This window comes from Centroberyx affinis, unplaced genomic scaffold (assembly GCF_046629955.1).
Source record: "Centroberyx affinis isolate AG114_WGS23_722 - 3 ecotype Tasmania unplaced genomic scaffold, CSIRO-AGI_Caff_v1 ptg000755l_1, whole genome shotgun sequence".
Taxonomy (NCBI): domain Eukaryota; kingdom Metazoa; phylum Chordata; class Actinopteri; order Beryciformes; family Berycidae; genus Centroberyx; species Centroberyx affinis.
The window spans coordinates 357,437-429,525 of NW_027279367.1; the positions used below are offsets into that span (position 1 = coordinate 357,437).

The 72,089-nt window shown below is 42.1% G+C and overlaps 1 protein-coding gene across 1 annotated transcript; it reads left to right on the forward strand.

Moving 5' to 3' along the window:
• Positions 1 to 1,054: 1,054 nt before the first annotated feature.
• On the forward strand, positions 1,055 to 58,544 carry LOC139644564 (voltage-dependent calcium channel subunit alpha-2/delta-1). The gene is made up of 34 exons (XM_071519971.1): positions 1,055 to 1,143; positions 8,687 to 8,768; positions 9,086 to 9,202; positions 21,285 to 21,344; positions 22,024 to 22,059; positions 22,972 to 23,101; positions 31,610 to 31,741; positions 32,860 to 32,929; positions 33,524 to 33,574; positions 33,804 to 33,903; positions 37,418 to 37,576; positions 38,081 to 38,185; positions 40,328 to 40,406; positions 41,068 to 41,117; positions 41,232 to 41,321; positions 41,469 to 41,543; positions 41,638 to 41,718; positions 42,142 to 42,216; positions 43,776 to 43,835; positions 46,481 to 46,537; positions 46,849 to 46,920; positions 47,707 to 47,768; positions 48,365 to 48,450; positions 51,747 to 51,807; positions 51,956 to 52,047; positions 53,294 to 53,375; positions 54,064 to 54,126; positions 54,758 to 54,861; positions 55,376 to 55,465; positions 55,585 to 55,652; positions 55,790 to 55,828; positions 56,763 to 56,834; positions 58,186 to 58,338; positions 58,488 to 58,544. Exons 1-34 carry the CDS (start codon positions 1,055 to 1,057, stop codon positions 58,542 to 58,544), a joined length of 2,799 nt encoding a protein of 932 aa, XP_071376072.1.
• Positions 58,545 to 72,089: the final 13,545 nt, after the last annotated feature.

The window sequence follows — 72,089 nt, forward strand, 5'->3', positions numbered from 1 at the left end:
TGATTTTATTCCTATTGTGGTGCAGGAGTTTACAGATTATATTATTTGCTGTAACATGCACAGCAGGTGGCAACAAATTCAATCTTATAAAACAGGTGTGATTGATGGCACTGAGAGTGATTGGATTTTTACTGTAGGCCGATCACTTTCCTCTATCTCATAAGACTGTACATTCTCTGTTGAACGTGTGAAATCAATATGTCTATCACTCTAGCAGCGGCTCCCACTGTGGGACAGTTTCTCTGCTTGCTGTCACTCACCCTGCCGGGACGATTGATAGTGATTGACAAAGACGGTGCCATCAAAGCCAGTAAATTTTCCCTTCACTCTAGGGTCGTAGCTACTGTAGGCAGAGCCAGACCTGCATCTGTATTCAGTGTGCGTGTGCTTGTGTGTCTGTTACCTGTGGTCAGACCCTCCCTTTAGCAGGTGTTTCTTTATAATGGGGAGGTGAAAAACATGTTGTAGCTCCCAATAAGGAATACACCTCGAGAGAAAGAACAGTAAATACTGTAATACATTTTGCACTGATACTATATGTCAGTTTCTATAGGGAGATTACAGAAATATTACAGTTTATTATACAATATTACAGTTGTAGCTACTATAGGACATACAAATACAAATGAGTAGCCTAAGATAGGGTCACTATAAACTCACTATTGAGTACAGACACACTAAAAGACCCTATAGGAATAGACTAATATTGGAATATTACAGTGATTTTTCGTGAGGGCGAGAGGAAAGCAGGGGGAGGGAGAGACAACAGGGAGAGAGAGAGAGAGAGAGAGAGAGAGAGAGAGAGAGAGAGAGAGGGAGAGAGAGAGAGAGAGAGAGAGAGAGACGGCCTGAAACATCAAGCCTCAGTACCTGTTAGAGCTCTGGATGGACGGCTGATAAGATTAGAGGTGTCAGGGTTGGTTAATCTCTGAGAGCGCGACACACCGCTACTCACTCTGCCTCTGCCCACCGCTCCCATTCATCGGCGGCGAAGGGGAGCGGAGCGGAGCGCATTCGGTGTTGACGCGCGTCGGGGAATTTCCCCCCTTTGACAATGGATACCTGCAGGGTGCGAGCCTTGGTGGTTCTGGTCCTGTTATGGCAGGACGGGTCTCTGGCATCGCAGTTTCCGACACAGCTCATGTAAGTAGCCCGTAATCCTATTTCGAGCACATGTTCAGGTTTGCAGACTCCTGCTTACAAGTGCTCGCTGTTTGGAGACAAGTAAAAGCCTACATTTATGCACAATGTATGATGTAGACGAAACAGTACGTGCGCGCTTGGGTGTGTGTGAATGGGGAGGACTGGTCGTTACATTCAATCACGGATGGTCATCTTGTTTGGCGGTGGACAATATTTAAGCCTTCCCAGGGCGTGCTTGCCTCCAGGCAGTGATTAATTTTGGTTAGCCTAATCAGCAGTTACTACTCGCCGGTAGATTGGTGACGGTGGCCACGGGGCGCCGTGACAGCTCTTCTGTGAACTTGTTGAAAAGAGTTACGGCGGGTTGGTAGACTAATAGCTATGCAATGTGCACTGCTATTATGTGCTTAAAGTGTAATATTGATAAAACTGGTCCTGTCCCTTCCAGCAAAACAGATATTCTAACAAAAACGAACTAAGATTCCTATAAGCATCACTATAAGCTCAAAGGCTTAGGCTATAGTTTGTCTGGTAGGCCTTCTAAATAGTAAGTTTGTAGAGAGCTTATTACTTTATGGTATTTTTTTTTTTTTTATCCACTTTGATATTTCTATATGAACCTTTAGTAGCCTATTGCTGTGATTTGCTGTGAATATCCTTATACACAATCGATTATATTATAATTATGTGCTGTCCAGAACAAAGAATATCAAACTACCCTTGTCTGTTTGCACAAGCATCAGTCCTTCTACATTTTGCATATAGTCCTCCTGAAATCCTGCAGATAAATGCTACAAGATGTTTGTATTGTTCACCTGAAGACCTCCTGCTAATTCAGAACAACCCTGCAGCATTAATGCAGATAACGAGACAAATCGTCTACTCACAGTTTATTCTGTTGCCCAACAGCTTATAATAATAATAATAATAATAATAATAATAATTATTATTATTATTATTATGATTATTATTATTGTTGTTGTTGTTGTTGTTGTTTTTATTATAATTATAATAATTATTATTATTATTATATGTTATTCCATTTAAAAACCTTTATTTGTTTGTTTTTCATTAAATTGAAAGTTTGCATAGTCCTTTATATGTCGTGTAAGTGTCATGACCATATGTCCACGGATCCTATTCAAAACCAATATATTGTCAGTTCATAGTCATCAGACCTTTGGAGGATATGACGTTTTGATCAATGGCAGTGATGCAGACAGCTGAAGTGGCTGGAGATATTGTATGCTGTAGACTGGTGTAGAATTTGAACCAGGTAGCCAGTCTCCTCAGTTGGAAAGCATTGTAACAGATCACTGGACAACCATTCCAGTTTATGTTGGAAATGTTCAACACAATGTTAACCTCTTACATAAAACAGAATGTAATAGATTTCCATAGGGATCCTTACTTTGTACTACAGGAACTTGCTTTGTCCAGGTCAAATTTTAACATTCTCATTATGACTGTGAAACCAGAATGTGTATCAAAATCATAATTGGTTGTATGTCATTTTCCAAATACAATAACTGCACAGAAATGTGTCAATTTACAATTGGTTTGGAGACACATGGATACAGTGTTGCCCCGTGCTTGCTGACGTGTTCGGCTTCCTAAACATAATGTCACATAAAATGCAAAAGACAAAGTGAGACATACAACTAGACAGAGGAATACTTAAACACATTTGAAATATGTCTGAGGGTAAAAAGCATTTCGATTGTGAGTTTATTGACAGATCATTTTCACCACCTGAAATTATGTTCACTCATGGCGGTAATGATGATATTATTCACAGCGCAGTATATATATTGGAACAAACAGAAAGTGAGCCAAAAGAAATTAACTAGATATATCATTGAGTTCATTTTAATGGATAACACTGATCCAGTTGATTATACTACTGATTATGCTCAGGATTATAAGCAGGAGAATCAATCATCTACAGCCAATTACATTTTGAAAGTAAATTTCCAAACTGTGCAGCAAAAAAAAAAAATCATCTCATAAAGGTAGGTATTCATTTTGGAAGCCATCTGTAATCTGCTGCCTTCATTTCTGCTTATGAACCTAAACCTTTGTTGTTCCAGTAATTACTCTGGGGATCTACGGTAATTGGATGCAACACAGAGAAAGCCATGGCATTATAGACACTTTAACTTTTGATAAACTTTGCATGTGCGTTTATCCTAGTTTGGTTAGTAATACTTTCTCAGAACTAAAATGGATGGATGGAAAGTATGAAGTTGTATTTGACTTATGCATTTACCTGTTTTGATATGTGTTCCACTGAATTCATTTTTGAAAACTCTTGTGCTCTCTGCTTTCATTCAGTGAAATTCTAGCCCAATTACAGTCCAAAAATCTGAACACTACCGCGGATGTTTTGAGGAACAATTTAAAGTGAATAAAAAGTATAATCTACAGATACAGGCTTTCTTGAAAGTCAGATCTCATTGGTTGAAGCCAGAAATGTTTCTGAAAATTATGCAGTTGAACCAGAAATGTATTTTCACCATAGATCTCCAGCAAGCCAACCTGAATTACAAATTTAGGGTGATTATTGGTTTAAGGCTGACATAGGAAGCTGGGCCGGTCAGAACTTGGACCAAAAGCCTTTCACTGCATATCAAGCCACTTCTCTGTTTTAGTAACTGGGCCAGGCTGAAGAAGGACTGAGTTGGCCGCTTGGGTGTTAGTGTATAGGCTACAGAGTATGTGCAGCGCACAGCGGGTTGTTTTGGTGCATTACTGTTGGTGCTTTGATGCCACATTGCGCTAGGCTGTCAGCATCCAGACTGCTTCTCTTTGCCTCTGTAATGATGTGTAATTAGACTGTAGTTCAACACAGCCGTCCACTGAGATACACACTGTGGGTCAACTCATTACTCTCTCTCTGGCTCCGAAGTGATGGTACCACAACATCTCTCTCTCTCTCTCTCTCTCTCTCTCTCATCTCTTTCTCATGTCTCTTTCTGTCTTTCTCTCCGTCTCTATCTCTTTCTCTCTTGCTCTCGTTTGCTCTTCCTGTCTGTGAAAAACAATGTAGGGCAGTGTCTGACCCAGTTGCCATTTGTATGTGTGTGTTTGTGTGTGTGTGTGTGTGTGTCTGTGTGTCTGTGTGCGTGTGTGTTTAATTATCCAGTGCTGTACCAGAGGCTACGGTAATCACAGATCAACAACCAGAGCAGAAAAAATTTGCTGCCTCAGCTCAACAACAATGACTTTATCACTGTTTAGACATTTCTGAGTCCCCATGTTATTTTAACCCTTATTACCTATAGCCTGACTTAACATTTTACTGGTGGCAGCAATAACATAATGAGCATCACTGTACCTCACCTGGTAATTTCTATTTGCATTCTGTTTCTATTCTACTACACTTTCTATTTGAGAGCAAAAACTGAGATATTTTGGTCTCTTTTGCATGAAGTGTTCTGGCTTCACATGGATTAACCATGACAGGCTGAGAGCAGCCGCCACCTAATGTCATGGCATTTATGAAGCTTTGCCATTTAACTAGGTTGGGACCTCATGGTATGGTTGAGAATGCATGATTTAATGATGAGCAATTTGACTATGAAAGACTTAAGATATGCTTCAGAAAAGGTAGATTCTATTTGGAATGCTGTGTTTAAAGCCTGGGTAAATGGCAGCCTACTTTGTATGATATCTGAGGGTTTTTTGGAATATGTTTGTCAAGCCCAAACTTCAGCATGATGTATGAATGTGTCTTGCAAGCCCATGTGGGCTAGGCACCTACTGTGGAGTGCATGACATTGAAATAAAGTAATCTGTCAGTCACAGAAGGAGGTTTCACACATTCACAACTAGGAGCTGCCCACTTCTAGATTTTGTGAGTTAACAGGCAAAGTGTTCACACAGTATATAGCACAGTGGAAAATCAGTCTTTAGACCAAATAGCCTACATTATGAAATTTCTGAGGAAAAAGAAAGCACAAAGAAATAAAAACAAAAAAGACGTTTGCAGACTTACTTTGAAGGAAATGTTTGCTAATTGTCCTTCCCTCTGTGCAGCATGATGGAAAATTATAACCAGACAAACATGATAAGCAGTTTCTGAGGCAGAAAAAAATATACTTGTCAGTAGGTTCAAACCACCACATTGTGCTCCGTAGAGCTGAGCCTTACCTACTTAGCTACACTTCTGTGACTAGGTGCTGACACTGTGCAAGATGTCGGTCCCATAACAAAGTGGGGTGCTTGAAGCCTAAAAAATAAATAAATAAAATAAAATAAATAAATAATAATAAATCATGTTAAAATTGAAAATAAAGCAACAAACGATGAAAACAGATAAAACAACAAAAAATACTAATGAAGGCTAATAATCTGGGCCACATTTGGGTGAGTGATGTCATAATTATGTGGCGGGGCTAAGAAATTTGATTTGTAAAACCACACTTATCATTTTTAAATTATACAAAAAATGTTAAAAGCTTTCCAATATTACAGACCATAGAACATTATTTTTCAACACTATAGCTCGCACACCTTGATGCCATGCCCACAGCCCTGTAGGTATAGACCTATTGATGAAGAGTTCAGACATTGTGCGACACCTGCTGGTCAGTTTTTGTAAGTATAGTTTTTGATGGTATGTCGTCTATTTCCATTCCACTGTTCTTAACTGTCTATTTACACTGTCCATAGCGTTAATGAGGATAAACTGAGCTTATTCTTTGAATTTTGAAAATACATATGATGCTTTATGGTAACTCAACTTTATTATTTTATTCGAAGATTGATACATTTTTCATAACTAGATGAGGCTGTCAACCTGCTGGCAAAGAGGGAAGTAGGGAACTCTTATTTTGAATGCGGCACAGCGGAAAAATCATTGACAGAGCGCAGTAACCAATCAGGAGCAAGTCCATCCACAGGTGGAATAGTAATGGTACTAGTAACTAGTAATAGTAACTCGTCCTTTCTCGTGCAGTATAACCCAGTCTCTCTCGCGCAGTAACTCAGTCTCTCTCTCGAATGTATCACCGTTTCCTCTCGCAATTTTCACTCGGCTTTTGTCCGGTTTGGCGCCTCATACACACACACCAAACCAAACACACATACAAGGCATTCAACATCAAGTAAGAATCTCACTGAGCTATTCAGCAGATCAGACACTGCTGTTTAGCCTTTGACAAAGTGCTCTAGAGAGATTTTGGAAAAAAAAGTAGTGTAAAGTCTATGTCATGCACATGAACGTGAACATGCACAAGCACACACACACACATACACACACACACACACACACACACACACTCACACAGTCTGGGCTGTCTTATCAGTTTGTCGGCACCTGAGGGTTTTTGTTGTAGAGATACAGATTTAGAGTGGTAGCAGTAGATTGCATAGAAGCTAACCTCTGGAGAGGAAGACCTTTGCTTCTCTGAATATCAAGTCAAGCTGGTGAATGCTTCAGGGTTTTAGAGCTTAGGCATCCAAGGTCTGCTGAAATACCTTGCATTCAGTCTGCTGTTTGTCTATGGAGAATAGGACAGAAGTTAGGAGAGGAGAGGAGATTGGAGGAGAGAGGGAGAGAGGAAAGCAAACTGGACTGGAAAAGAGGCGTGGAAACCAAAAGGAGATGAGGTGTGGCGTCATTCCAGTTGTGTCCCCTTGGCAATATTTCTTGGTCTAGGTATGAGGCAGGGAAAGTCAGGTGCCATAAACCGATTGTTTGGACATTTATTATGTTGCAGTTTCTCAACGCATATTTTTATAGAGACATCATATACAGTTGTAGTCAACATAAAATTTCACCATAATGCATCTATCCCCCACTAGTCAGCAGACATTTCAGCATATTTTTTTTCTCAAAAAGTGTAGCGCAGGATACTGTAAAACAAAACTCACGCCACTCAAATTGGTTGCCAATCAGCTGGTTGCCAGGTCATGGTCATCTAGCACCACTGGTCCCAGTGCACCTTCTGACAGTTAAAAAGATTGATTTTTCCAAACAATGCGTTTTGGTGGCTCTAATTCACAGCGACACACAGTACAGGAGCTGGACTTATGTGTTGGTTTTCCTTCAGACGGCCATAAGGCTCTGCAAAGCATCAGTCAGCAGAGTTGTCCACAGCCCCTTAGCCATCTGGCCAGGGGAATTAAGGGATAGCAGCCGAATTATGGCTGACCCTGCTCCAATACCTCCACCTACCCTCACTTTCCCTTAACAATTTCACACTGTGAAATCCCTGCTGCTATTTCCTCTATTGCAAATTGTCTCATTTTTTCTCCACAAGCATGTACTTACTCCGAATTTCCCCATCCACTATGGATTTTTTTCCCTCCCTGATGCACCCTTCCCATTTCTTTTCTGGTTTCTTGATCTTCTGTGCCTCTCTCTTTGCTTGCATCTTCCCACCTCCCTCAGCCATATTGAGAATAGATGTCTTGCACGCATAACTTACACTTACACTCATTACGCTTGGAGCCTATGTGCATAGGTGCTGTAAATGACACTTTTTTGGAACAGTTTGTAGGTGTGTGTGTCTGTGTGTGTCTGTTGGTGTGTGTTCGTTCCAGTGTGTGTATGTGAGTGGAATATATCTCTTAGCCATTGGGGAGGCTTGCGGCTGGGTCTGTGTGAGTGTGAATGCATGGCAATGAGAGCATCTGTATCCCACCCCAACCCCCTACCAGTCTCATACAATATTAATGGCACTGTGTCAGTGTGTATGTGTGTGCGTGTGTGTGTGTGTGTGTGTGTGTGTCTGTTTGCACGCGTGCCTGCATGTATGCACATTTGGGTGAATTTATGCATCCACATGCACACAAGTATTTTGCTTCTGCACGCCTCTCATACCTGGTGCGTCTCTAGATGGGTCCAATTATTCTAACAAGCCACCGTGTCCCTTATTGCTGTGTATTGCTTGTATATGATTCTCATTCTCCTTTCAAACATCTCCATCCACGGACGATGTGTTCAGGTGACACAGAGCGATTTAAAGACTATGTCAATGTATTATCATGCAAGCCGAGAGCTCATTGTACTTTGACAAGACGATCGGAGGAGGAGGATGAGAGGCGTGTTTCAGTCAGGTGTCAGGAGTGCTACCAGGAGGCCGGACCTGATGACTAACCTGGAGCTCTTTGATATGGAGAGGAGCACCTTGGTCCTGGCCACCTCCCACCTCTCACACAGGACCTGTCCGTTCACATCACTGTCACCAGCCACACCTGGTGACACTTAGCTGATTGGATGACTTCCTGTTTGAACTCGTAGAAAGTAATCTTATTGGCTGACACTGCGATCGAACCCAGTGACACGTGTTTGATTGGATGACATTGTATTTGTTCCCGGAGATTCGGGTTTGATTGGTTGACATTGTGCTTGACCTATCAGAGGTTTTGTTTGTTTTGCCGCCGTGCGACTGGACGGCATGATTGAACTTGTTAGATGCTAGATGTTAGATAACTTGATTGACAGTTTAATTGCGCCGTGCAGTGTCTGTGTTCTCTTCTAAACTGGTCAGATCGGTGTTTTATGATTGGTTGTCTGCATTCTTTTGTCCAATAGGATTAAAGAATGGGTGGATCAGATGCAGAGAGAGCTGGTCACCCTGGCAGACACGGCCAGTGCTGGGAAGAGCCTCACTCAGGTATAAACAGCCAAATGTTGTACACACGTACATAAACAACCAATCAGAGAAGATATTCCAAATTTAGCACTCTGGAAACCCAAAATATTCCAAGCACAGTGCATAAGGGAAGCTGCACTTTTCCTCTTGTTTTTATATTGCATTTAGCCTTTGTATGTTTCTGAAATAATATCATTCTTCTTTTTCAAACAAAATTCCATTTGACCTTTCAGTGAACTTTAAACTGAATAAACGTACAGATCTGAAACTTTTGGATTTATTAAGTCACCAATTTTATGTGTTGACATATACAACCACTACATCCTGTTTCTGTCTAGATTTTTCTGAGGAACCGGAACCTGTACACTGTGGAGCCAAACGATGCAGAGGAGCTGGTGGCCAGAGCAGCCAGGAACATTGAACAGCTGCTGCGAAAGAGGTCTGCCGCCCTGGAGGTAAGACTCACCCCACTTGGAGGAAACAACCGTCACTTTATTTTTTATGTTTATGGTTTTAAATCCGCACTGGTGAAGATTTTTATATAAAGATACATCTGTCTTATCGGTCTAAATTGCAAACTAGGGCTGGAGCAGAAAAGAACGCCCTTGTTGAGACACCATAAATTTGTCGGGTATGGTCACTGGCAGGGGAACTTCTCCACCCACAGGAAGGAAAACATTGAAATTTAAAAAACTTCATCCTAAACAGTGGTCGCTCTGCCCAGAGACAGATGATACTGAATCCCAATGCCACATTCGGAAGAGCACGGATAAAGTGTTTGTTAGTTTCAAAATTTTCAACACTATTTGGATGTTGACCATTGAGATCACTGTAAACCTGAAAAAGAGCATATGGGTTAGTTAAAACCTGGCAAGTTAAACAAGACTAGGTCAAAACCTAGTATATGGCTGGACCGTGTATGAGTGTGCCACGTGCCACGGCCGACCAATGGTGTAACTAACTCCGCTGTAGACTGCTAATACTGAATAATAGTCCATACATCCATACTGATCGTTCCAGCGCGTCCCGTCTCTCTCTCCACCGCTGTCGTCTCCACCACACCCACGGCCCGCATCGATCCTGCCGATCCAAGCGCCAGGCACTCTGTTACCCGTCGGTGCCGAAAACGCTGTTCGCCGGACACCGGGGGCGCATCGTCGTCGGGACCCCGGCCGAAATCTCGGCCGGATCATCAGGAACAAATCGGCGCCCAGCTAGTGGCACTGGCCGGAACCGTGGCCCCGGGAAACTTTGGGAAGGTCGGAAATAAGCCCTCGGTGTGATGAAACCTCCATGCTTGTTTGTGTCTCTCTCAGAACAGAGGGGCTTCAGGTGGACTGAGCTCGCGCATATGCATCGACATAAACGGTGATATGATATAATTGTATAGATTCTACTTTAGCTTCAGCTTACATGCATGATATTGGTCAGCCTGCTTACTGTGTGGGAGAAACGGGCTCCTGATCTCAGCGGAGAAACTAGACGGTGGAGAAAACGAAACTTAAATTTCTGGCTCTGTGATCCTATGATGTGCCACGTGCCACGGCCGACCAATGGTGTAACTTGATCATTCAGTCACTCAGTCAGTCAGTCAGTCAGTCAGTGACAGACATTCGCGTTTGTAGGGCTGGCCCCGCTGTTGCGGTCCAGCCAAAAATGCTAAATTCTAAAGTTAGCCGAATATTAAGAACATTAAAATCTAAGTTGACGTAGTCTTACCAATACATCAGTGTCTTGTTAATGATGATGACTCAGGGGCAGTTCACCAGAGGTTTCTGTGCAGTATGATGTCATGTGCCCCAGGTAACAGCACTACTTTGTAATGACCATTGTAAAAATTACAGCAAGCTTAAAATATGCTGTAAAATATTCCTGTCCAAAATTCCAGTCCAAAATCTACTCACCATGCGATGAAAGCTAAAGTAACTAACTGATTAATGAACTAAATAATTAACAAATACAGTATTGAACTGTAGTTTTTAAAGTGCTGCACTGCTATAATACAGCGACACCTAAGAGTGTAGAAATTCTGTTTCTGTATTTGCAAGAGGACTAGTCAGAAAGCTATTATCTGATTGTTGTGTTTTGTGGCACAGATCATGTGCAAAGTTGTGGTCATTTTGCAGTAGAAGGCTAATATTTCAGTAGAGAGGTGATAGGTGTAAAAGAGAGCTACGTAGCTATAAAGATGATACAGAGACGATTTATATGATAGTGCAATGCAATGGTGGGTGAAACGTACACAAAAGAGCAGAAAGTGGGGACTCAGATCTCTCTTCTGCAGTGTTCAATGTGGTAATGAGAGCTTTGACCCTGGGGAGGTTCTCTCTCTCTCTCTCTCTTTCTCTCTCTCTCTCTCTCACCCCCACCCCCCAACCCCCTCTTTGAGCAGAACTGGGTCAGCGACGCTCATCTATAGCAGGAGTTTGAACTGTTTTTATACATTCAAAGGCAGTTCACAGCACCCCTTACTCTGCCTTTATAAGGCATCACCATTGTTGTCTTATTAGTAATGGAGAGGGAGTATTTATGGACGTTCATAAACACCTCTCCCTCCAAGTGTCTGTCTTGTGTATGTAAAGTAAACACCCTGGTGTTCTTATCATTTTTCCATGTGCTGGTGCTGTGTAAGCAGCAAGAGGGAGACTATTGACCCCGAGGCTGTATCCATGTGTGATAGTGGAGAGAGCCGGTTGTGTTGGTGGGGGGGCCGGGTTGTTCACATAGTCTGGTGGTGACGCTCCGTCCGACCCGCCGACATCGATCACTTCTCACTCTCTATTGCCTCTTTGTGTTTCATCCTCACTTCTCTCCACGGATAACCTCAAGGCACACTGATATTGGATTCTCTGTCCTAAGATGTATGGATGGGAGGATAAGCGGATGAATGGATGATTGGGAAGAGGGACAGATACATGGACATGATAGATGCATGGACTGATGGATGGATAGACTGATGGATGCTAACAGCAGCTGAGAAAGAAAAAAAATAGCACTTGAACTTGGATTCATTTTGATTCATTTTGAGACATTCATTTTGAGACATTTCATTTCTGTTTCATATGTTTTTTTTCTCTGTCTTTGCTGACCAATTTTCCAAGTCAAATGAATGCACTTGGCTGTAAAGTTTATCAGACAGAATAAAGGTAAAGACTCTTCACTGCAGCTGGGAGTTCCTTTCTTGTTCAATGCCTTTGATATAAGTTAGGGGGTGACTCTCTCGATGTCAATATAATTGGAGATAGCCTAAGGCACTTGAGCCGCTTTCGCTTAGTTGTCAAATATATTTTCAAACTTTCATCCCCCCCCCCCCCCCCTCTCTCTCTCTCTCTCTCTCTCTCTCTCTCTCTCTGTCTCTCTCTCTCTTCTCTCTCTCTCTCTCTTTCTCTGTCTCTCTCTCTCTCCCTCTCTCTCTCTCTCCCTCTCTCTGTTCTCTGACTCTGCATGATAGATGACCTTTTAAAGGCTGCAGTTTACCTAGTCACAGGTGTATGAAACAAGCGCGTGCGTGTGTGTACATGCATCCATGCCTCCATAAATGAGTGTGTGTAATATGCATTATTAACGAGTACTGTGCTTGCACACTGTTAGGAGGGGTCTCTTTATCAAAGGCTTTGCAGAGTATAACCAGACCTGAAATCTACAGGAAACACACACGCACACACACACACATGCACACTGACTCAAAATTGTGTAACTGCAACAGGGGTCAACAGAGTCAATGTTTACCTCTACCACACTGAGTAAGAGAGAGAGGAGAGAGAGGAGAGGGAGAGGGAGAGAGGATGTTTCTGAAAGCTCAATATTGTCAAAAGTAGTTGACTGGAGAGTGAAAGTGTCTGAAGTGCCTGAGGCTAGATCCAATTACTTTGACGCATCCCTCCTGCCCCGTTCACCACCCTCCTCTCTCTTTGTCTCTCTGTCTGTGTGTACTGTAATTAAAAACTTAATTATTGATGCAGATCTGTTAAGGAAAAAAGCAAACTGATAAAACACTGAGGACAGACTGACACACACGCACAAATACACGCACACACACATACACGCACGCACACACACACACACACACACACACACAGAGACACGCACAAACACACACACATCCAGCTATTGTCCACATTCAACCACCTATTACCTCTCTCTCTTTACTAAAGACCAGCAACCGTGTATTTGCTGCGTTTGTTGGCTTTTGTTTGAACAATCTGCATGAGCTATGTGTGTGTGTGTGTGTGTGTGTGTGTGTGTGTGTGTGTGTGTGTGTGTGTGTGTGTGCGTGCATGTGCAATTTCCTCTCTGCTCCTGAGGTGAAGGGCTCTATCCAGTGACTAATGGGCCAGTCTAAAACATCACCTAGAGTAATACCTCAACCAGCACCACTACAACTCTACAGGACACAGGTCCCTCTGTACTGTGTGCGTGTGTGTGTGTGTGTGTGTGTGTGTGTGTGGGGGGGGGGGGGGGGGGGTTGCATGTAAACAGGTGTCTGTAGATGTGTGTGTACTGTATGTATGTAAGAGCAAATGAAGAGTTTCCTTCCAAAATGAAAATATTCCCCTTTTGAAAACAGTGACAGTCAGACTGACAAAATGATTGGCATGCAACTCACCACTGAATATTATTGGAGCTGTTGGCTGTTGGCTATCTTGAAGCCTTTATTTATAAACTACTAACATTTTACAGGATAGTGATGAACTTTAGATAACATTTTTTTCCAAAACGGATATATATATATATATATATATATATATATATATTTTTTTTTTTTTTTTTTTTTTTTTTTTTGATGATTTGCAATTAACTCCTTCAGCTGTATAAAAAGGCCATTACTGGACATGTTTCTTGCATACTGTATGAAAGTTAATCAGTGCAATTTCTGTCACATATTACACAGCTCATAAGTTGTGTCTAAAGGTGACCGTTTAATATTAAATGTATCTGTGAATGTGTGTAATAGAGTGTGTGTGAGCCTCAGGTGTTGGGCTGTACTTTTATTGCAACTTCTGATCTGTTGCCTGCTGTCACTATGTTATGATAATGAGCACAAGATGTGATATGATGTTTGTGTGTGTGTGTGTGTGTGTGTGTGTGTGTGTGTGTGTGTGTCACTCTAATGCAGTAATGAGCAGAGGCTATGATACGATCAGAGATATTCCAGTCCCTAGAGCAGATGTTACTCAACCTCCCATCTCCACTCTGCGCTGATCATATTAACGGCAGACAAGAGGTGTCTGTATGTGTATATCTGTCTGTCTGTGTGTGTGTGTGTGTGTGTGTGTGTGTGTGTGTGTGTGTGAGAGAGAGAGAGAGATACAGAGAGAGATACAGATATAGACACAGAGACAGAGAGAGAGAGCGAGCAGGGCAGATGGGGAATTCTAACTAGACTTATGGTAGGCCAGGGCCAAGTGTCTAACACATTCATCGAGAAGAAATCCAAACTGTGTTGGAGGATAGCAGATGTGATGTGATGCAATCCAATTTTTTTTGTTGTAACATTTTCACTGATCTCAACATGCTGGTTTTTAGATTTGAATACGGGATTTAAAGACAGTTTTGACCTCAGTCAGGGGAACCATTTTCTCCATTACCAATAACAACCAACAGTAATTAAAGGCATCACGTTTAGCATAATCATTTCAACATCAATATATCATTGTCAAATTAATTCTGATACCTTGGTATAATTTCAGTGAACAAATGAGACTGTGGTTGAGATGACTGGCGGCCTCTCTCTCACGCCAGTACCAGTGTTTCAAAGCCTCATTTCCCATAAACCCTGTTGCCTCCTTGTCCCCCATCCCTGGTGTCACTCTGTTTGTTTTGTCTTTTGCTTTACTAAAGAGGCTAAACATGTCGGGGTGATTATTCCATCAGCCTTTCACTCATTCCACCATCTGCCATTGTGAGAATCTCTGAAAGCTTTATAGCTTAACGTTTACACTGGAAGTCAACCGGCCCTCTTCCTGCTTTGTGTTGTAAAGCAATCTCTGTTTGTGCTGTAAAGCCATCCAGCAGATTCCCTGTGAAATCTGACCTGGTGGCACACAGGCTCTCTCTCCATATGTGTTCTTGTGTCCTCCATGACGCATTTTATGGAATATCTAACCGGCGAAGCACGATTCCAAAACAAAAGAAGGCGAGGACGGAGCACGGATACAGATCTCGCCAGCCGAGGCATTTGATGGTTACTTGGCCAACGAGAACAAACGGGAAGCCCCAAGATTAATTGCGAGAACGAGGCATCACGTCCGAGCAGTCTACAGTGCAGAGCCATTTGAAACAGCAGGGAAAATGAACAGCTGTGCATCTTAATTGATTGCGCAAGCGACATCAAGCACGCAGCCCATCTCAAACTGTATCCCTGTGTTCACTTTCATGAGAAGTTTGTTCACTCCGAGACAACTTGGGAAGAACTTTCTCCACAAGGTCACGAGTAGCGACTTGGCATTCTTGGATTTGGTAATCACCCACTATGTAAAATGCAGAGTAGAGGCTGGTAGAGACTGTCAATCTTCTCGGCAATGGTCTCGTTTGTAATTATGGTAAAGCGGTAATTATGGTCCCAAAATTAATGTGGTAATGATTTATTGATGAGAAAACGCTACACATAGCCCTTTCAATTAATAGCGATAATTAAGAATCTTCTCTTTGTCATTGTAGAAAGATGCCCATGTATGTGAAGAGGAATCGGGTTCCTTTCAATATTGGGATCAAAACTAAACACTGTGTACTGTGTGTGTGTGTGTGTGTGTGTGTGTGTGTGTGTGCGTGATCTCTGTAAGAGAGTGAGAGCGAAAGAGAGAGAAGGAGGCAGGGAGCAGCTGTAGATTTACTGTTCCCATCGGAGGGTTTGGCCTCTGAGAGAAGCCATGTGAAGCAGCACTGCTCTCCCCTGGGCTCTCACAGCTGCAGATACCTCTGCTCTCTCTCTCTCTCTCTCTCTCTCTCTCTCTCACTCTCATGCTCTCCCTCCCTTTACCCCATCTCACCTCTGTCTCCCACCATATCGCTCCATCCCTCCTCTCTTCTCTCTCTCTTTCTATATATCTCCTTTTCTTATGGTGTGTGTTTCGTAGTGTGATGAATTTTTAATTGAATACTTTTGCTGCCTGTAATGTGACAATAGTTTTTTTTTAGTTCTATATCTCTGTCCCTCTCTTTTTGTTTCTCTCTATCTCTCCTTCTCTCTCTCTCTTCTCTATCTATACAGCTCTCTCCTTTCCCCCGTGTATCTCTCCTCTCTAACCCTTCCTCCTCCTCTCTCTCCCTTTACTCATCTCTCCTCTCTTCCCATTCCTCTCTTCTCTCTCCTCTCTCTCCTTTCTCTTTCTCCCTCCTTTCCCTCCCTCAACTCTATCTCTCTGTCCCTCCTTCCGCACTCTCGTCTTTCTCTCCCCCTCTCCCTCTCTCTTAGCTGTCTTTACCTCTCTCTGTTCTGTTGTTTCTCTCTCTCTTTCTTTCACACTGTAATTAATACACATGCACGCAGGAGGGTGCATTCATTTGTCCTTTTCTCAGGAAACAAACGAATGGGTTGTTGGATAAAATCTCCATCTTTCTCCCACTGAACGACCCCCCACCCACCCCTATCTCTCTCTCTCTCTCTCTCTCTCTCTCTCTCTTTTTCACTCTTTCTTCATCTATTCCCACCACACAGCCTCATAAGCTAAGTTTTAATGAGAACTAGGAACACTGTGATCTCGCTGAGTGGGAGTATTGTTTTTCTTTCTTTGGAGTGTCCTCCCCATAAATCCATCTGCTCATAATTCATGTCTTTCCTCTCTCCCTCTGTCAGTCTCTTTTCTCCGCTGCTTGTCATCCCTACCCTTTCACACCTCCCCTTTTACTCTCTTGCCTTCCCTTTGAATCGGGGGCTCATTATGGTGAATAGATAACCAGCAGTTGAGTGTGTGGACACACTGTCAGAAAGGAAGGAAAGGAAGAGATAAGAGTGGATGTGGGTGTTAATGGTGTTATTACTCTGTTGTGTATTGCTTTGTTGTCTGTGGGAGAAGGCAGTGTGCTCTGAATGGCCCATTGATTTCAGGCCTGTGGAGGCTTCAGACACACATGCGCACATACGCAAACACGCGTACGCACACACACACACACACACACACACACACACACACACACACACACACACACACACACACACACACACACAGACACACACAAGCACACAGATACACACCGAGTCTGGGAGGCTCTGTGAGGTTTAGCAGAGCCTGTCTCATCTTCCCTGTCTATCCTTTAAGCTGTGCTCTGCTTTCTCACTAAATGCATGGTGGGCTGCTAGGCGGCCCTGGCAGAATGACAACTAAGACCGGTGAGAGCGGGGCAGAAATAACTCTCTGTGGGGTGACCAGGTAAGATTCTAATGCCATCCAACACTCAGGTCAGCCTAAATGTTTCTGCGCTCTCAAGTGCTGCAGCATAATGATCTCATACATCAGCGTGGATCGCGGAAGGCGCATGAAATGTGAAATACAATATTATGTGCCCTAATTGGCTATTGGAATATTGATACGCACGACAGTTGTTGCAGTCATCATTAGGTCGTTTTTTTTTCAAGTGCAACTGGGAATAAGATGTAGTTAACTAACGTGTATCAGCAATATTGGTTGCAGACAGTATTGGGTGTTTTCATAGATCACCACTCGCGATATTAGATCGCATGATTCATCCTCCATTTCTCCTCTCCTCTTGTCTTTTTCCTCACTGAAGCACCTCATCCCTTCATCCTCTCCTCTTTCCCACCTATTCAGTTCCACCCCCACCCCCCAACCTCCTCTTTTCCTCGCATCCCTCCTTCCCCCATTAGGGCTGCAGGGGGAGTGGTGGGTCCCTCTAGGTCTCCAGTGGTCATCCAGTGACAGAGTGGACTCATTATGGTGTGGAGCTGGAGTATCTATACTATACTGAGTGAGAGGGAGACTAATGAGCAGTTAGATCAAGCTCGCTGTGGGGATTGTGTTATGCACTCCCATTAACCAAACCGTTGTACTGCTAAATTCATGCCTTTCAACACTGAGAACTGACGATGGCTTTTAATCAATTGGCAGAGATGGCAACTTTCAGAGGCTCTGTAATGAACTGTTATGCCAGTTTACAGTGGTTAGCTGTCACTCAGGGAGCCGCCTCATCTAATCAAGGCTCTCTAGTCTGGAGCGTATTTGATCATGGTGTCGCCTTCTTCTGCGGATAGCCTGATAACTGATGCGTGCACGTGTGTGTGTGTTAGAGAAAGAGAGAGATGGAGAGGGATACAGAGAAAGATAGACAGAGAAAAAGAGAGAAGTGTAATTAGGTATCTTTCCTCACATACTCCTCCTATCCCCCCCCCCCCCACATCTCCCCGAGGGGAGAGAAGCCTCGTCAAAGCCCTGTCATGAATTTTTAACAACCCTGTCGGTCTGCTCTCTTAGGAGATGTGTGTGTGCATGCTCGCGAGCGTGCGTATGTGTGTGTGCGTGTGCGTTTAAGTGTGTGAGAGAGGGATATTTAGACACAAAATGCATGTTAGATTTAGTCCTATATTCCTCATTATTGTCACATATGTTGCTGTGATCTATAAAACAGAGGAGTGACCTACAATAATATGTATCGTGCACATTCTAGAAAACTGATGGCGCTGAAGAGAGAGATGATACACCAAGAGAGACACATCCATACATATCCATAATCAATATCCCTATGTTACATTTGTGTATGTGTGTGTGTAGTTGTGTTTTCTGTGTGTGTGTGTGTGTGTGTGTGTGTGTGTGTGTGTGGAGGTCCCATACATTATGTATCCGCAACCCTGAATGAGTTCTGAGAGATGGTCTGGATTTATGTGTGAGTGATTGAACTCTGTGACATTAGCTCAGTGATGTGACATTACATGGCGTGACGTTACATTGACATTAGCTGACATTAGACATTACCCCAATGACAAGACCTCCTGCACTTGGCCTTTTCAGCGGGGATATGAACTGCTGCTCCTGCTTCCCCCTCAGGTATCACATTATTACAATCTTAAATCTTCTGTTGCTGCTTTGGCTCATGAAACACTTGACGTAAAAAAACACAAGTACCAGCCTCTTGTTTAGAAGGTTTTCAGACCTTGGGCGAATTTGAGAGTAGCCACTGAATTGAATAATGAATGAGGAAAGAATGTTAAAACTTCTCAGTTCAAAACAAAAGACTAGAGAAGTGGGCCCATAGAGAGACCTGGTCTTGTAGGGTTAAATCTTGTTGGAGCACACTTGCATGACACAGCACATGATTTCAAGCAGAATGGATCCACTGTCCTCGAGCGACTGTGCGGAGAGCCTTGTAAGTGGATAACAAGAAGGCTAATATCCGTCGGAATTACATGGATCCAAATCAGATGATTTTCAGGGGGAAGAGTTATAATGACGTACTTGATATTTTGATGTTCTCAGATGAATCAAGGAATTGTAATGCTTTGTTAATGGTTACGGCTTCCGAAGTGATTCTCCTGACTGAGCACTGAAATAGGCTTAATGACGGTGGCTAGTCTTAAATGCTTAATGACTCAGATCTCTTTATGATCACTGTTGTGTGTGTGTGTGTGTGTGTGTGTGTGTGTGTGTGTGTGTGTGTGTGTCTCTCTCTGTGTGTGTGTGTGAGTGTGTGTGTGGTTATAGGGGGTATATTTAGCTGCTGACAGCCAGTGCAGAGGAGGTGGAGACAGGTCTGGAATGGAGCCCAGGACTTGAGGCCAAAGGGATGGGATTGTTGATCGAGAATGGAACTACTGCAGAAAGCACGCACACACACACACACACACACGCAGTATAACAAAAAGTACAGAATGACATTTACTACAAGCACCCTATCCAATTATTTCTCATTCACAAATCCAGTGCAAGAACATACCTGGTGTTATACATTCCTACATTCACAATCTCACAGATCTCATTATCAGTAGGCGATTCAGCCGTATACTGCATTCCTCTATCATCTCCAGTTGCAGGAGTGAGTATCCTGGAGGCTGTTGTAACCTTGCTGTTGTGAAGGAAGACATTGTGTCAGACAGGTGGGTTTATTTAAGGTTGCCCAGAGCAGATCCCTGCCTCAATGGGGATCTCTCTACCCAGACTGTACCGTCGGAGCGGGGCAGGGCCAGGCCAGGCGGAGATTTGATCTGTGTGGAGCCGGGGATTTGCTGTGGCGAACACATACACAGCCTTGTATATTAGAGCTTGTTTTTTTTTGTTTTTTTTTGCTTGTGCTGTCTCTCTTGTGATCTCTCTGTTCTTTTACTCGAAGCCCCTCATCTTTTTCCCCACCTCTCGAGCTAGATGTAAAAAAAAATTTATACACTCTAATAATATTCAAATCAGGATAAACGGGCTCACACAACAACAGTGAGATGAGAAAATGGGAAATATTTTCTGCTGTCCTGCTGCTCTCTCTCTCTCTCTCTCTCTCTCTCTCTTTCTCTCTCCCTCGATCTATCATTGTGTTCTTGTTAGTGTTCCCAGTTTTGCCCTCATTTGCTAGAAAGAAAACTAATGACAACAAACTGGGAAAGATCATAAAGAAAGCCACTGCAACTATTGGATGTAATGTTGAAACACTAAATGTACTGTACAGAGTATTTCAGATATACAGATATAGAGTATCCTGGACAGCGCAGATCACGTACTGATTCAACACAGGAGCTGTTTCAGTTGTCTGTTTATAGGCTACTTCCCAAAATGTCTATGGAGAGGTTCAAACAGCCATTTGTTCCCTGTGCGATGACATTGTGGAATGATCGTAATGGATTGGTGCCTGACGTGTCTGCTTAGTATAGACATGGATGACTGTGCATATGTATGCTGTTTGGTTTGTGTAAGCTCTGTTAGTGTTTGGTACTGTGTCTAGCACTGTAGCCTGTGATGTTTCTGTGTTAAAGAAATTTCCCAGAGTAGGATTAATGAAGTGCTACTACTACTTTTTATCTCTCTCTTTCTCTTTCTGTCTCTCTGTCTTTCTCTAAGTGTGTGTGTGTGTGCACGTGTATGTGTGTATGTCAGGGAGATGTGCACAGCAAAGGTGAGGGGACTTACATTTTATATCCCCTGTTATTTAGTAGTCTCCAGTTTGACTGACAGCCCCTTAATCCTTTTCCTCTTGACTTTATTCAGTGATTTGCCGTTCCTTGCACTGCTGACCGAAGGATTCCCTCTTCCTCCCTCCTATCTTTCCTTATCACTCTCTCTCTCTCTCTCTCTCTCTCTCTCTCTCTCACACACACACACACACACACACTGTTCTCCTCTCCTACAGCACAACCTTTTCATTCTGACATAATGACACTCTGTGGTGTGGCCTTTAGTGGACAGCACTATAAGACCATGATAGCCCTGTGGTTTGAGCTCTGCAAGTGAGACCATAATCATTTCTCTGTCTCCGGGATGGTCTCCACCGTGCTTTTTAACGTATTCACTTTTTCTCAGGTTTTCTATAATTAGACTGAAGCTGTGAAGGAGGCGTACCTTGTGTAGTTTCCAGTCTAAATCCCTGCCATATTTCTCTCCCCAGAAACTGGCCACAGCTGCTGAGAACTTCCAGATGGAGCATCAGTGGAAAGACGAGTTTGAGGTAACAGACGGGTAGACACACACACACGCGCACACGCACACACGCACACACACACACACACACACAAACATTCATGCATGCGTGTGTAAATGAGCGCACACATGCACATAGACATACACACACACCCACACACACACACACAGAATAGACACAGTCTGGTTTTGCAGGCCATGAATTAATTTCGGTGTCTGAACAGGTTCAATCTGTTTGCATCTGTATGTCATTAGTAGTGATTAAAGCTCCATTAGTAAATAGGTTTATTGCGCATTATATGTTATGGCACATTATACCTCTCATTTGTTACAGATGGCCTCTGCTTTCTAAGAACCACAGTTGGAGACAATTAAAATTCGCAGTAAAGCGGTGGTCAGGAAAAAGCGCTTGTTGCAGAGACAGTTATATGTGTGTCTTAGCTATCAATTAGCATATTGCATGGCAGGGAAATGCATCCCTTGAACATTGCAAATGACTGTACACACGTAGACACAGATGTAAAGAGGAACACACTGCACACTCAGCTTAGAATATGTAACTCATACAGTATTCATTCGATTGGAGAAAAATTAACTAATGGAGTTACCTGCATTAGAAAATGTCATCATTACATAAATGTTACGCTTCTCTGGGCAAGACTCTCTCTTTGCTAAATGGTATTTGTTTCCGTGTGACTTGTTTACAGGATGACGACATTGGCTACTACAACGCAAAGGACAATGTGAGTGTGTTTTCTCCTTCCACCCATTTCCTCTCCTTCCATTTAAGCCCCTGCAAACACAGAGGTCACACTTAGACATGGGCTAGTAATGGGGTCTCGCTACACAGCACCCTCTCTCTTTCCGTCCCTTTCACTTCCCCTCTCCTGCATTTTCCTTCTCCTATTCACTACATTCATGTCTCCATTTTTTCCCCCCGCTCCGTTTCTATCTTGCCTCAGCCTTTTTGCTGCACTCCCTCCACTTTTGCCTCCTCTACAGGCTTTTCTTCCTGTGCAGCTTCCTCTCCGTCATCCCTCCTCCCACCCTCTCTCAGGTGAAGAGGTTTCTGCCATGTTTCTCCTCTAATTGACAGATGAGATGTATGAGCTGGCTACACTGTTGCTTTATTAGGAAGCAACTGTTTGCGCTCTCTCTCCCTCCCTCTCCCTCTTGCTCTCTCTCTCGCTCTCTCTCTCCACCCCGCATTCTTTCCTCCATATCTCATCCTGCCTCTCTTCATATATCTCCCTGTCTGTAGTTCTCTCATTGATGTAAATTGGTGAATGCACAGTAGGAGTTATAAATCTCCACAAGTGCCTCCTGTTATTCCTCCCAAGTGAAGATAATAAGGGAGGAAAAAACAAGATATTATCAAGCATACAGTTGATGATGCTATTAGATTTTCTTAGACGAGCTGGGAGGGCGTGAAAAGTGCAGAGTGAAGGTATCATAGACTAAGATGAGGATTTATAGTCACGCTGTAGTTTAGGTGCTACGTTTTTAAATAAACCTGCATGTGCTTCATATGCGATGCTTTAGCAAATAGAATAAAGAGGTTTTGTATGAGTCTTAAATGCATGGTCAGCACTGCTGTCTTGTTCACTGATATATGTATATACAGTATATGTATTTGTTTTTTTTTTTTATTCCAGCTGGAAGCAAATGAGACAGAGGTGAAAAAGTACAGGATCCGACCAGACTTTAAAGAGGACCCGTCATTTAAACGGCTGACTGATCACAACCACACGGCCGTCCACATCCCCACTGACATCTATGATGGCTGTGAGTACACACACACACACACACACACATACACACAAAAACCACAATGGTAACCATGGATACAACTCACACACCAAGCCATTATGAAATGTTTAGAGAATATGTTCCCAGCAGATTTACCCCTGGTTACAGTTTTTTACGATTGCTTAAGCACGATTTTGAAAACAGGGCTCATTTTGTCAAAAAACTACACACAATTCACACAACCACACACACAAGTAGCAGAACACCTCAGATCTTTCGCAAAATGAAACACTTCATTCAAAACTATACAATAATAAAAACCCAATTTTGTCACCGTATGGCACACACATGGTTCATACAATCTGATTCTGTTTGAACCAGTTACACACTGCTGTGCTCAATCTGAAACACTTTTAACATTTCTACTTTTCTAATGATATAGTCTGGGTTTGATTTTTTCAGAGATATTGTTAGAGTAAAGTACATTAATATACTGACCAAAAACACCACACAAGACCAGTACTGCACACTGATGAAAATATGTATTTCTCTCCACATTGTAAAATCAGTCAATACAGCCGTGCATTTCCAAAGGTTGCATTTTGCACTGAAAATCAGAACAGAACATATTCTAAATAGAATATAGTACATAAACACAGCAAAAACATTTGTTGAGACAAAAAAAGAAAGCATGAATTAAAAAAAAAAACCCCTAAGCATCATCTCTTCGCCAAGCTGGATCTGGCCATAGCACTTCGTCCACATCACAGGCTATGTCATCTCTCGCAAGACAGCGAGGGAAGAATCTTCTTGAATGGCGAATCCATCCTTGCACAGACCCTGCATCAATTTGGTCGCAGGACTCCTCCGTGGCTTGAATGAGGGGTATCCTGACATAGGGCTGGAGATTGTAAACCTTCCACCGCCATGCCGAAAAAAACTCCTCAATGGGGTTAAGGAAGGGAGAGTATGGTGGGTGAAAATTGTGGATGCTGATGAAACCAGTTTTGGACCAGAGCATTGTCCCAGATGACAATGTATCTCATCTGCTCTGCATCCATTTGGTCTTCTGCTGTGACGATGTTGTGTAGTCTGTCTAAAAATGTGAGTATGCGGGCCGTGTTTTAAGGACCTAAGATGGCATGGCGGTGGAGGACCCCATTCTGCGTGATTGCAGCGCACATTGTGATGTTACCACCACGTTGGCCCGGGACATTCAAAATAGCTCTGTGGCCAACGATATTTCTCCCTCTTCTTCTTACTTTTGTCAGGTTAAACCCAGCCTCATCTATGAAGATAAATTCATGCGGGATTGCATCAGCATCCATTTGCAAAACTCTCTGAAAAAAAGACAACATTGTGTAGTTCAATATAGGCCTACTATAAATTTACATGTAAACAGGTTCTGTGTGTAGTGCACAATACTGAAGTGTACATTACTTACCTCCACATATTCATGACGCAGGTCTTTTACTCTCTCAGAATTTCTTTCAAATGGCACTCGGTAGAGTTGTTTCATCTGTATGTGATGTTTTTTATGGATTCGCCCCAGTGTTGATAGAGAGACCTGATGGACATTATTGAAAACTGTGTGGTCATTGAGGATGTTTGTTTGAATTTCTCTGAGGCGTATCACATTATTGGCCAAAACCATCTTTACAATAGCTCTCTCTTGTTCCTCTGAGAATATGGGGCCCCTTCCTCCTTGACGTTCTCGACCCTCAATCCTATGTAGACCAATCAAAATACATGTAAAATGTCACAGGGCAGTGTACAAGGCATTGTTTTAAACATGGAATGCAGTGAATGGTTTCACTAACTGTGTGTTATTTTTCATTTTAGTGTGTAAGCAATCGTAAAAAACTGTATGTATGTATCATGGTTAAAAAAAAGTGCTACAATATAATAAGATTTGCTCCTGCACTATACATGTCCCTTGGCCTAGCGATGTGTCCTTGGGATGTGAATGGACAGTGGCTGCTCCAACTGAAATGGATTGATGTGGGCACTCAGCCTTTGTCTGAGACAACCTCCAAACATGAGCAGGGCAAGGTAGCAATTTCAATTCCTCTGAATTGCAAAAAAGGTTTTGAAAATCTTTTATACACTGAAGTGAAAATCCAGCCTATTCCTTCTGAGAGAGTTAAATCAGTAGTTTTGAACAGTGATGTAGTGATAAATAAAATAAAAAATATCAATATTCATAATAGTATTAATGTAGGTTTTATTTACTTAAAAAGATCTTTCGTTTCATGTAACTTCAGCAGAATATGGCTGATACTGCTTATTATACTGTGAATTTAAATAATAAAGATTTATGTTGGTTTGTACAGTTGGCTAAACTAAGTCTAACCCCCGCTGCAACCCTGGTTGTGATCATGAGTAACTCTCATAAAGCTGGAAACCAAAGAACCAGTGATGTCAATGAGATAAAACCTGCTGCTTGCTCCATTAACAATGAATTAATAGCACATGTTTTGTACTTTTACAACCAAGTGATATTAAAAAACAGTACAATCAACAAACAAACAAAAATATATAGAATATGTGACCTTATGCCTACTAAATGATCCTGTGTACACTCCTTATGTCAGTTGCTTTTGTAGCACTATGGACTTGGACTTGTAGTTAATGTTCATGAATCTAGATCCAAGATCATATGAATAACATGTGTGCATTCTGTTATAGAGTGGATTTGCCCTTGTCGTAAAAGTACACTTCTGATTGTTTCATCATCATGTGGTGACATTTACCTGGAGTGGTTCAGAATAATTTGATTCTCTGGAGTCTCTCTGACATTAGCCCAGCTCACGTTGAATGACATTGACTCAAGGATCGTCTGTCGAATAGCTTAACCACGGCCTGAATAATGCATTATATTTGAAAGGACTTGCTTTTCTTACATTTTTACATTTTAGCCCTTTAGGTGATGCTCTTACCCAGAGCGACTTACAATGAATGAGCAGTAAAGGGTGCAGTGCCTTGCTCAAGGATCCTTCAACAGGACACATGGTTCATGCTGGGATGTAGCATGAGTCCAATTACAGGACAGTCTCGCTAACCACAAAGATACCCTGCTGCTGCTGTGCTTGTGCATGTGTATTTATATCTGTGTCTGTGTGAGTCTGTCTGTGTGTGTGTCTGTGTGTGTGTGTGTGTATTTAGATATGCAGTAATTAGCGTGCAGTGGGATGTGGTGCGTCAGCAGTCACTCTGAGGCAAGCAGGATGGAGTGACTCCTTCAGCATGGCCCTCAGCCTGCTGGGGAACCGTCTGGCCCCAAGGTTACACACTTCACCTCTCCGCTGACCCCAGAGAAAAGGGCAGGTGATGGGCACACAGTGTTGTCAGCCTCTGTTATGTGTACAACTGCAAGCCCAGTTTATTAGCAGGAGTTTGAACCCGTAGTGACTTTGTCATTTTTTTTCCTAGACACCTCTCTGGCCATAAGCTGGGCTGAGTGCCATGACTCCTCCCGCTCCCCCACTCTCTCTCAAGGATGCTGTTTATTGGTAGCCTGTAATGAGTATGCATAGGTACACAGAGCTGCTGGGACCTATCCAGAGCTGAGGTCTGATGTGAAAGAGATGAGAGCAGCTATAGGTTTGTGTGTGTGTGTGTGTGTGTGTGTGTGTGTGTGTGTGTGTGTGTGTGTGTGTGTGTGTGGGCGTGTGTGTGTATATGTGTGCAATATGCGCACATATGCAGGAGTATGTATTTTGTATGCCTGGAGAAAAAGTAAGAGACAGAAGATTCATGCGTTATTGAGGTTTCAACTCGACAATTTGATCTCAACCCTATAAATGTTCCAGGAATAGCCTATGCTCAGCTGGAGAAAATTGGATTTTCTGGGTAAAGTGGGAGGCAAGTTTATGGAATCACCTTCCATAGGCAGCAGCGGTATGTCACGTGTGTGAGACCAGTATAAGGTAGCAAACAGACATTCATATGACAGAAAGATCACAGTGTCCACATCTGTTCATCCAGCGAGTGTCTGAGAAAGAGAGAGAGAGAGAGAGAGAGAGAGAGAGAGAGAGAGAGAGAGAGAGAGAGAGAGAGAGAGAGAGAGAGACAGAGAGCGAGAGTGAACATGAAAATGGTCGAATGCAATGGTGTTTGTCCATTAACTCAGCCCGTGGTTTTTTGGGCAGCTGGAAATTCATATATGCAATATGTATGACATCCCAAGGCCAGACACCCGTTAAGAAAATTCATTTTGAAGAGTGTATATATGATATTCCTCACCTTCAGGATATCATGCTGGCTATAGCACGGTGTTTCTCAGCCAGTGGGTTGAGGCCCAACAGCAGGTCTGCCACAGCTGCGTGCAAATATAGCCTTAAAATATCTTGCTAGGCTTCTATACGTCTTTACAGCATCAGAACTGATTTTGATTTTGGAACCATCAGTATGCATGTATTTGGTGTCTCTTGGTGTCAACATTTTACTTTACAGTGGCTTTATTCCTGTGTATCAACTTGTGTATTAACCTATGGAAAAGTATTGTAAGTACATAATATTACTGTGTAGGTACTAGGGTTGTCACGGTTCCTACGCTCTTAGAGTCGACACACAGGGATTATTAGCCCCACACAGGGAACACCGTTATTTTGTAATCAAAAAAAATAAAAGCACATATTCAGAGCTTCCATGCTCAGGTTAGGCTACTAAATGATAAACAGACATACTAACCACATACTGATCATTAATATGATGGTGGTTTTTGGCGGAATAGGATAGGAATAAGATTCATTAGTTGTCCTTACCTACAGTGACAGCAGTGTGTCTGGTACAATTTGACACATCTCCAATTAAAAAGCATTACTGTTTGCACACACCATTATTTTTTCACACCAGTTTTTTTTTTTAGGCATTTTATGCTTTATTTTTGATAGAGACAGTGTGAGAGAGAGACAGGAAGGTATGGTATGCAGCAAATGACCGCAGGCCAGATTTGAACCCGGGTCGCTGCGGGAAGGACTGAGCCTTATGCGGTACACACTCTACTCGGTGAGCCACTGGGGCACCCCAATACCATTACATGTGAGTTTGGAGCAAATTGTAGAATTTTTTTTTTCACTTTCGTTTTCGTGACTGACTTTAATAGCGGTTAGACTGCCCTCTAGGGGCAAAAGGCGGTATAACCAGTATGTCCGGTGTTGAGGAGGGAAGCAACACCGGTGTAAAAATGGCACCGCCATGACAGCAGTAGGTATTTCATGTAAATCTTCCTAATACTTTATGTACTTACAACAGTGTAACAACACTGTTTTAGTTAAGCCATTCAAATGGTGTTGTTACACTGCTGTAAATACATTATAATTAGGGATATTTTCATCAAGTACCTACACAGTAATATTGTGTACTTACAATACTTTTCCATAGGTTAATACACAGGTAAATACACTGGAATAAGACCATTGTAAAGTTACCAAAAGATGCATGCAACTCTCTCCTAGCCTGCCTCCCAAAACACTCCCTCCGGCCCCTGCAATTCATCCAAAATGCTGCAGCCCGCCCCATCGTCAATCTCCCCAAATTCTCCCATGTCACCCCCCTCCTACACTGCTTCCACTGGCTGCTTGTATTGAATTCAAAAGCCCTTGATTTGGTGTACAAGGCCGTGAAAGAATCCACAGCTCCACAGCTCCAGGCTACGGTCCGGCCCAACACACAGCAGCCTGTGCAGTGTGTTCTGCCTGGTCATCGCTCTGCCCGGCCTCCATTCTTCTCCCGTCTGGTTTCCTAATGGCAGAGTGACCTTCCCGCTCCAGTCAGATCAGCAGAGTCATTCCCCATCTTCTGTCCTGGGCTGAAAACTCACCTTTTCAAGAAATACCTCACGTCCCTCTCTCCACTGCATGATATTCCCTCTCTACTCACTCTACTTTCTAAAAAAATATATCTTCTATCTCTCTCTCTATTTTATTGATTTACCTTGCACTTTGCTCATACTTGTTTTGGTTGCTTGTAATTTCTTCTGTTGCACTCATTGTAAGTTGTTCTGCAGAAAGTGCTGTAAATATACTAAATGTAGTGATAAACTGCATTTCAGTTAGATGAACACAGAGGTCACTGTAGCTCTTGGAAGTCCACATTCTCTTGTATAATGCCTTCACCATATGTTCATTTGGAGCCTTTTTGACCACTAGGAATGCCACAAATAAGGAATGAAAAACCCTGAACTTTATCTTACATCAGTTATAAAAGTGTCATGTAGTCTCGTGTTAGATGGGTGTGTAGGGCCTTAAAATTGACCGGTTTTACAGATTTTCATTAAGAAATAACAGCCACAAATCATAGATAACCAGAGACAATGTTTTAGCCATGGCCTTAGTGTTCAATATCAGATTTGATTTGAGAAACATTTGGCCATCAGGTATGAGCATGTGAATCTACTCCAGCCTTCCCACAGTAATGATGCCTTGAGATTTGTAAGATTTTCATCTTGGAGCTATGTAGTATAACCTTACTTTGGCTTCGGTTCATCCCATTCTTTTCTACTTTGTATGAGGGATGCTTTTTATGGGAGGTCTACTTACCTTTCTTTAAAGCACAAGTGAAAAACAATGTACTCTTTAGTGTTTGAATCAAGAAAAGCTAATCCACAGTGTATTTGTTAGTGAATTATATGGCATGCTTGATATCCCATGGAGATTAAGCCATCACTGGGTGTAGATTCAGTGTGGCATCAAAGCCATGCCGACTGCAGCCAGGGAATTCATTAGTGTCAGTGGCAATATGGGTGACAAGAGAATACTCTCTCCCTTATGCAACAGCAGTGGAGCTAAGCTTATTAAATATTATCACTAACTCAGGACTACTCAAAAACCATTTGCTACCATTAAAAAGCAACATATGTTTTTATTCTGGAAGTTTTTAAATATTTTTTTTATGAAGCACTGAAGGGTAAAAACAAGATGCCAAATGCTGTCCGTGAGCAATACAGATGTACCAAGTTCACATCCAAGCTAACTAACAAACAGGCCCATGCAGAGACGTTTAGAGGGGCAGGTACTCGATTGAACCAATGTAAAACTTACTGCACAGTGTGTATGTGATCTGATAAAACCAATATAAAACACAGCAATAACATATTGTTAACATTAACTTATCATCGATAAAATACCACTACACCACAACAACTTTGCAAACAAACAATAAATAATATTTTAATTTCAAATTTAACTATGAATGATAATTCACAATTCTGGTTTTATTACATTAACAAGCAAAAGCTGTCCAGTACATTATTGCATGTACATTTTTTATAAGATTCTTGAGGATTTTATTTTTCCCAAATCAAATGCCAATATAATAATATATGAACTTAGGAAAGGGGAACAGATCTATCTATCTATCTATCTATCTATCTATCTATCTATGTGTCTTTCTCTCTGTCTATTCAATATGTCACCACTCATCACTTAAAAATCACACATTCACAGTTTATAATTTTCTCATTATCTAACAAGAGCTTCAGTGTCATTATTTTCCCTCCCTTTCCCTTTTAAAATTCTACGCTTAATGAGGGAAATGCATTACTATGCACATAGGCGCGCACACACACACACGCACACACACACGCGCACACAAAAAAACATGCACTCCTGGCAACCGAGGCTTCATTAACTCTCCCCTCTAGAGGCATGCATGCAAATGAACAGTGTTTGCTTTGCACATCAATGAGCCACGTCACACTCAATACAGGATACCAATCTATCACACACTAATCACACACACACACACACACACACACACACACACACAGACACAGACACATGCATGCACACCCATACACATAGAAGGAGACAAAGATTCAGAATGAAACATGAATGAATGAGGAAAGAAAGAAAGAAAGAAAGAAAGAGCGACAGAAAGAAAGGAAGGAAAGAGAAGAGAGGAGTGATAGAGAGATGGACACACACAGAGGATAGAGTTGGGGCAGCATGTGTTGTGTCTCCATCCATCATAGTGAGTGTGATGTGACGATGGCTTGGGCTCTGAGCTGTCTGGCTGCTGTGTCATTACATCCATAATGCCTGTTGCCTCTCACAACACACACCATCAATCACACACACACGCACACACACACACACACACACACACACACACACACACACACACACACACACGGGTTATCAGAGCTGTTCTTGGTGAAATTTGAGACAGTTTAATTTTTTGTCAGTGCAAAAAACCATTATTCGGCAGAATAGTCTTATCCAATACTTGACACTGTAAACCCCGGCACTGCTGGGTGTGGTGGTCTAATATTTGCTCATGGGTCCCAGTGGGTGAACAGGATGACAGTGAGTGGGCCTTTGTCTGAATCTTAATGGATGTGTTAAGCTGGGACACACACACACACACACACACACACACACACACACACACAGAGAGCTTTGGAAAATCAACATCTATTACTGTAATATCAGATTGTCGTATATTTTTACTCCAGTGTATGCAAGACATGTTCATCTTTCCACTATGATATGGATGCCTTTTTCTGTGTGTGTGTGTGTGTGTGTGTGTGTGTGTGTCTAGCCACCATAGTGCTGAATGAGCTGAACTGGACGGAGGCGTTGGAGGACGTGTTTAAGAAGAACAGAGAAGACGACCCCACTCTGCTCTGGCAGGTGTTTGGTAGTGCCACAGGATTGGCTCGCTACTTTCCAGGTAAAAAAAAAAAAAATCTGACACAGCCTGACCGTAAACACAGAGGAAAAGCCCTAGTGGATTATCTGGCTTTCTGTGTGATTGCTTGTCTGTGTATCTGTCATATCACACAGGTGCAGCGTGTTGTTTTTTGTTGTTTTTTTCTCCTTATCATATCTGAGGTCCATAAGTCCTCACATCAGTCGATTACGATTCTTCTTAACCTAAGATACAGCCTGCGGTTATTAATCATAACTACAAGCAGCTAGGGAATGTATGCATGAGTTTGCTTTGTTCACACATCACGGGCCACATAAGCTCAATAAATAATCTCTATCGCAGGAGTTGCACTGATCTTGTGTGTGGTGTCACAGATAGTGTCATACTATCTTTAAATGCATTAGTCTAGTGCTGCTCTCCATCGTGAGTGTTTTCTCTGCCAAGCTATTTCTATTCATGAGATTCTCTGTCATCATAGACTCTATATTGCTTTATGGGAAAAGTTTATGTCTAATATTCATGAATTTTCATTGGCCCTGAGTTTCATCCTCTGTGTTCCCATTTTATACCTCTTAGCATGCATGGTAGGCAGCCACACACTCTCGAACTGGCTGGCTTTCATGGCTCCCTTCACTGATAGCACACAGATAGAAAGCCAGTGATTATTGTCAAAGCCGGTGAATCTGGTGCTCCACACTTTGCGTCTCAGATGAATATTTCATCTTATTTTCCTGCTGTTTACCTCTTCATGAATAATTCTAACTAGCATAAAACATGTTATAATGTAGGTGGTGTCAAAAAAAAAAAAAAAAACTCCATCAACACAAGCCCAGTGTCATAATTACATAAATTTAGGGCTTGCTCACAGCCTCCGAAACTGCGGCCTTATGTACCCACACAGTCTCACTGCTGTCTCAGGCTTATGGATGTGATGCTGCATATTGTTGTGTAGATCAACACGTTTTTTTCTGATAGTCAGCATTATGACTGGCTGTTTTTTTGGGGGGTTTTTCGGAAGGCCACAGTGTTCAAAGTGTTATTGACTCAAACCAATTTCAAAGCTCAAGTAGAAATTAGTGTTCTATTCACTTACCTTGGTAAGAACGTATGACCAACACATGTTCAATCTTCTCCCAAAGCCTCTCCCTGGATGGACGCTCGCAAGACCCCCAGTAAAATCGACCTGTATGACGTGCGCAGGAGGCCATGGTGAGAGAACTGGCACAAACACAAATACAAGCAGAATCACATTCCATCAGTGTCATAAGTTACATTAAAAAAGTAATGTATTACAAAACATATGCCTCTTACTCAGAGTCACAAGTTATGCTTCAGTAATCTTTTCTCATGGGGAGTAATGGTGTGATATTGTTCATCCCATCACGTTTGAATTGTCTGTGTTGAAAATGAGGCATGTCAACATCAACCAATTTACAGTAGTATAAAAAGATAAAAATGCTATTCTCTTTCCACATCAGAGCATCACCACAACCGCCATCTTCCTTTGATATGGGGTTTTATGACAAGAGGAAATGGGTGATAGAATGAATTCAGCAGTCTGGCTTTTAGTAGATGTGTAGACACTCTCTGGAAGAAATATGACTGAAAAGTATTGTGTTGAAAAAATGTTTTTTCTCACTTGGAAAGTAATGTGTTATCTCAAAGTAATGTGATTCTGGAAGTCATAGTTATGCTACTGGTTTTTCCCGCAACTCTGGTGTTCAGGGTGTGTGTGTGTGTGTGTGTGTGTGTGTGTGTGTGTCTCAGTCTAACTTGTGTTCTCATTGATTACTGTCTATCTAGGTACATCCAGGGAGCAGCCTCACCCAAAGATATGCTAATCCTTGTGGACGCGTGAGTTCCTTGATAACCTCATCTTCCATTGATCCGTAGCCTTATCCTATCTCAGTCATGATTTCCCCTGATTATGAGGCATGCCTTTTTTTTTGTTTTTACTGTTGTCAGATAATGTATTTCCCAAGGCAGAGAAGTCCTAATTACAGTGGGCAAAATCTCAGTGGATGGTAACCGAAACAGACAGATTGCAGTGAGATAATGTGAGGTTATTTCTTTTTTCTTGCAGGAGTGGCAGTGTGTCTGGCCTGACTCTCAAACTGATCAGGACCTCTGTCAGCGAGATGCTGGAGACCTTGTCTGACGACGACTATGTCAACGTCGTTTACGTGAGTGCTAACACCTCTGCTTTATCGAGAATAGGCAGGACGTTTTGCGTGAATCAAACATGGAAAGAGCTGCATGAGGAGAAATGATATGGAGAGTGACAGAGAGATTCAGAAAGCACACACACACACACACACATGAAGGGACGCACACATGTGAACGTATGGACAGACACACCCACACACACACACACACAGGTAGAGGTAAGGCAGAGAGATGGATGAGAAGTAATGAAATATGGATTTCTCTAGGGCTGGCCACCCTGAAACAGGCCTTTAATGAAATACCCACTGCTCTATTTGGTGGACAGGATTAAAACTCTGCACTACATGCCCCCACCCCACCTCCTTACCCGTGTGTGTGTGTGTGTGTGTGTGTGTGTGTGTGTGCATGTCCCATTGCTCCAAAAGGGATTAAAACTCCCCCGTGCACCTCTGACTAAAGTGCCTATAGTCAGTGAACCCGGGGAAACACTCATCCATCACCCTCTCAATCTCTCCATCACTTTTTCCTTTCATCGCTCAGTCACGCAATTCCTCCTAGCATTTGACCATATACTCCCATTCATCTCTTTCCGTCAATGAATGATCTCCCCATTCCCCCTGTATATCCTTCTCTCCTCTCTCTCTCTCTCTCTCTCCTCTGCATCGCAACTTTGCCTCTATTCATCGCTTCCCCCCCCCTTTTGCTTCCCTTCATTTCTCCTTTTCTTCACCCACCAATCTCTTCAAGCGCTCTCCCTCCACTCTCTCATTCTCTCTGACCATCTATTCTGGGCCTTCCACACTTGTGATTACACTCAGAAAGAGCCAATCGGGGTATTTGTGTGCGGTGGAGATGGGCGCCTGTGGAGGTGTTTATCGTGATGGGTCTTTATAGAGATTGGAGTTGTCTTCATTCTCCGAGCACAAAGCCAGCCGCTCAGACTCTCAGTTTCCCCTCCCCAGGGACCCTTTGTCTTGGACACAATGTATTCTGTTTCACGGTGGACTTCTGATTCTGCAAAGACGTGCAATTATTGGAATCTGTCAGGGAGCTCGGTGTGTGTGTGCCTGTGTGTGTGTGTGTGTGTGTGTGTGTGAAAAAGAGACAGAACGAGGGAGATTAGCTCAGAAAGAGTGCGCTTCAACTGAGTTTTGAGTTTTTCTGGAAGTCCTGACCTCCTAAAGTATGACATCATGCAGCTGGGGGGAGTGCAGTGGATGTGGTGGTGTGTGGAAGTTGCCAAGGCCCTCTGGATGTGTTGGTGGTCTTTAATTGTCTTGGTCTTCCCACTCACCAGATCAATCAGTGAACCGTAAATCGCCAGTAGTCACTACCTTCTCTACCCCACCAAAAGTCATTATTCTTTCTCTCGCTCTCAGTCTCTCTCTATTTCTTGCTCTCATTCACTCAGCTACACACACACACACACATACACACACACACACACACACTAACACACACACACACAGCCCGGTGTCCGGCCCTGAGGGTGTTGTAACCTGACACTAAATCATTAATCTCTGATATTACCCATAAATCCTTCCTCATTAACAGCAGCCCAGGGACTAAGTTGGCATTTGGTCATGGAAGATGCTCACACACTTCCTCAACAGCTGTGGTAGGTCAGAGGAATGCTGATGGCTCTTCCTTCCCCCTCTTTCTGTCTCTCTATCTATCTCTTTCCCTCTCTGTCTTTCCCTTCTCTCTCTCTCTCTCTCTCTCTCTCTCTCTCTCTCTGTCTCTGTCGGTCTCTGCCTCTCTCTCTCTCTCTCTCTCTTTCTCTCTCTCTCTCTCTCTCTTTCCCTCTGCCTCTCTCACTCTCCTCCCTCGCTGAGCCTCCATCACTTTTATCCAGCCAATTCATCCGTGTTAGCTGGTGTCAGTGCTGTTAGCCAGTGTCAGTCCAGTGGGCATAGTGGGATATAACAGAACCAAACCAGAGTAGCAGCGAGTCCACCAGGATTAGGGCTTGGAGATTAGCCTTCTCTCCTGTGTCATCGCTAATCCATTCCCAAAGCCTGGACCATCACACACACAGATACAGGAGCTGTTGTAATAGGATCACAAGGGAACAAGGGAATTTGCAATAGATTTTATTCATATCTGCCTGCAACCATCGGCACACCCAGTAACACTATATTTTATCTCACAAAGCGAGAATGTGTTTTTCAGTAAACTATGTGAATTTTTTTTTTTTATCTTTTTGCCTAATGGGCTTCTCTAACAAATTATACTTCTAATCAGTGTATGATTGATGTATCGCACATATGGGAGTTTTTTTCTATATCAGACACACTCTCACTCTCTTTGCTTTTAAATCCTGTATTCACACCCTCCCCATTCTCTTTTTCTGTCTTCTTCCTCTCACTTTCTGTTCCTCACCTTCCCACACTTCCCTCTCACCTTCCTCTCTTTCCTTTTAATAGATTATGTGATAAAAGATCCCCGTCTGGTCTGTGTTTGCAATTATGTGAGCTTCCTTTTGCGCGCGCGTGTGTGTGCGTGCATGCATGCATGTTTTTGTGTGTGTGTGTGTGTGTGTGTGTGTGTGTGTGTGCCTGCGTGCGTGTGCGTGCGTGTGCTGTCTCCTTGATTCAGTCTTTTTGTCAGACTAGAGCCGTCGTGATATTGCCTTCCAGTCCAATAGAGACGTGTATGTCTGTTATTGTCAATCGGAAAAGGAACTTCAAGGCTGTCAGGCTCGTTGGAAGCACACACACACACACACACACGCACACACACACACACACACACTCATACACACAGGGTCAGGGCTCTGTAGATCACTGTTTCTAGCCTCCCTATTGGCTGTCTCACAGAGACACATTGATTAGTTGAGATCGATGAGATGCAGTATTGTTTTAGAAGAGTTCTGCAACACAATAGAGGTGCTGGTTTACTCCTCTGCTGCCCCATGTCCTTCCTACACCATTATTACGTGCTATTCTATTCTATTTTATTCTATATGCCACATTATAATATTGGCGCTCATTGTTTTCGTGTCAGTTCTTTGTACCTGTCCTGTCTGTTGACACCTGGCCAATCTAACAGGTACAATACAGTTATTCAGATCTTTTAACAATGAATAGATGGAACATCTGTTGACTTGGATCCCAACTGAATACCGGTAGTGACAGGCAGTGTTTTGGTTAATTAATTTTGGGCAATGTGTGTGTGTGTGTGTGTGTGGGGTGGGGTGAGAATGAGGGGGTCTCACCTTTAATAAGACGGTGTTGCTGCCTAAACTCGTTCTCATATAGCGGAATCTTGTTTCCATGGGTACCAGATCATTGAGCTCCTAGGATGTGGAGCAATTAGTGGGACTTGATGAATGTGTCTGTTTACCACTGCCTGATAATAGCCAAGGCCAGGTGTGAGTGTGTGTGCGTGTGTGTGTGCGTGTGTGTGTGTGCGCGCGTGGGAGTCGTGTATATAACCTTGCATCGTTGCATATCATTTGTATACATATGCATACATATTGTAATGACGTGAATAATTTGTAGGTTACAGCTCCTCCCCTCTGTTTCCCAGTTCAACACCAGGGTTAAAAAAACGGCGTGTTTCGACCATCTGGTTCAAGCCAACGTGAGGAACAAGAAGCTTCTGAAGGATGCTGTCCAGAACATCACCGCCAAAGGAATTACAAACTACACGAAAGGCTTTGAGTTCGCTTTTGAACAGCTCTCTGCGGTAAGATTGCGTTTCCCCTTTTCTGCTCATGCAAAAACATGTTATGTCATCACATTATCTCTCTATGCACATAAGTTAAACTGAGAGTGAGCACAGAGAGGGCTGAAACAAGTCTTGAATGAATGTTACCTGTGAAGCCTCCATATTTGCAATAGCAGAGTATTATCTTTCACTGCCATCTGCTGGTTGAATATGTCACACCAAGTCCTCCTTAACTGTCTAGACTCACAATTTAGCAAAATTTTCCTTCAACTTGTCTCAGATTAATCACCATCCTGCAATGGCAAGAGCAATATTGTTGAGTGAGGTTGTATTACAGTGCAAGAGCTGCTAATATGGTTGAGTGAGAAAGTCCCAGTATGGTATTTTACAGAATTTTAGTGCTGTGATAGATGGTAATGTGTATGGTAATGTGCTATTGCAATAGGTCTGGTTAGATAAGAACTATGAATATTAAAAATGAATCATACATGAGTGACAAAAACATGGATTTGCTTTGCCTAGACAAATGTGAGCAGAGCCAATTGCAACAAGATTATCATGCTGTTTACTGATGGAGGAGAGGAGAGAGCTCAGGCCATACTGGAGAAATATAATGCTGACAAGAAGGTAGGTTAAACACACACACACACACACACGCGCGCGCGCGCGCGCGCACACACACACACACACAGACTGTGGCTTATGATACAGTAGAGTGAATTGTTTGCTTTTATCTATGTGGATGTGCTCCCGTCGTCGTTTTTATTAGACTCAGCTTTTTGGAGCTCCCTGTGGGTTTCAACTTCCGTTTGCACATCCTCCTTACCTAAAAGTTTACACAGATGGAAGGCAGATGAGTTTTTCTGTATGCCGCCCCGCTCCTACACACCGCTACACACACACACACACACACACACACACACACATCCACAAATGCACACAATATAAGCAGATTATACACACATTTCAGTATCACTCACTGTAAATGGAGAGAAAATATAACATCAATGCAAAAACACACCTCTATATATCTGATCAAAGTTCACAGCAAGCTTGAATAATTTTTTTAGGGTGCTTATTGCCTTTTTTTTTACTAATTTTTTTCGACTCAGATAAGGGATTCCGGATGCTGCTCCTTTTCAATCTAACATGAAAATGAAAAAGAGTGTAATATGATTGCCTTTAACCAGACATGACAAGGTATTAGTACCTGACTAATAATGATATTATTGGTTGGTTATTAATTGTATCTGGCTAACGTTAGCTAACATCAGCCCTCACAGACACTTACCGGTCCGAATGAGTCTTCAAATGACGAACAAAGTTTGATGTTGTAGTCTGGCTGTCAGAAATCTTTGATGAGCAAGTCTTGCATTCAGCAGTTCGCCTTTTATCTTCACATGTGAAATTTTTGAATCCACAAGTGATGACTCTTGGCACATTCGCGGCAGCCATGATGATGATGATTTGATCCAAAGACCGTATAAAGATCTGATCATACTGTGGGTGTGTAACCACCAGAAATACGAAATAGCCTAGAGTGGAAGGGTGTAACAACTAACGAGTGCTTCTTGTTAGAAGAAAAAAAAAGACTTCAGGTAGCGAGGAGCTTGACTGACAGGGTCGTCATCCAATCATGACAATGCCATTCCCAGTGTGCGCTCGCATACCGGGTAACGTTACACACTACAGACACTTGTAATGTGAACATTGACAACGTTGAACATTTTAATATTTTATATTTAATATTTAAACTGAAAACATAAAATGAACACAAACAAGTCATTTGAGTCATCATGTCTCAAGTCAAGTTAAGTCACGAGTCCAAGTCCAAGTCGAGTCTCAAGTCATTTATTTTCTGTCAAGTCAAGTTGCAAGTCATCAAAACAGTGACTCGAGTCGACTCAAGTCCAAGTCACAATAACTCGAGTCCACATCTCTGCCTTTAAGTAGGTCCAACGCTAATATTGACTATTTTTCCTTTAGGGTTCCTCTTCCTCTGTGCATTTCTTTATTTGTTGATGTGGATTCTGATGGGTTTTGAAGAAAAAAATGATCACATTCCAAAAGCAAAATATGTTTTTGAAAATTCAGTCATGGGGAAAAATATGTACTAACACTGTCATATGGCATTCTTACATTATCACATACATCTTACATTATTGTACCCATTTTAAGAACAGAACGATAGGCAAACGGGATCCAAAAGCCCTGAAATGATGACAACAGTTGAGAGGACAACTGAAAGTGTATCACACATTTCTTCTGTGATTGTTTAGCAATGCCTACAAATCAGAGCTGAAAGCAGAGATGTGTTGATTAATCCCTTTGGGTGATTTATTCAAATTCATCTTGAAGGATGATAAGCAGGTTAACTTTTCCACAAATCCAGTTAACATATAGCTGTATTATAATAACTTGTGCTTACAAAGGGGAAGGCATCCCCTGAAGCGTTATCATGGATAAGTAGTAAAATATGACTTGATAAGATATATAAGGTATACATTGAATGTATTTTTATTGTGGCATGTTGAAATAATTGCTAATAATGGCTGTAGATAATGCTAAGAACATTTTTTGTAATCAATTTTGTTTGGCTGTTCAACATGATATATGTCATACAGTATATAATAATATCATGCTGGAGACAGCTGTTTATAGCTGTTAGCTACAAACAGCTGTTTTCCTACTAAATCATGAAGAATCTTTTTCAGCAGTACCTCAGGTCGACCCAGTGTAAATGCTGCTGGATTTGCTCTTGTGTTCCAGGTGAGAATCTTCACCTTCTCTGTCGGACAGCACAACTATGACAAAGGACCCATCCAGTGGATGGCCTGCTCCAACAAAGGTACAGCACAGGCGTCAGTACTGGGGGTTGTTGTTGTTAATTGCAGTGTATTCTATAAGGTTGTGCTCTATAGCATACCTGGTCTCAATACTAGTTTCAAATACATCTTATGATTTGTTTTAACCTAGTTATGTGCCAGAAGGGTGGGATATCCAGCACAGGACAATATACTGGGTACTATTTTAGACAGTCACCGGCAGAGTGGTGAAGTGAGAAAGGAGACCATCCCTTAAGCTTAAAGCTGGCTTTAAGTCTCCTTGTCAGCGAGCATCCTCCCTGCTGAAGTGTCCTTGACCAGATCACTGAAACCCCACCAGCTCAAGCAGTGGTGCGTCGGCACTCTAACCTCCCTGTGGAGGCATGCAAGAGAAAAGAACATTTCCCTACGCAGATCAATAAAGCATCCCATCACACATGGAAAGTTTCTCAAAGTCAATTCTGACAGTTGACCTGATTCTATGTGAATGGTCACGGTGTAATAAACTGCACCCATTTAGTACTCCAAGCAGGTTGAAACGAACACTAAATATTACTTGCAAATACTATTTAACTGGGCTCCTGTATCCTCTGCTCCCTGTTGTTGGGTTTCTATTATGTACAGTTGTGATAAATGATAGCATGTGAGAAATTATTTTGTGTGCTAATCTGTTCACTCTTCCAGGTTACTTCTATGAGATTCCTTCCATCGGAGCCATCAGAATAAACACACAGGTGATGTTAACATGCTTTATCATTTAAAAATGTATCCTGCACTTACTGTACAGTATGTTCTGTGAGCATGAAAGTGTCAATCATGTCTTGACGGTGTGAGTATGTGCGATTTAGGAGTACCTGGATGTGCTGGGAAGGCCCATGGTTCTGGCAGACCAGCAGGCTAAACAAGTCCAGTGGACTAATGTCTACCTCGATGCTCTGGTATGACATCACTTGCTCCTGTGTCCCATAATCCCCTTCACCAATTCAGTGACCTTTAACTTGCCCCTCCTTCTGCCTTGTTTACTCCACACAGAAGCATTCCTCCTGGTAAAGTAACATGTGTGTTTCTGTTGGTGTCTCCATCAGGAACTGGGTCTGGTCATCACTGGAACTCTGCCTGTCTTCAATAAGACCATGACCAAAGATGACCAGAATGGAGAGGTGCAGTACATGCATGAACACATGGTGGGTGGGGTCAACAGTAGGAGCCCATGCATATATTCTTCTCATCCCTTTCTCTCATACTTTCTCTCAGCACCAGAATCAGTTGATTCTTGGGGTAATGGCGATTGATGTGTCTCTGGATGACATCAAGAAGCTCACGCCACGCTTCACAGTGAGTTTAACACACATACACACGCGCACACACACACACACACACACACACACACACACGTACATGCACACACACACACACACACACACACACAAACACATTTATCAAAGCAAGTCAGTTGTGATATCCCTGCACAGTGTGTTTTTCTCCCTCTGGAGCAGTTAGTGAGTGATGTGATTCCATTAGATGTGTCATTCTGTGTTGACATCTTTGTGAAACCATCCTCAAATGAAAAAGTCCCAATAGTTGACTACACCCCTTTCCTTGCACATTACATTCTTTGTGTTTTTAAGACCACTGAGGTCTTCTTTTATGCACTTTTATAACAGCCATTACCAGTTGCCTCACCATCATATACTGTACACGCCAAGATGTCATATTTCTGGACATGAAGAATTAATTTTCCTCCTCTTTGTTCCTCAGATTGGCCCTAATGGATACTACTTTGCTATTGATCCCAATGGCTATGTCCTGCTCCACCCCAATCTCCAGCCAAAGGTATGACATGTGCCCCTGTGCATCACTGTATTTGGCTCTGCATATCTGTGTCTTGAAACATCCTATTGTAATCTGAATATCCCACATGGTTACACGCTAACTGCTTGGATAGACTGTATTAGCTTTCCATTCAATGAATAATATGCAGGCTAGCAGATGGTGCAGGCTCTTTTCAAACTTTTCCATGTGCCGTCACCTCATCAATCTTCGTAAAGAGAATTCATTCCCCACTTAGAGTATGACTTGATATCATCAGTCCTCAGATGTCAGCTAGAAGGTCGCTCATTACCATGTGAGATATAATAGTTATGTAGACTTGGCAGCAAACGGGCATATATGTTTTAGAATGAAGCATAGAAAGAGGCTCTGTGGCACGTAGTACAGATAATGCATTTTAAAGTGAAAACCCACCCTAAAACAGGATTCGCATTTGTTCCACCTTGAGACTATACCGTGCTGTTGCTCGGACTAAGTAAGAAACTTGGTCTCACAAATCTAGAATAAGCTAGATCATTAGAATGATATGAATTATGTTTAGGGCAGCTCGGATTCAACATTGAACTGTTTTTAAATAATACTGAGTGTGTTTAAATGCACATTATTATTCCATTTATATTCAGGATATTCTAATATTCCCTTTATGAGTTACCACATGTAAACGGCACATCCTGACTAAGACCTCAGCCGGGATGATGCTTATATTCAGAATAATAATGTCCATGTAAACACACTCAGTGAAGAGCTTCTTTGTGTTTGGCCTGATGCGTAGCGCAACATTTCACCCAGTCTCAAGCTATGATAAAATGTCAGTGTTGCCACCCTCGGTAGTGCGTATCTTGACCTGCCAAAGACCTCTGAGCATTCTTACAACCCCACAAATAAATGCAACAGTACTTCTAGCCACCGGCAGGTATTAAGATGCGACCTAGCAGGAATTAGCCATGACCCAAAACCCAAACCACCTTTTCGGTAAAGTCCCGCCCCAGCTCATCGCCCTCAGCCCTAGGCAAGCATGGCTTTGACAGGCCGCGGAGTGGCCGGCCATGTGCTGCCCAGGCCTGAGTTTTGTGTTTGGGGTCGTAGCGCTCTGAGGGGGCCCCTCTGGATCTCGGAGGGTGGATCCCCGAGGACACACACTCACATCCCATCCATCCAGCCGCAGCTCTTCACACTTTAATCCACAAAGACACACACTCATGGATCCAATCTCATCACCCAGGCTGGGACACTTAACCCTGACCAATGCAGCGCACACTCAGCCAGTGTGTGTGTACAGTATATGTGTGTGTGTGTGTGTGTGTGTGTATGCGTGTGCAGTGTCCATGAATGTGTGTTTGTACAGTAAATGTGTACAGACGTGGCTTTTTATGTGTAAATACTTTCAAAGAAAATGTTCAAAGCAGTTTGGCAGTCACATCTGTCAGGGAGACGGTGTGTTTTGAAAACGGTGGACTCCTGTGGTTGTGGCTGTGCTGAAACAGGCCTTGACAAACCTCTCCAATGTGAAGTTGCTCTCCCACTGAACCGCCCTATGCATCTTTCCATGATCTTCCTGCTAGAAAAGGATCCGTAACAGGAAGCTCAGGCTCACTAATAAGTATGCTGTCACCTTCCATGAGGTGAGACAAAGTAGTGCTAGATCACAGAAGTAGTTGTAAATAGTTATACTAGTTATAATAGCTATTAAATATGTAGAGTTTCCTGTATAGTAGTGCAATAGATTGAATTCCCAATAGAAATAGTAGTCACCATAGGACCACGGCTACCATCGCTTTTAAGGGAATAATAGGCAAAATTATTGAGTTTTGAAATCTCCTTTTAGTCCCTGTATTACTTCCTGCTTGGCATGGAATTCCCTAATCTGAAGTGATGGTGTTTTCTTCTGTTGCCTTTAATGATCACTTTTTTGTTTATGTGTTTGTTTGTTTTTTGACATGGGAAATGTTACAAAAGTGTGTGTTTGTTTTGTGCGTGCGTGCGTGCGTGTGTGCGTGCGTGTGTGTGTGTGTATGAGTGTGTGTGTGTGTGTGTGTATGTGAGACAGGGGTGGGACTGAGAGGAAGTGACAGATGCTGGTGATAAGCCAGAGTTTCCTGAGAAATAAGCCAGTCTCTCTCTCTCTCTCTCTTTCTCTCTCTCTCTTCCCCCCCTCTCTCTCTCTCTATCTATCTCTCTCTCTCTCCCTCTCCCTCTCTCTCTTTCACACACACACACGCACTTAACCTTCGCTTTTAGCACCTACCTCAATGAGCGTGATAGTCGGCAGTGATGGTTTATGGTGGATGCGACATCACATTATCCTAAAGGTCGCGATCACACTGAACGATTTCACAATTAAAATAATTAAAATAGGAAAACACAAACGTTGAAGCTAATATATAAGGATCATGAAAGCTTGTCTTCGTTTTGGAAATGTAGGTTTGTCTTTACTCAAACAAATAGTAGAGAATATGCACTGGGAATACAAATCAACATTCATCATTAGCTGCAGTGCTATAAGACACACACACACACACACTCACACACACGCACACACACATAGACAAGCATTGTCGAACATTCCCGTGATTATCTCAGTACAATGCAGCATTCTAGTGAAGCAGCATTAGTTTTTCCCATCAACCCCCTGGGCTGTGTGTGTAAGGCTCTCATACGGGAGGGCCAGCTGCCAATCACTCATCGTCTCATTGGCTCAAGCAAATGGGAGAGCGTGTGAATACTGATGGTGACCTTGGGCCCTTTGAACATTTCCCCCTCCTCTCTCCTTCTTGGCTCTTTCTGTATTTGATTACGTTTGTACAAAAAACACATTTTGTATTCATCACAGAAATCCCCTCCCTGCTTTATTTTGATCTCTCACCCCGGCCTACCTCACTGCATCTCCTGCTCACATACAGTATTTCTCTCACACATTCCTCACTCTCTCGTCTCGTCGCTTTCTCTTTCTATCTCTTTCTTCCTCAATTGATCTTTTTTTTCTGTTTGCTATGCCATATTCACATTTTCATTCTTTTCACATTCTCCTTCTGTTGTGCATGTTTGATGTTTCATTCTGTACCGCCAGTGTTGTAACTCTTGATCTTTTATTCTTTCTTTTCTCATTTTCATGTTGAGATGCTTCATCTTCATCATCTTCCTTTGCTTCTCCATTTTTCCTTTTGCTAATGATCAAATGTAAGGAACTCAATTCTTGTCATTTAATTCATTCATTCATTCATTCTTTCATTCATTGTTTTCCTCATCCATATACTGATTCACACTCCATCTAGTTCATTGTCAAATCACAACTTGGGCCTTTGCTGTGAAATTAAATTACAATTTGCAAGATCCAGATGGCAGACAAGATTGTGTCCCTCTTTCTATCCCTCCCTTGAAAGCTCAAATACATATTCATTCACTTTCAGAGACACTTTGCTTGCATATGTACAAATAAAAACAAGAGATCCAACATCTACTATCTAGACACACTGTGCATCAACACCAATATGCTCCTGCTGTGTCACAGCAAGTTTGTCTTATAGAACAGAGTTAGTGAACTTTCCCTGTAAGGTCTAGTGAACAAACGCTCTGCAGGACAGACTAGTATCAGATTCCATGTACTGTTGTTTTATAGAGAAGCACTATATTACTGCTACCATTTTATACCACCATAAACCCACTCAGACGTATAGAGTTTTTAAGAGAGGACATTAATAGGGTCTAGTGTCAGTTTGTATCAAATCTGATTCAGCTGGGGCTGGTATTACAGATCTGTTGTCAAGAGGCTGCCATCTGTTACCCTCTATTTTCCGATATCCTGGAGTTGATTAGATTCATGAGTCAAGGGAAATGATGATTGGCATCGGTCCTGAATTGAACACAATTGGACATTGTGGCTCAAATAAGTAAAGTCTACTACAGTATATGTTCATTTAATGGAATTGGGTTAGAAAGATGCAGAGTAGAATTTCTCTCTGTGGCCAACTGCCATGGTAAGAGCCGACTCTGAATAACAACAGTTAAATGGTCTACTGCATTTTATAACATTTTACTGTAACAACTCAACAGGCTTCAGATAGACTTATATGAAAGTAGTTTATGACATAATAACATTTGCCTCCAGCTAAATGGCTGAAATAAACCACTCCAACTTGCAAGAGGCCTACATTAAAGGATTTTTTTCTGATTTGTTTATACTGATAATGTGTCATTATGTAGTTGATGTGTGTATAGTATTGTGCTGACTCATAACTCATCATCCTTTCCTCAGAATCCTAAATTCCAGGAACCTGTCACCCTAGACTTCCTGGATGCTGAGTTGGAGAATGACATCAAAGTGGAGGTATTGTATGCACAGACACATGGACCGTTACACACACGTATATACACCCACATACACACACACACACACACACACACACTCAAGCAAAGGTACAAGGGTGGATGAGCGCACAGACAGGCACCCAGGTGCCAGATGTCTCATGTCTCCTCATAAAGCTATCATGATCAGTCCCCTAGTGTGATTTACTTACTGTCACTAACTAGTTATGAGATAGAATGTTTTCAAATCAACGGATACCCAATGAATCAGACCCAATGAGACTGAAAATCCTCTCCCTCTCTCTCTCTCTCTCTCTCCCTCTCTCTCTCTAGATCAGGAGAATGATGATAGATGGTGAGATAGGTGAACAGACCATTGAGACTCTGGTGAAGACTCAGGATGAGGTAAGAGAGAATGAGTGGCTTATATAGCACGCTATCTTGGGGTCCCACAAACTCCAAGACCTTTACTTTTATTATGATCCATTTGCAGACGTCTCCCACCATGCATCTACCCTGCATCTGCAGTAGTGCTGCAGTGTACTTGCTCTCAAATTTGTTGTAAAAGTTGTAAAACAGAACTGTAATTTGTAACACAAAAGGTGTGCCTCTCAAACAACTGGTTGCCCTTCCTCTCTCAGGGTTGGTGTAACAGTGTATCTACAATGCAGTGTTTCATGCAGTAAAAAGTGAGACTTCTATGATGGCAATATCAGTATACTGTATTCAAAATCAGACGTCAAGATGTGATAACACTGCAGTTCTTCAGGTTACTTATAACTGCTTGCCTGTAACTGCTTCAGCCAATGCAAACAAATATTTAAGTACCAGTCCGTTTAAATAGTTAACATGTAACATGTGTCTCCTAATAGACTAATAGTATGAAGGTTTTATCTAATAGACTGATAGTATGAAGGTTTTATCTAATAGACTGATAGTATGAAGTGTTTTATCTAATAGACTGATAGTATGAAGGTTTTATCTAATAGACTGATAAAGGGTTTATCTAATAGACTGATAGTATGAAATGTTTTAACTAATAGACTGATAAAGGGTTTATCCAGTAGACTGATAATAGGAAGGTTTTCTCTATAGACTAGATCAAAATCTGGAGCCTCCAGTGTTGTTCCTATGCCATGAAACATGTGAACAGTTCTGAATGTCAGTATCTGTGTGTATCGTTTCTGACAGAAGTACATAGACAGAGGAGTCAGGACCTATACCTGGGCACCAGTCAATGGAACAGACTACAGGTGAGCCGTCTCAGCCACATAGGCAGATACTGTACCCCAGTGTTGTACTATTAGTTCATAATGCTGTCATATATTTCATTATGTCACTAAAGAAAATTTGTATTTGTCTTTACTGCCACTACCTACTGAGAGTTCTCCAGTCGATGGAGGACACCATTTAAACCAATAGGGGTCACTCTCTAGTCTCTAACATATTATGGCCTGCAACGTGTTCAGCATTTCCTTGTTGAATGGGCTACTACATATAAGAGGTTTTTCTTTTGTTTGCCATTGAACATGCTGAATAATATTTATGTAATATGCATGTGCATTTTTATCATAGCATTTGTTAAATTACTGTATAACCATTTTTAATCTGAACCATAGACTTCATGTTTTTACCTTCTCTAGGTAAAATCTAAAATAGTTTTATTAGTGTTTCTTAATTGTTGGAATTTTCGTGACTAAAAGCATTCATGCTACAAATTGGACTGCACATAACATTTCAGAAAACGTCAATACATTTCAGTTTTCCGAACAAATCACTCTCCCAAACAACCTCCATCCCCAGAGTTCTATGTTTTCATTCATTTTGATTGCGATGTTCTTTTCTCCAGCCTGGCCCTTGTTCTGCCTAAATACAGTGAACACTTCATTCAAGCCAAACACGACGACGACATCAAGCAAGCTACGTGTGAGTATAGCGTATGCTGTCATGTTGCCATACAGTCAGCACTGAGCAACAAACTGTATACATTCTGAGGGTCATAACCTCCAGTAGCTCCACTTGCTTTATATTTCGTGCTCCTAGCTGGAACCGCTCCTTTGTATTTGCTCATCAGATCAGTTGGTCTCTACAGTGCTTTTCCTTTGTAGTGTAACCCACTGGTCAGTTGCCCTGCACTCCCACACATACCCAGCCCAAACACTGGCTCTTTTGATCTTGTCTGCTTGCTCTTTCTCTTCTCTCCCTCTCTACTTCCCTCTTTTGGCCCTCCTTTTGGCTTGGGAGCAGACAAAGCCTCCCTTACCTCCTCCCCAGGCTCGTTATCGCCTCTCTCCCTCCAAACTTTTTCACTGCGCCCCTCCCTTTCCACTATGTTTCAAATGTCCGATTCAATCTCTCCCCGCTCTCTTTTCTTTCACTCCACCTTTTCTTTCTGAAGGCTAGCACAGGATAACATGCTACCCACAGCATGTTAGGCTACTCTCTGGATCCTGCATCTCTCTCTCTCTCTCTCTCTCTCTCTCTCTCTCTCTCTCTCTCTCTCTCTCTCTCTCTCTCTCTCTTTCTCTTTCTCTTTCTCTCTTTCTCTCTCTCTCTCTCTCTCTCTCCCCCTCTGGGCTGTAAAGCTGTCTTCACCTCTTTCTCTTTTTCCCTCCTAGTCTCCCTCACCTCCTCCCTTCCTTCTCCTCTTCTCCAATTTATAGTTTTTTTCCTCTGGCCGTGCTTCCCAGGCTCACTCTCACTGTGTGCTACACTCTGCCTGCTTCTCCTGACAGCGATGAACATAGCTAATAGTTGCTCATAACTCACAGGGAGACAACCCATTCACACACACACAAGCAGGTGTGCAAACAATCATACTTCTTTCTGTTTATTCCAACTTGATTTTGATACAAGTTATTCTCCCTTGTGTCCTCTCCTGTCCTGCTTCTATGTTGGAATCTTACAGCTTCTTCTTGGGGCAAGTAGTCATTATTCTTCTGTATTTCTCCTGCCAAGCAATTCTTCCCTTTACTCCACTGCACAATCCTGTCTGTCTTCCCCTCTCTGTTTGCATGTTACTTTTCATATATGTATGCATGGAAGTAAAGGATGGATGGATGGCTGGTAGGGATGGGACGATATGCTTATCTCACGACACAATACGATGCAGAGTTATGTTATTTCTGAGCCACAATTCTTTCTAGCGATGGCATTGGCTTGCTAGAATGTAAACAACAATATAAAAATGTCATTACAAAGCACACATAATATAATTTTGATGGAGAGTTTGTGAAATTGTGATGGGCAAACCATCTAATTTGTGATTACAACAGCAGAATAAAATGGAGCTAATATCACGATTCATTTTAACTTTTTTTGTATTGCACTATATTGAATTTTGATATATCGTCCCATCCCGAATGGATGGATGGATGGATGGATGGATGGATGGATGGATGGATGGATGGATGGATGGATGGAAGAAAGACTGAAAGAATTACTCTGGAGTATGAATGCTTAATGATGGCTTTAGAGATGGATGGGTGGATGGGCTCTTTGATCATGGAATATAATTAGTGGAGAAAGACTGGATTCAGCACATAGCCATCTGGCTTTAGTGGATTTTTTTATAACTTTGATGTGATGCCATAAAGCATAAACGGCTGATGGAGCAGTTATTCGAGCAGATGAGATTCTGACTGGATGTTTCTGCCTCTGTATCATTCCCTCTCTGCCATAAAGAGTCTGTCAGTGTGCCATAAAGGCTGTCAGAACGTTTACGGGCCTGTTAAAGAAAGTAACACACCATGCCTGACTGCCACAGACTACTCTGATAGGGAGAGTGGGACACTAAAGATCTCTGTGCAGCCGTCTAGGGTTTCACTCTGGAGCCAGACCACCAATACCTCGATCCATCTTACCGCTTTCCTCCAGTAGGTGGTTCCTGCAGCCACTTGTCCTCCTAATGCATTAGGGATGTTCCCTAGCCAAGGGTGTGATGGATGAACTCAGGTCTTTCATCCATGTTAAAGGAATGCTGTGTTTTTAGTAGCGGGAACTATTAATGGGGTTGAATTAACCCTAGTCCATCTGTGTGTGAGAGAGAGATGGTGATGGACAAGTGAGGAGCAAAGAAGAAGAGAAAAGATATGTGGTGTAGAAAGAGGCTGGACAGAGAGCCACCCTGCCCAGTCTGTAGAGAGACAGCATTACAATGAATCTGCCCGTAATGTTTTATGTGGAGGACATTGTTTCATCCTGCACCAGATTTCCATGACCCCGTCGAAGCTCGGCCCTTAGTAATAGATTTCGCAGACTGCACACTCCGACAGCATTATATTTTAATGGCAATGTCCAAGATGTCTTCATTTTAAAAGACCAGCGAATGATGGTCATTGATGCTTTTATGAGATAAGAAAGACTAGGCATGGCGTTTGAATGAAATCCAAAGCCAGGGACAACAAAGCACGGCATAGGAAGGCATTTACTTCAGTTGTGTGTGACTGTGAACATGTTTTTGGACACATTGTTTCATTGCATGCCTATGCTCTTGTCTCCCTTTAGTCACTTCCCGTTGTGCATTTCCACAAGCATGTACATATAAGCATTTGAGACTTTTTATTTTGTCTGGTGGGTCTCAAATGAGCATTCTTTTACTGCTGTACAGTACTGCCTACTATGGGACTTATTTGCTACTTTGCTACATAGTTGCTACAGACTTGCATCATGTGTCAGATGCTTTTTTATTGCCTTTTTCTTTCTGACTCTACAATCCCCATATCTTCTCTTTCTCTCTCTCTCTGGGGTCACAACAGGGCAAGAAGGCAAGTATTTCTCAGTCCTTTATTCTCTTATGCTTCCCTACTGCAGCTCCATCCACTCTCTCTACCTTTATCCAGCACCTCATATCTGTCCAACAGTGTGTGTGTGTGTGTGTGTGTATACGTGCATGAGCCTGTTGAAGGCAACTGCACCTACTGCACCGTTAGCTATAGTATGCGTGCTACTGTGTCCAATTATTCTGACCACCAGCATTTCCTAAAATTCAACATAACCATCCATCCATCACGCCCATCCATATTTTTTAGTCTGCTATATAAATAAAGTGTATTATTGTTATTATTATGAATAGTCTATCTGAATTCATCTCTGACTGCATTTTCAACATTTTATGTATGTAGCTGTCAGCTTTCTGAGGACTAGTCTAATTACTATGATCATTTATTGTGGAATACTCCATGATCTGATAAATGATGGTCCTAAAGCTTGTGTGTTTGTATTTTAAAAAGCCATGGATACCATACAGCCGGAGAAGTTTGATGAGTTTGGTCACACCTTCATTGCTCCCAGGTGAGTTTTCACAAAACTACAGTACAACCCATGTTTAATATACAGGAAGAAACAGGGGTCCCGGATTGAAATGTTGTAAAAGATGATGAAATTATGAGCTTTGCTATGCACTGATCACTATAGCAATATTATGTACTGTTTTCTTCAGGGAGTACTGCAAGGATCTGAAGTTGTCAGTCAACAACACCCAGTTCCTCCTCGACTTCAACCAGTACATTGATAGGAATACTCCACAATCATGTGAGTCATACATCATTTATTTTTATTTCACTGTATACATATGCCTTAGTTCTGATGTCAGCCTGCTGTATTATATTGTTATGAATATTGTAATACCACAGGCCCACTCAAGGTCACCTAAATCAATAACACTTGCGTCATTATGAGTGTGTAGTTATGGATATGCAAGTGCATGTGTGTATGTATACGTGCATGTTATGTTTTGCTGTTAGCCAGAGTGGATTTTCCTCCTCTGATATCATGATGGTCAACCTCTGAAGGTCAGAGCTTCACTTTGGTCATTTGATTAGTACAATGACATCAGCCTGATCGACTGAGTTTCCTAGAAGCCTCATGTTGTCACGCTCCACTGACTCATGATGTTTGATTTGTCATCATCTAATGGATCTTACCCCTACTGTAGCTTACTACCATGCAGCTAATGGATCTAGGTATCCTTCCATCTTATCCAAGGTCAAGTCACATACATCTACATAGTTTCTGCCTTTCTTGCTGCTGTTTGTGCAATGTGATCTCACGATTTTGTTCACAGAATGCTTATGAAAAGTTATGGAATGCTTAAGAAAATGTTTAAAAATCCTCCCTCAGCTGCAAGACTTAACATTTGATTGTTAAATATTTAATTTTCTTATACTTGTAGTTTTTCATAAGTACCTCCCCTGACAGTGGAGGTTGAACTCTCTACCTTGGCATCATCTCACACCTAAAGCTACACCAGCCAATCCTTCACAAAGCACTTCATGGTTAGACATGACTGTCTAACGGCTGCTCAGTGACGGCCTACAAAAACAGGTTTCACTGCTGTATGATTTCCTGACAAGCGCCCTGAGATCAACCTGCTCTAGTTTTTTACCTTCATTCATCCAGGGAGGGGATTTGGCTGAATGTGCTTGCTCCTTTTCAGCCTCCAACTTCACATTCATACGATTAATCACATTCACGCTTGGAGCCTGTCCAGTACTTCTACCGTTGGCCAGTGAGCAGCTCCACTGGAGCAATTATGGGTTAAATGCCTTGCTCAAGGGCACATCAGTGGTAGTTCTTGAGGGAGCTGAAAGCATCACTGATTCACATTCCCTGCCCATATTTCCCCAAATGGTCCAGGGATTTGAACTGGCAACCTTCCTTCTCAAAAAAGTTACCTTAGACTACCATTACGCCCTTCACCACTGTTCTCTACTAAAGAGTGTTAGAGTAACATTGAAGTTTTCTTTTTAAAATGCATCTTACCTTGTTTAATCTGTAGGTAATGTGTCCCTGGTGAGTCGACTGATCCTGGATGCCGGGCTGACAGCCGAGCTGGTTAAACTTTGGAGGGAACAGACAGTGTGAGTTGGCCAATTTCTTCTGCACTATACACATACTGTGGATTCTGATTTGAGCAATGCAAATAAGAGTTCCTGTTGTTTACCTCACAGTGTTAACTTAATTTGTTAAAGTAAAGAAAGAAAAGAAAAATGCTAGACACTGTAAACATCTGTGTTGCATCCATCCAGTACTGTACCATAGCTGGTGCTTATTCACACACCATTTACAAGTTGTATTCTTTTGCTCTGCATGATTTGATCATGCTCAACCAATGAAATGGAATGAAAACAAGGCACAAAATGCATCTCACACCCAGCCATACTGAACTTTGCCAAGACATGTTGATTTGAGAAGAGAGTAAAGTAATTAGATCAGTGTGTTCCCTTTATGGTGTGCTCACTTGTCTGAAATAATCCACACTAAGCCTTTTCTGATACACACAAGAACATGCAGACACAAACACACACACACACACGCACACAACACACACATGGATATGCACACGCGCTAACACACACATTACAGGCTCTCTGTTCAGCATTAGGATATAGAGACAAGTGACAATTTGTTTTGAAATCTGCCTGCAGCCTGTTCCTTAAGTAAGGCCATGTTGCATTTACAAACATGCACACTCTTTCCAATATGATGATCTTCTCCCTCTGTGATTCACTTTGATGTTTGATTGGCTGGTGTTTTCCATGTTCTCAGGGATGGGATAGTGGCCAGGTTTGTAGCCACAGATGGAGGGATCACAAGAGTCTATCCCAGAAGGTAATCTCCCTTCATACATCTCAATTTCTCTTTTACTTATAGCTTGACAGTGTTTGTTCTGGCCTCGCGAAACGGCACAGCAACTATTGCCCAGATATCTGATGGTGTAAATGTGTGAGATGAAAATGGATAGTGGACTGTGGATACTCTTAGGTTGAGCTAATTCTGGCTACTTTTCTCACCTGCTCCACTGGGTTATTTTCCAGAACATGGAGGATTAGATGTTTTCAAATTAACTCCCAGAGCCTGCCAGGCCAGCACAGGACATGGTTCAAATCCATATATCCAGCAGCCAAACGCAGCTCATTTTCCTCAATTTACTTTTTTGCTACTTTCATCCGTATTAAACTCAGCCGTTCCATTCGGTTAGATTACAACATTCCAATTGGAGATGGATGCATATTCCTCTTGACTATAAAACATGAAATACAATCTCTTATTGCTTTTACTGGATCTCATCCATGTCAGACATCCATTGCTTTGGGTGTGACTCATATTTTGATGACCAAAATCTGGCTATAGATTTGAGTTTAAATTGCTCTAATACATCTGCTTCAAACACATTTCTTCTGTGTTTTATGCCCATAATGGTCCCATATATTAAGTTACGTGAGTGTGTTAACACTTTCAGCGCCGGGGAAGAGTGGATTGAGAATCCCGAGACGTACGAGTCCAGCTTCTACAAGAGGACCCTGGACAATGAAATTTATATTTTCACCGCTCCATATTTCAACAGTAAGTTTCCCGATAGGTTTGTGTGTGTGTGTGATTTGGTGTGCGTGAGCATCTTCAGTGTGGTCTGGCACTAAGCCTATCCTCCTCTCTCTCTTTGGACATCATTCCAGCTCTGCTGCCAATGATCTCACTCTTGAGGCCTCTCTGATACCACTCTCTTCATCCTTCTCCTTTTCCCTCCGTGTCCTCCACTACTCATCCCCACCCTCTCCCCTTCTTGCCCTGTATATACTCCCCGTTATCTCCACTGATCTGTCTAGCAGACATCAGGGCTGTAACTTAGCAGTAGTTACACTTGACTGCATTAACACATGTACTGGCTTCATGGACTCCACTCGTGCAAGAGTACAATGCAAGCAGATAAAAATGTGTGGAATTTCTTGCAAACGATTGTGACTCTTCCAAATAAGTACAATTCAAATGCTTTAATGTTCACTGCCATGTACTTTTAAGCATGATTTCAGTGCAATTGCCATGATTGCTGTTCCCCTTGCATCTCCCTCCTGTATTGCAGCAGAGAGCAGGGAGTCTGGCTCTGAGTCAGGTATTCTGGTGAGCAAGGCTGTGGACCTCACCATCAATGAAGTAAAACTCAAACCAGCAGGTCAGTCTTGCCAATGACCAGACTAGGCGTCACCTCATGTCATACACAATACAAGTGAAAAGACTCATTAACTAGCCATTGAAATTGTATCTTTCCCTATTTCATGTTTTTTTCCGCAGTGGTGGGAGTGAAACTCAACATCACGTCCTGGATGAACAGTTTCATGAATGCTACATTGAAAGTGAATGTAAGTCATGTTTGTATATTTTGTTCACCATTGTATTGTATGCACTCATAATCCTCTTTACACTTTCTGTTATACTTTCAGCTATTAGTGTACAGTATTTAATTCCTTGATATGCGAATCATTTTTTTCCCCTTCAGTGCAAAGACGAGATCTGTGGCTGTCTGAGGAATGATAAGGTACAGCAACCAAACTCTTGTTGTTACAGTAGATTTTGTTTTAGATACAATCTGGAATTTATCTGACAGCTAAATTTTGGTCATATCCACATATATTCTTAAAGACTTTCCTATCTTTCTAAAATATAAACAATCCTATTACAGCATCAAAATACATACAGTATAACATGTTTAGCTGTCACATATTGTCTGTCCTCATATCAAAAGCAAATTATATATATATATAAAAAAATTAAATTGTCTTCACTGTCAAATCACTATGTAAGCAAATTCAGTGATGGGGAGACATTGTTTCAACAGGTGGCGGTATACTACAAATACTGAAACATGATATAAGGAGACTATATAAAGAGTGTCACTCTAAAATCAAATGTTCACCATTTGAAAAATCATATGCCTGCACTTACAAAATGATTGCTGGTGTTAAAGTAAATCATGTTACGGGTTACTATTAATTATTACATTAAACATGAATTTCCTTTGTTGTGCAACATAAAAACACACAATTATGATCAATAGTCAAGAATCTAGATTCAAACATGCAAAAGTCAAAGCTGAAGGATTGAATGAGTTCTAGTTGTAGTCTTGGAACCGCTTTGACAACATAATAGTCAGTGGTCAGTCAAGGACAAGTGACCCACATCCTTTTGCACTTTACCTCAAATTTTTACCACATATCTTGATTAGCTTCCCTGATATGTTTTGTCTTTGTGGTATTGCCATACCATATAGAAAGCCTTATAGAATAAAATTGTGATGGTATGATAAGACCTTTGATTAAAATGTGTCTATGTTCTTGAAGACTGAAAAAATTGTGTCTTTGAAAAATAGACTGATGAATTTCAGGTGTTTCAAATGTGGTAGCAGAAATGTATTTATTGCATTTTTTGAAAAAAGCACTTCATATATGACTGTTTATCCCTTCACTCTGCAGCATGTGGACTGTGTGATCCTGGACGATGGGGGTTTCCTTCTCATGTCCAATCAGGAGGAGTATCTTACCCTGGTGAGTTAGTATCAACCATTCTCTTCAGCTTATCGTAGCCATGTGTGTCTACCTGGGTGAGGGCAATGTATCTATTGGCTTCCTCCAGATGATTAGTGATGGTAAAGGTATAAATCATCAAATAACATAAATCATGAAACAACATACTCAGAAAAGTTCAAAAAAGCTTTTGCCTGTAATCATATTTCCGGCCTTGTTCAACCTCCCTCCATACCTGGCTCTTCTAACCTCTGTCACAGCAATCCATCAATCACTTATAGAGGTCAGATGAAGGTCTTATGACTCAGCTAAGTTATGAGCATGGTGCGATGGCGTGGAGCCGTTTGAAAGCTCCGGCAGGACAGTAGTACATCCATGTCTCCAGTAAAGTCGAACACTAGCCACTGGAGGAGGATCAAAGAGAGGATGTTCATGGGTTTCCAGTCAGTCATGGTAGCTGCAGTGAAGTCAGTCCCCTGGGTGCGCCAGCGGTCATCTCCGCTATGATAACTCCACTGTTACAGTTCCCTGTGTGTCAATGATATGATATACAGTGGGTTTGGAAACATTTCATGACAGTCAGGATAGGACATCTGCTGTTTGACTTTTGACCCTTATAACTGTCTTGATGTTTTGCATGCAGCTTAAGCATATGTATGTATAAGCATCCTGCAATCTCCTTTTCACATTGCGAGTGATACATTTGGTATTCGATGGGATTATGAAGGATTTTTTGACAGTTAAAGGGAAAAACTCCACATATATGTGTGTTTGTAATCACACACTTACCCAGGACTATGGATTCAATACAAAAAATGATCTTTATTTACATCAAAGGAATGTGTAGGCTCATGATCCTGATGAAGCTGTATGCGAAACAGTCTTCAATAAAGATTTTTTTTTGGACTGAATCTATAGTCCTGGGCCTTAAGTGGAGTTACGTGGAGTTTTTCGCTTTAGCTTTGATTATCTTCTTGCATTCTCTAGCACCTTCTGACCCAGAGTATACGCTGTGCACAAAGCCTTATCTTTTTTATTTGGGATTTTTTGACTGTCTTTGTATCGCAGCAGGACATACAGTAGCTGAATATTTTGTTTAAAGGAATAGTTCACCCAAAAATGAAAATTCTCAGGTGAAATTTGTTAGTCCATATAACACACAGGGAGGTTGCCAGCACAGCTTCGTAGCAGCCTTCTCCAAAACAACTGAAGTCAATGGGGACCTGTTCTTTAGAGTTCCAAAACAAAAACAGCCAAACAATCACACTGTGAATAGAAAGACCTATACACCATTATTTCCATTACTCAGGTCTTACTGACTGACCCAGATACCTGTGTTTTTTGGTGTGTGTGTGTGTGTGTGTGTGTCTAGATAGGTCAGTTCTTTGGCGAGGTGGACCCTGTGCTGATGATCAACCTGGTCAACACCTCCCTGTACTCCTACAACAAGACCTACGACTACCAGTCTGTCTGTGACCCTGAGAAAGACAGCAAGGCCGCAGCAGGACCGCGCTCCGTCTATGTGGTGAGATGCTCGCTCACACAAGCTGTCACACACCAATCACAGATAATTATTGTAAACCCACACACTCACACATTTCCCTTGACTTTGACTGCTAGATTTGGAAATTTGAACTGGACAGTACATGACTTTCTTCTGCCGTCTCTCTCCAGCCTACCATAGCAGACTTGCTGAGTATTGGCTGGTGGGCCTCCAGCGCTGCCTGGTGAGTGTGCAGGTGTGTGTGTGTGTGTGTATTGTAGTGGGGGTGCATTTGTACTTTAGTGTAGGAGTGTGCATGGGAGAACATTACAGCATCACTTCCCGTATGACTGTCCACCTGCATTATGTTCTGCTATTAAAATAGAAATGACTGCTACATCCCATGACATTTACAACAACAATGACTCCAGCCTCAGACAGATGTCTAGTTGTTATTGAACAGTGTTTGGCTGCTGAAGGTAAATGAGTTAAAGTGGTGTATGGTCTACTGACTCATTCTATCTGACTCATTTTGTCTTTGTCATTCTCTCTGTCTAGGTCGATACTCCAGCAGCTCTTCTTCAGTCTCATGTTCCCTAACCTTCTAGAGGCAGGTGAGTAACAGAAACTGGGACTGTGTAAACTGTAACCTTCAGCAGAATATTTAGCTACATATCTTATCCTTTGATGTATTTTAATCTCAGCTCTTTCTCTCGCATCCTTCACCTTATCTCCTTTGTTCCACGCCTTTCTCTTCTCTCCAGTGGAGTCAGCAGAAGAAGACATACCAGATGCCATGTTTAAGGAGAGCTGTATCACAGAGCAGACGCAGTACTTCTTTGACAATGACGAAAGATCCTACTCAGGTGTACTGGACTGTGGAAACTGCTCCAGGTACGTGTGAGTGTGTGTGACAGCCTGTTTGCGCATGTCATGTATGTGTGTTCACACTGTACATGTGTTGTGTTGTTAACGTACGAGAGATTTCCCACCTCTTATCTACTTCCTGGATAATTGTGCATCCTTGTGTTTAATGGTCTGCTGGGATCGGTCCAGAATAGTGTTGGTTTCCTGGCCTCTCTCTGTTTTCCAGCCTGATCTCAGGCAGCTGCTGTCTGATGGGTTCTGATCAGACACAGATTACCTTGATCTGTCAGTGAGCGGAATTGCAGAGGAAAGCACAAAACCCCTTTTATCTGGTTTTCCTCCTTCGGTTTCTGGCTATACTTCAAACTCATTGATACACACGTTCACGGACCACTGCACATTTACTTTGCTCTAACCTCCTTTTGTGTCAAATCGGGCCGTCTGGGGGGTTAAATATGGCTAGAATTACGGAGTGTTATGAGCCCCACGTGCCTGGTGCTTTACTCTCCAATGTTAACGACTATAGACAGAGAAACTTTAACGACCACCATAAAAAAGGCCAATCCCTAGAGGAGAGGAGAGGTATGTGTGTGTGTATGTATGCGCACATGTGCATATGTGTTTGTATATATATGTAAACCTTCTCTCATATGTGATTTATCATTGGTTGTGTGCCCATTCCAGCTACACATATTATCACTCTAACCCAAGCTTATTATGAATACAGACTCTTCAATTGATTGACTGAATATGTGTGTGTGCGTCTGTCCATGCCCACATGTGTGTATTTCTCAGGATGTATCGTGCCGAGAAGCTGCCCAACACCAACCTAGTGTTCCTGATCACCGATGCCAAGGCAACTTGTTTGTCATGTGACCCCAGACCGCTTCGACAGGCGGAACAGCCCTGTATCCTTTCCCTCAAGTCGTAAAAAGTCAAGCATAGAGATACACTTCCTTTTTACTCTCCAGCCCTCCATCCCTCACCCGTACGACTGTGGGGCTTTAAAGTCTGGATACAAGGACACACACCTAAAGGGTTTGCAGTAGGTCCCCAGAATGTTCACAGGTGAACAGTAAACCAGATGCACGGCATATGAAAGCCGCTCTCGTGTTACTCCTGGATTAGATTTCTTTGTTTAAAATCATCTGGGCTGCATGCTGCCATCAGGTTGAATTAAGGTTAAGAGAAGGTGTGTGTGTGTGTGTGTGTGTGTGTGTGTGTGTGTGTGTGTGTACATGTGTGTGTGTGTGTGTGTGTGTGTGTTGTGCATGCACAATCTGTTTGACAGATGTGTCTTGACTGTAGCTTCCTGCTGGTGCAACAGTAAAGGTGTCATCATCAGAGGTCACCATGGGGTCACAACAGGGGCCTCCAGTTCAATATGCTGCTAATGAGGACACACACATATCCCCCGCGCACGCACGCACATACACACACACACACACAGTCTTACTTATGTCACTTTTGGGGCATTTACATAGACTTACATTCATTTGCTGGAGACTTACCCTAACCATAACCATAAGCACTACTTACCTAAACCTAACCCCTACCATAACCTTAACCTAACCCTAACCTTAACCACTGACCCAAAAATCAGCTTTTTACCAATTGGGGACACGGCTTTTGTCCCCCAATTGCACAAGCCGTCCCCAGTCAACTGGTCTGGTGTGTGTCCCTGAAAGTGACTTAAGTCATACCCACACACACACACACACACACACACACACACACACATATGCACGCATATATACATATGCATGCATATATACGCTATTTCAGCAAACCAAACACGTAGAAATGACATGGCATAATGATGAAGATGAATTTAAATGCCTCCCTAAGAATACAGTCAGTGTTTCCATTAGCAGGCTGTATTTGTTAAGTCTGGGACAAGAGGACAAAATGAATCGCAATTAATCATGTTTAATTTTTTCTGGCTGTTATGTTATGCTCACTGGTTCCACAATGCCGCTTGGCCTCATATACTATCATGCAAATTTATTGCTGAGGCTGCCTTTCTGACTTCTTTATCTGTCTTGGAGATTAACAGAAGTCCAGCAAATATCTGGAAGATTGTATTAATTAATCTTCATTCATATACACATGCAGACATACACACACACATACGATAAATGGCTGAATCTATGCTTCTCTTACAGAAAAAAACTCCAGTAGTCATTTTCATGATTACCTGTGGCCCACTCCACCTGCCATGTTTGATTAAGATGTAGATACGTCTTGCAGATCTGTGCTCAGGGTGTCGGTGGCGTGAGTTGAAGCTGCTTAAAGCTTTTTGGCAGGAAAATCCGAGTCAGCACAAGTACGGACTCATTTAATTATTGCCGTTGAAAATGTTAAATGTGTACTGGTGATGGCATATTGTGTTTTTCCTGAGTGTGTGTGTGTTCAGCTGAAGGCCCAGATCCATGTGAGCTGGCTCAGAACCCCAGATACCGGAAAGGGCCAGATGTGTGTTTTGACAACGATGAAAATGTAAGACACAGCCACACATGTGCCTTTGTGCAGGGGATATTGCTGGAAACAGCTCTATTAATGAAGCTTCACAGTTGGCCCCCATCAACCTCTGTCTGGTCTTCATCAGCATTGTGCTTCTTGCATGCGTTCATAGCAACTGGCTGCCTGCTATTCCATTCTGATCTATCCTTCATTTATTCATTGCATCATTTTTTTGTCATAAATTTTGCATGCAATTCTCACTGCTGTGTTTATGTTTCTCTTTCTTCATATCATCTTTTTCATTCTTTTTCTATCATTCTTGTTTTATGGTTATGCATCTCAATGGCTGCTGCTCTTGTCCATCATGGTAGGATGAGCCCTTGTGCCCAATCAGCAGAGGCTCTGGGTTGAGTCCCACACCTGTCCTGTTGTTGCTGGTGCTGGTGCTGGTGCTGGTGCTGAGCTCAGGGTTAGTGTCGCCACACAGCTTCATCTGGTCTGGAATGAGCCACTGTGATCTCTACTATCCCTGCGCCTTGGCAAAGTGCACAATGACATGCTTATCTTCTCGACAGCTGGTGCAAAGTCTGTTCTAAAAGTTTGCAGACCTAAATACATTTACTTATTGTTATATCTGCTGGACCATTGTCTTCTAAAAGTATGTGATAGGTAGGTTGATAAACTACGTTACTTAATCTATTTGGAAAACAGGTTCAGTCATTTCAAAGGCATACTTGAGTCAAAATGGTGTTTCCTTGACACATGATGAATGAAGGAGTATGGGGTTTCTCTTCTGTTTTCTTCATTTTCTTGGTTGCCCATCACCATTTGAATACTGTTCACTAGTACATTCTTCACCTGCAACTTGAAAAATGTGATACTTTATTGATCCCTGTAGGGAAATTCTTTTTGTTTGCGCCCCTCCAGGGAGGTCAGAGGTCAGGGTCAGTTCCAGAGCAGCGCTGGAGCTGATAGAGATTCAGTGTCTTGCTCAGGTGGTACACTCTAACAGGGCAGATGTTTGTCGACATGGGGCTTGAACCTGGGTTATACACAGTGCTTAATTTGTAAAGGATGAGGTCCCGGAACACCAAGTGGTCGGTATTCCCGTGAGTCAGTGTGGAGGGAAAAGGTTCCAGAACATATCAAGACAACAAGCGCATTGGAGGCACGGTGGTGCTCAGTACAGCAATATAGCTTACTGTAGACCAACAGCCTACACATTACTAAATGACCAACTATATTACCTTAGATCTCCGACTACTGGGGACCTATAACAATATTTGATTATTGCATAGGCTACATAATGCTCATTTTGTCCAAAATGATGGGTTTTTACAAACCTGCCCTTCAAGAAGTGGAATAAAGATATAACTGCGCTGTGCACAGCATAAAAATGCACACACTTGGCTGTGAGATATCCTAATCATACATAAACATATCAAGGAAACTGCAATGGCTTCAACCATTTGCCAGACAAATTCTGGTTTGAGTAGTTAATTAATACTCAACACAAATACTTTCATAGGATATCTATTTTGAACGTAGGACACAATGTCAGTGAATAATGAAATGACAGAAATAAAACGTATCATGGTCATGCCATGTAGCTAGAAGTAGACCTAAATGCGACTCTCAGCTGGACCACGCTGATTTTGAAATACCCACATTGATGTGGGGCTTACAGCCCTTCACGTCAACCAATTATATTACCAATTATTTCTGGACACTCAACATAACATCCGCAATTGCCTACATATTTAACTGTGGGACTTACAGGTCTGCACTCCAAATAAGTTCTGTTTTCATCTATGCAAATATGAATTTAGATGTTATTGTCCCAGCAGAGAACTGTAACACGTTTAGAAACAAACAAACAAAAAAAAACATGCTTACCTTGTCTAATTTTCCAAAAATAGTCCACACAGCGAACATATGGACAGCAAATTCAACTGTCTTTTAGCCATGATCATGTCTGAAGTTTACCATAACACACTCTGCAGAGCAGCTCACTCATGTGACGTGATTACTATGCGCTTGTTGCTACTTTCTAATAGAGTAATCACCTGTCGTCTTATGGAAATGAGCCAATTCAGTTTTTGGAAGGGGGGAAAGGAAGAGTCAGTTATTGGGATTATTACATGGCAGACAAGACAAGACAAAAAAAAAAAAAAAAAACTTTCAGAGGTGCCGGGTCCATGCAAATAAGTACCGGATGTAGTCCAAAACCGCAGGTAGTCCAAAACCGGGAGGTGCCGGATCCTGTTCCAGCAGGATCTGGCACAAATTAAGCACTGGTTATACAGTTGAAGGATGGTCAGCCACTAGGCACACATGGTAACCACTAGGCTGCCCTGCTACCAAAATATTGCATCCATCCTCGCATCCCCACTGGCCCTGGAAGTTGCAAATGGTTTATTTACATAAATACATTGTAGTTTGAAGGATATTTTTTTCACTGTTCCTCTCTGTCTGGATGGCTGTTAGATGTTGATACCACACTCACTCAGCCTGGGCAGCTACTGAAGACAGAGGCAAAGTTCCACTTTTGTTTCTAGTTAACCAGTCTGATAACAAAATGTTGTGGTATCAGTGATGTTCAGGCTGTTTGTTTTTTTAAAATCTGTACCTGTTCAACCTATTTAAAGCCATTCAGCACTCATCCATCTCGGTGTCATAACCTCAATATGGTTGTTTAAGGTTTTTCACTCTCAGAAACACCTGGATATTTATCATTGCTAACATACTTTCTCATATTTTGCCATACATTTTACTTTTTCCCATGCAAATTAAAATACTTTGAGAAGACAATAGCCCAGAAGATCTAGGGGAGATAAATATGTTCCAATTGGAAGAGAACAGAGTGAATCTTGACAGTTGAAGATGTTAAATCAGTTTGACATTAGCAGTTTTTGTTGGCCACAATTTCATTTTCTAAATGGAAACACTTAAATGTAATTCTTACTAAAAACATTGTGACAACAGCTGGTTGTTAGACTGAGACATGATAGCAAACACAGCTCTGTAGCTTACCTTGAAAAGATGCAACAGTTCAGTGAGTTCACTCAGTTAAATCCATAAAACAAAGGAGCAAGGTCGAGAAACTATGTATGAGAGCCTCCCAACTTTTAGCAATTTATAAGACATCTAAATATTTAGAATGATATTTCCCATATCTTTGTGAACTCAGCCTTTGATTGTGATATTAAGTCTTAGATCACACATATACACACAGACGACTTCAAGTGTGTGTGTGTGCGTGTTTATAGTGTAGAGAGGGTGGGCTGGGAAGCGAAGGGAAGCGAAGGAATGGCTGAGGAAGTGGATGAACAGAGAGTGAAAGTAGGCCACGGCCCTTCTCTTCGCTCCCTCCGTCCCATTACCTTTTTCTCAGCTATGCATAGGAAGAGAGTTTGTGTCCAGGCCAATCCATTTTCTCACCGGGGTAAACAGAGGAAGCTCCACATGGCTTTCCTGCCCTTTGAATACAGAACGCTCCCACCTCCTCCTCCTAGGCTTAGGGCATGCACGGATATCCTGAACACTGCCATCAAACAGAGAGCGACTACATGCATGCAGGCGGGTGCATGTGCATACACACACATGCACAAAAAGCATAATGAGCTTTAGAACATCTCTATAACTTAAACAGAGCATCTGATATGAGAGGTAGGCTGATATAAGATGAGGTATTTGATGATATGATATGATATGATATGATATGATATATTTATCGATTAGTCATTATTATTAGTAGTAGTAGTGGTACTAGTAGTAGTAGTAGTAGTAGTATTTATTGTTTTACTGTTTATCTAACTAACAACTGTTGTCTCCAACAGGAGGATGATTCTGACTGTGGAGGCGGGATCTGCCTAAGCCCCACCCTTTGGCCAATTCTTGGGCTCCAACTGCTGCTACTATGGCTCCTCACATTACAACACTCATGACCCCTACACACACACACACACACACACACACACACACAAACACACACACATTGATCGTCATCTTGTTTCACAAACGCCCAGAGAACACCCCCTGTCGTCTCGTCCTTCCCAGGATGTATGCAGAACATTTGCAACAAGACAGTTTTTTCTGACACACAACAGTATCAGCAGGTCCATCAATGCCATCACTGATTTGTTAATTCACTGCCAGTATGTAAGAGGAGCTTTTCTCCCATTCTCCAATGCCAAAGGGTGCTCATCCATCTCCTCCGTGTCATATTCAAGAATAGAAAAGCATCTACTGTGCTCAACTGCACTCAATTCCATGGTATACTACTTTATACTATCCTATGGTGCAAGAGTAAGAGCTAACCAAACCCTTTAATTCTGCCTCATCTGTTTCTCTATGATTTATTTGCCCTTAGTCAAGGGGAGGTTGAAAAGTTGTCCCACTATGCCAACTGAATATTATTCAAAGACTGTATGTTCACTGACAGCAATGATTTGTGTAGTTGTCGATATTGTTTGTTGCTTAATGATATTTATTGCATATGAATCATTATGCTGTATTCATTGTTCATATAGGCGATGCCACTATGGAAAAATCAATTTTGTTTGAGTGTTTTTTATGTATCTATCTATTTATCTATTTCATTTTTTGTACTCAAAAATCAACTAGCATTTAGTGACTAGCTAGGTGTTGTAGTGTAGCAGCATGTGCTCAGTACAGAGCTGAAGACAACACCAGTACTCTGACACCAAAGCTCCATACAGTACCAAGGACAATACATATACTGGACACATACCTACAGCATATACTCTACAGGCTGGGTTATATCACGAGAGTCCTCAGATGTGGGTATACATCAGTATTCAAGGTGCAGTGTTAGCCTTTCTTTCAGAGATGAACATGGTGTGGCACATTTAGTCGGTCTAAGATACCTCACCGAGAGTTAAGTGTTGAGGAAGGCCAGAGAGCACCCATATGAATAAATTTAGATCAAAACTTATTCAAATATACGATTCACAATTCCAAACATGTTTGTACTTGGTCTGACAGCTTGGGTTGTCCTTGATTTGATGCATCAAATTCCCAGTGCCTACGTAGCTCGAACAGTCTGTCTGTTATTTGAATGAAGTACCAATGCATCACTGTTGTATTCTTCTCATGTATGCTTCTATGCTAATGTTTGGTACAGTATAGCAGAAAGAGTAGCCCTTACAATAATATCTTATGTTGTCACATGGGCCAAATCTACTCCAGTTTATGTGGTCCAGACAACAATAGAAACGCTCATCAGTTTTGGTTGTGGAACCGGGATTTCAGTTTCCTCCATGATCGAAACAAACCTGAACCAGACTTGAGCTCATGTCCCAACACCTCTCTTTAATTACTAGTCCTGTTTCTGTTCCCTTTCTGGATCACCAGACTCAGGAGCCAAGATGACTTGTGAATGAGATCAGCATATCAAAACGACTGTTTCTTTGTTTTCTTCTCCTTGCTGTTCTCTTCCTTATGCTTGTTTCTTCTTTGTGTTGCTCTATAAGTGCTGTGAAGCAGACGCTGAAGGCTCAGTGTCGAAACGCTGCAATGTCATGGGATGAGCTTGTTTTGTGTTTGAACGCTGCCCATGCCCGTGGTCAGCATCAGGGCCTGCTGGAGAGGACTGATACCATAGCAACCAATTGTAACTTTGCATAGCCTTAGCTTTACCATAAGTCATAAAGGTCGCACAGTGCATGACTCCTGAGTTGTTTTCTTTTTCTGAATGACAGAGCAGTCCTCTCCACCATGTCGTCATGGTGACCCGCCGGTGTTGAGTGTTCAGGTTATGCCTGTCTATCAGAGTCGCGTGTTGACTTGTGTTTTCCCCCGGGGGTCCCGTGTCTATGTGCAGGCATGTGCGTGTCCCTCTGATATCTGATTGTGCTTTAATACATGAATTACTCTTTTGTGGAACTTGACTAGCCTGAATAAATTTTGTATACATTTGTACACTAATACTATTTACTGTATAAAAGAGAAAAAGAAAGAAGAGAAATAATGTTTATAATATGGTGTTGATTATTGTGCAAATATAATATATTCACAATAAAAGTGTTGTATTGTTATGACCTGAGGTGCACCTCTTTATTCAGTCACATCCTGACAACAACATTGGCTCCACCAGGAGGGCAGAGATCAGACTAAACATGACAATATATCCTTCCTACACTAGAGTAAGAGCAAAGCAAGACAGTTGCTGAAAGGGAGAATCTGCATCCCTCCCTCCCTCCCTCTCTCCCTCTCTCTCTCTCTCTCTCTCTCTCTCTCTCTCTCTCTCTCTCTCTCTCTCTCTCTGTGTTTAACTTGTCAGCTTGTTGGATGATGACGGTCATCCATCATTTTAATAGTGGAAGGCCAGAATAGAAAAACAAAAAAACATGAACTTTAAATACTTAGAACTGTGATTGTTTTTTTTGGTTTTGTTTTGTTTTACTATAGTGATATCACACCATGTTCTTTGACAAAATTAGGATTCCAGCTTGCTGTTCTAATTTGATGTATTTGTTGCTGAGGCTTAATGAAAAAGCTCTGCAAATGTAATGCGATTTTGCTGTCAGATTTGCATTTCCCAGTGGGAAAGTTGCAGACGAATAGAACAAAGTTTAATTTCATTTTGTCCCCAGTAATATAATGTAAGAGCTCCTTCAAATCTTTTTTTAATGTCGCTGCATGAACTAAAGTCTTTTTTTTTTTAAATGGAGCATGATGTTAGCAGACACTCGCCCATTAACGGAAACACATGAGCGCATACAGCACACACACACACACGCAGACACACACATACATAATGTACATATGCCCACCCAGGAGCATGCAAAATTGCTCTTTTAAAAGAACCGTGAACTAGTTATTTCCTGTTTGCTGAGGTCCTCTTGACAAATGTCTCCATATTGGCCTACTCTAGAACAAACACACACACACGCATCTGTGCATACATACATACGCTAACAGAGAGAGAGAGAGTAGGGTGACAGGATCTCCCTCTAGATGAAAGGCTTGGCTATATGTATGATGACACAGTATAGCTCACTGTGTGGCAGTGAGTCCTGACGGAGGTTTCATCCCTGTGTTTCTGATTTTGTGATGCCTCTGGAAGCTTTATTGACACAGACAGTCCTGCCATCCAGGCCCTGAGCAACAGTGGAAAGCCAGATGCTATAACGCCAAGGCCCGGGTTAGAGCGTGGCGTATTTATGTGTACTTTACTTGATGGTATTTTTGTTTTTCTGATGGAAATCTAAGGATCAATATGACCATAGCTTTGAGTGGCGAGTTTAAAGGAGTTTGTTGTTCTTGGAGATGGGTCAGACTGGGAGGTCTTCGTATGTGTGTTATATAGCGATAATGTAGAGGGGAGCGTGTAACGGGATACCCTTGTAAGTGGGGACGGGGTCGTACCCTTTAACATGCCTGGCTTAAGAAGTTGCAGACGCAGGGAGACGCAGGGACACTTTCTACATCTCTTTTCAATTTGCTGGATTGCATTTTAGTGTGAAACACTTGAGTAAAAAAAAACAAAAAAAACGAAGGAACTCTAAATAAAAGAGCCATTATTAATCTCACTGTTCTGACTTATTATTCGATTTCACTCAAGATGCCAATGCAATTATTCTGGTATTGTTTTGATGTCAAACAGAACAATGACAGACACATAAAGGCATTTTCATTTGAGTGAAGGCAGCCTTGGTTCTCTCTTTTTTTTCTTTCTATTTAAACACCCCACTATCAAAGACCACTTTCCACTGTTTTGATGTGTTGCTGCTGCAGTAGCATATATTTAACACAGTACACTCATTTGTGAAGCTAAGCAAGCTAGACCTCCCTTAATACAAGGCCCACCATGGAGGAACATTTCACCCAATATTATGCCCTCAAAGCTGCAGTAGTATGACTCATTGGTGAATAACTCTAATAAAAAAGAGTGGCATTTTGTGTTCAGTAACTCAAATGCGTCATCTACATAAAAAATTGCCTCAAAGACTCCATTGCTTTAAAGAATCTGGCTACAACCAATGTATCATTAGACAACCCCTTTAAAGTTCATGAACATTGTTTTGTTAGTGATATTACATCCTTTTACGTAGGCGTTCTACCAGATAATACTATTTTGGGAGCATAAATGCATCTTAGTGACGTTTTGATTTCACCATCAGCACTATATTTAGTCACAAACCCCCTCAACAGCCTCTTGGTCACATCACCCCGGGGCAGTCAACCCCAGCCTGAATAAACTTCCCTGATTCTGGTGGCTATAATTTGGTTGACCTGAGCTGCAACATTTTTAATTAGCACCATTCGTTTTTCCGGTTAGTGAAAAGAGAGGAGCGTTCCCGTAAACATTGACAGAAAGGTCACTCTGTCCCTGATCCTAAAACGGAACAGGACAAGGCCATTGGGGTCACTAAGGGTCTATGGTGCAGCTCTGAGATAACATGAATAATTTGAGCAATTCCTTAAAACACAGCATTGACGCAAGAGTAGCTGCTGCCTGTGTGTAAGTGATCTGTGTGAGTGCCTGTGTTTCTCTATGAGAGATACTCTCTTTCGCCCCAGACTTGGATCAAATAGTATTTGTAGATAATTCTTTGTGTTTGTTTTAGCCTGTATGGGATTTGCCGCAACAGGACAATACAGATAGCGTCAAATAAGTTGTTAATCACAGAAAAGGACACTAATTTTGCTTTCAAATACTTTCCTGTGATTGTTTAAACTTTCTGGCACCTGATCTGACAAACCCCACCCATCCGTAAGCTGAAGCAAACCACAAAATGTATTTGCAAATACAATTTGTACCAAGTCTGGTAAAGAGAGAGAAATGGTGTTACACCAAAGGTTAGAAAGAACACTAAACACATGCTTGGCATAGATTATCAGGAAATGCCATAGGCTTTTCCAAAGCCATAAACATGACCACACACTTATCTGTACTCACTAGCTTGATTTCGCTCTCTGTTTCTCTCTCTCTCAAACAGTGTGTAAGTGTGCTGTGCCTGCGTTGGAGTGTGTGTGTTCATCGTGATTGGCAGGCGTAACACAGAAAAACTCTCTCCAGGTGAATAGTCTCAACGGGACACATTCCATTCCAACCCAGATTGGGCTTGATTTGTGGATTTTCTCTGTGTTTGGAGTGGGGCCTAACACACTTTAACTGGTAACATGAGGTGTTAGATTGGTGGGGGGCACTCGCATATGCCAAGGATATGGAGTATGTCATACCCTACAAGGGCTTAGGTGCTTTGTTAAGTCCCTGTGTTAATGAATTTGACACTGAAACCATAAGTGGGGCTCTGTAATCATGCTCTGTGCTGTGCTGTATTAAACACAGTAGAGCCAGCCAGTAACAGAAGTTTAAGTGTGTTGTTTTTTCCCCAGGAACATTCCATGACCCACACACACGCACAAATACTCACACAGCCTACAAACCGAGAGAGCGAGAGAAAGAGCAACAGATAGAGATGAGAGAGAGAGAGAGATCGATAGAGAAAGAGAGTGAGAGAGAGAGAGGGAGAGAGAGAGAGAGAGAGAGAGAGAATGAGTCACCTGGTTGTGGTTGCAGGCACACGGCAGTCATCAGTCTGGTGAGTGTTGTGCCACTGGCAACTGTGCAATGAAATCCCTCTACTGAGAGGGAGTGTGGGGGAACGGTGGTAAAACTTTACCAGCTGGTCCTAAAGCCCCCACAGAACATGTTTGTGTGTGTGTGTGTGTGTGTGTGTGTGTGTGTGTGTTTATGCATCAAGTTACCTGTGTGTGTGTCTGGTGAATCGTTCAGGTGGGCTCTGAAGACCTGGGCTGCATGCTGTCCCGCCTGCCCCTACACGGTGTTCACCATCAACACGCTAATTACACGTATGAGGTCTGACACGGACGCATATGGGATGAAATGTACCTGCTGTCCCAGAGCAGCTTTTCCCTCTCTGTTCTTTTATTTTGCCCACCCCCGCCCTCCCCCGTGTGTCTCCAGTTCTGCGTGAGTCATGAGGGGGTAAATTAGCAGTGAGCAGCAGACAAGACAAGCTGACTGTTAGCAGATGTGTAAGAAGTGAGGAAACACAGGTTTATGCTCTATTTTAAGAGCTCCTCTCCCCCTTTCCCCCCGCTCCTTAGGAAGAGTTTGGTTTCCTATCTTGGCTGGATGTTGTGGCCATGGAATAGTTATTCTACTGCAATGATGGATGCTTGGAATTTTACAAAGTGATGTACTGGAAGCCAACTTCCTTTACGAAAAAATTTGGATTGTCTCACTGCGTGTAAGCAAGATGTTGAAAACACTATATTGTATTGAATGGCTTCAAGAATTATGTTGAATTTAATCCAGCACACACCACACCAGCGCAGACTCAATTCACTGTGGGTGTTCGAAGCCACATCTTATTTAGTACTTCATTCTAATGGCATCCCAACTGTTATTAACTGGTCCCAAAGGGAATAATATAATAAATTGTGATGTATTATTATAGATTACTGTA

What these genes read in the sequence shown, in the direction of transcription:
- LOC139644564 (XM_071519971.1), top strand. Translation starts at nt 1,055, where the DNA reads ATGGATACCTGCAGGGTGCGAGCCTTGGTGGTTCTGGTCCTGTTATGG. An exon ending in CTTTGGAGGGAACAGACAGT is followed by an intron (nt 53,376 to 54,063) that starts GTGAGTTGGCCA and finishes CCATGTTCTCAG; the next exon opens with GGATGGGATAGTGGCCAGGT. An exon ending in GACCGCGCTCCGTCTATGTG is followed by an intron (nt 58,339 to 58,487) that starts GTGAGATGCTCG and finishes GTCTCTCTCCAG; the next exon opens with CCTACCATAGCAGACTTGCT.